The sequence below is a fragment of the Protomyctophum parallelum genome, assembly GCF_964188405.1.
Source record: "Protomyctophum parallelum genome assembly, chromosome: 13".
Taxonomy (NCBI): domain Eukaryota; kingdom Metazoa; phylum Chordata; class Actinopteri; order Myctophiformes; family Myctophidae; genus Protomyctophum; species Protomyctophum parallelum.
Genome location: NC_139708.1, coordinates 33,852,221 through 33,924,309, shown reverse-complemented (window position 1 = coordinate 33,924,309; position 72,089 = coordinate 33,852,221). Strand labels below are relative to the sequence as shown.

The 72,089-nt window shown below is 42.2% G+C and overlaps 3 protein-coding genes across 5 annotated transcripts; 2 read left to right on the top strand and 1 right to left on the bottom strand.

The window, feature by feature from the left end:
• Positions 1-29,955: 29,955 nt before the first annotated feature.
• LOC310868440 (ras-related protein Rap-1b-like) lies at positions 29,956-30,582 on the top strand (the record flags this gene model as incomplete). Its single annotated transcript, XM_083778893.1, has 1 exon — positions 29,956-30,582. One exon carries the CDS (start codon positions 29,956-29,958, stop codon positions 30,580-30,582), a length of 627 nt encoding a protein of 208 aa, XP_083635019.1.
• A 4,650-nt stretch (positions 30,583-35,232) lies between these two features.
• On the bottom strand, positions 35,233-48,431 carry LOC310869483 (phosphoribosyl pyrophosphate synthase-associated protein 1). 3 transcript variants are annotated; one of them, XM_083780247.1, is made up of 12 exons: positions 48,021-48,431; positions 45,687-45,739; positions 45,212-45,278; positions 44,904-45,076; positions 43,719-43,834; positions 43,395-43,450; positions 42,455-42,603; positions 42,219-42,233; positions 41,498-41,539; positions 39,067-39,137; positions 38,551-38,697; positions 35,233-37,189 (listed from the first exon to the last, which is right to left on the bottom strand). In XM_083780247.1, the coding sequence occupies exons 1-12, from the start codon at positions 48,101-48,103 to the stop codon at positions 37,031-37,033; spliced, it is 1,131 nt and encodes a 376-aa protein (XP_083636373.1). In that variant the 5' UTR covers positions 48,104-48,431; the 3' UTR covers positions 35,233-37,030. The 3 variants fall into 3 exon arrangements, with proteins under 3 accessions (XP_083636373.1, XP_083636374.1, XP_083636375.1); XM_083780248.1 differs by lacking the exon at positions 41,498-41,539; XM_083780249.1 differs by lacking the exons at positions 41,498-41,539; positions 42,219-42,233.
• A 3,552-nt stretch (positions 48,432-51,983) lies between these two features.
• cygb1 (cytoglobin 1) lies at positions 51,984-62,216 on the top strand. Its single transcript, XM_083779726.1, has 3 exons — positions 51,984-52,355; positions 59,439-59,670; positions 60,173-62,216. Exons 1-3 carry the CDS (start codon positions 52,213-52,215, stop codon positions 60,335-60,337), a joined length of 540 nt encoding a protein of 179 aa, XP_083635852.1. The 5' UTR covers positions 51,984-52,212; the 3' UTR covers positions 60,338-62,216.
• Positions 62,217-72,089: the final 9,873 nt, after the last annotated feature.

Below are 72,089 nucleotides of genomic sequence, written 5' to 3'. Positions count from 1 at the left end.
ACTTCACACGGGTGTGATTTTTGAGGGGCTCCTATGTCCAGCTTTTAGTGTGTGTGTAAACACATACGTCCTAACACAAACATTAAATGCCATTGACAATGAATGGACAATTTTGAGTGACATGTTATTCGAAATTAGCAACCTGCATATGTGAACATATGCTATACAAGTCTGAGGCATCTATTATATCATATCCACATATATGACATATATGTCCATTGTCCATATATTCTGCATATCCTTGCCATTTATTGGAAATTTGGCATATATGTTCATATCTTTAAAATAACACCACCATTAGCCTTTTCATGTCATGCACCCCCTAGAAGGCGCTCGCAGATCACAGGGGGTGCACGTACCAGTTTGTAACCGCTGAGTTTGTAACCGATGAGAGCGCCGCCGGTGCTGTGGCGTTTTAGTAAACCGTGGCAGGCTGTCTAGAGAAGAAAAATCACACTTGTGTGAAGTCATACTGGCCAATCAGAATGCCTGTTGCCTCAAGTTTACATCATATTTGGCAGACATTTGACCTAATTTCTGCTTTCATTGTCAATGGCAAATATTGAGACGTGTGGGGTCAAAAGCTGTACGTACAATAGGAGCCCCTCAATAATATAGCAGTTATTCCAAAGTGTTACCAGCGAGGAAAGATGAATCATGAAAACAGAGAGGATTGGCCAATGACGCTCCCATCGTCTATCAAAGTAAAGAAACAATCGTATTTGTAAGAAGCCATTTGTATTTACTTTATCGAGGTTTCTCTCTCTGTCTCTCACCAGGCACCAGTCCTCACACAAGACATGTGTGGCTTCACACAAGTCCTGGGGTAGTGGCTGAGTGTTTTAAACCTCTAACTCTGACGTGTGATGGCAGCTCAGACATTGAACTCGGCATCAAAGAAATGTCCTGGGTGAAGAACAAGACAACGTTGTGTACATTTCCACTTAAAAATGGCACACTACTTTATCAAGACACTAATGTCACATGTAAAAGCACAGGATCTAAAACTGGACACAACCTGACCATGACTCTCCTGAACGTGACAGCGGACAGTGGAGGACAATACACCTGCAAAATGTACTCCAGGCATGGAACAAACTCTAACAAAACCAACATAGAACTGCAAGGTGAGATTACTCGCTTGTTCAAAACAGGAGAAAATATCTTCTATTGTATTGAAAACCTTCCGGTGGAGTTAGATTAAACTCTATTGTTTTGATTAATTTGTTTTCTTGAAGTAGCCCAACAAACAAGTTTATTTTTACTAAAACTAAAAAATCATTACTGGCTGCTGCCTGTCAGATTAATACCAAAATTGCAGTAACATTTTATTGTCTTGTGTCATCTCTCTTTCTAAACCACTCCCTGATTCTTCCAGGATGTGAAGTGGCCCAAACATTGGCATCGCCAAATTCGTCATCACCGACATTGGCGGTCAAATGGCTGTGGATCCCTATCATGGTGGGACTCGTTGTGGTTAAATCCATCACTTAAAGCACCGGAAGACAAACGTCAAAACATGAAACTAAAGACAATGATATGATGATGATCTGCTCATGTGGAGTGGAACTTACTTCAGCCACACCTACTGTGAGGTTTTTATGAGCTTTGCTGTACAATACTGCCATCAAGCGGAGAGGTTCAAACATGTGCCAAATGAACTGGAATAGGTATGGTATGTACACAGACCTCACTCACTGTTGTCATAGTCTAAAACTGTTGAGTCTGACAGACTTGCTGAGGTTCCAACATGTTCATGAACTTGCAGCTGTACCATCCCAATATAATCACTTAAATAAATATGGGATATGAATACCTTTAACCATGAAACTGTGATTATGTATGCCTGCTGCTATTTTTATATGCTGGATATGTTTTCCCACCTGCACTATTTCTGCCTTCCATAGTGCCATCTAGCGATTGTATATTTAAATCATGCACATTATGTATATTGGACTTTTTTAATACAATCATAATTAGTATGTGCCTTAACCTTCTTATTGACCTGTTGTGTGTCATGTTCTTTTCCTCTATTCTCTCTTCCTTATTCTAGCTCTTTTTCAAAGTTAAGGATTTCAAATATTTCAAAATTACTTTCATTTATTTAATGTCATAGTGTCCCTTTCAGATTTTTGCAGCTGAGGCTCTTGCAAGTACAGTATCATTTAATAATAAAATAATGTATTAGTAGACTGCCCCTCTGCCCCAAAAAGCTATCTACACTGTTGATTAACACAAAGATTTCAGGAAACCAATATTGGTCCCAGCACTGTTCAAATGTCCTCTCTGCCTCCATTTCTTTCAGTCAGCCACAGGGAGGCACAGTCTCCCCATCAATGACAAGCTATGCTGTAGTATACTGGGTATAGTAGTGAAGTTGTCCTGCCACCAGTAGCTCTGGTATTCTTTTCATAGCAGAATGCAGAAATTAAGATGAGGACAATTGCCTTTATGAATGGTGACAGGGGGGATGTCTCTTAAATATGAATAGTGTGTTCCATATAGAGGGGATATGAAAAGAGAAGGGAACCCGCACACTCATATGCTCCAAAAGATACATTTATTGACGACGTTTCGAGCCAAGGCTCTTCATCTGGTCAAACTCAAGATGTCAGTGATCCACCCACTTAAATAGACACCCACGGGTCACGTTACTAGTCAGTGGGTGGAACCAACACAACATGGTCATTAGATCAATTAATGAAATATCATTAAATACAGTGTTACACATTTTTCAAATCCACAACAGTGGAGTAAGCAAAAGGACATCATGATTATTATAGAATCTAAGACGGTGATTCACATAATTAGGCAACAATTCAAATATATACAGCATACAATAAAGAAATTATAAAAAGTGGCTGATGGGGAGGTCCTCGTTCATTCCCTTTGGGGACATTGTATTTAAAGTATAAATCCAAAAGGATTCACGTTGTAACAATAGTCTATTTAGATCCCCTCCTCGCCTGGGGCATTTTACATGTTCAATCCCCTGATATCTCAGAGTGGCCACAGTGTGTTTAGCGGACAGAAAATGCATTGCAACCGGGCTTTTTGGATCTTGGTTGCGGATGCTGCTTCTGTGCTCGGACATGCATGTCTTTAACGCCCTGTTGGTCATATAGAGGGGAGACAGCAAAAGGTTCAGGGGTTTGCAGGAGGTTTGCATCACCACACCTGAGGCACTGGGGGGGGGGGGACACAAAATAAATATTGTTTTGTAATACTTCCTTGTAGAAGGTTTTCTACAGTCTCAGACTGTTTCATAACAACCCCTGTATCGAGTAGAGCTCTACTGTACAGAAAAAAGAGAGAAAAAATGCTGCTATTTGTCCCCAAATTACTCAAAAAACTTTATACCCTTATATAGCATGTAAAAAGACTATATATAATAGCTCAGTGAAAAACGTGTTTGGGTTCTTTACATAGGCCTAACGTGATAAACTATTGTTATTATTTTTTATTGTGGTGAAAACTGGGGCAATTTCACAAACACTACCACTGACCATCCCTGATCCCTCAATTTCACACATTGCCCTGCATGCCAGTTCCAGACTATACTGTGTTTGACCCAGTCTTCTTTATTTTTTTACGTCCACGGTTACAGCAACATATATTATCCAATATTCAATGTTATTCTAATGTTCCATGTCATTCCGTTACGTCACGTGTATAAATTAAATAGAATACAATACTTATAGTATATAAGGTATAGTGACTGATACTGATAAAGCTGCAGGATTGGATGAGATAGAATGTCATGTTCAAAACTGGACCAGATAAACCCATGCCTGCAGTCATAGCTCTCTCTCTCTCTCTGAATCTTCCCACCAATCTCATATGAAAGGCTCTGACAATATCCTTTTCTATATTTTCTCATCCATCCATCGAGACTGCCACTCGTGCCTTCATCGATTAGCTAGCTCATCATGTACTGTAGCTTGGGAAGGAACCTGGCCTGGGAGATTCTAGTCATCAAGTGAACTCACACAGATCATTTCACTTCAGCCAATAGCACGACCCCTGACCACCCCAATCTATAAGCTAAACATTAAATCAAGTCCACATTCACCATAGAGCATACTATGAACATCATTCAGAGCATATTAATTGAGCACTGATTTATAAAAAATAAAAACAAAGAATCTAAAAAATTGAGTTAGGTGGTTTCCTCCTGACAGCAACGAATATTATATACAGGGGGGAGGGAGAGGGAAAGACAGCCAGAGAGACACAAAGACAGAGAGATGGTATCTATTAAGTATTATTGAGTCTGTGCTGCTGTGGGTGTTTCGAATACCTCTGCCCTCACATAGAGTTAGGTAGTGATGAGGCAGTATTTTATGAGTCATAATGACATGGTATCTAAATATACGTGGCGAGGCCCATTGCATATTATAAATGCTTTACATTGACAGAATAATTGATGTTCTACTTCAGGATGACCATTAAAATAAATTCAGGCTTAAAAAAAATGGACAGTTATATAACCCACCAATTATTTTATATAACAGCCGTTAGTGGTGCTCCACCCTATTTTTGAGTGGTGCAACCACTCCAAGGAACAGCAATGTCCGTGTTCACCTATGTGTTGGTTCACCTCCTACTGTATGTGACGTTAATGAGCACCAGTATGACTATGAGTACCAGTAGGGGCGCTGTTGTGCCAGAAACAGAGAAAGAGAGACGGTGCTGCACTGTTGCCTGCTAATGAGAGAGAGAGAGAGAGAGAGAGAGAGAGAGAGAGGGGGGATGGGGGGGGGGGAGAGAGGGGAGTTGCACCACTCAGTTCACACGGGTGTGATTTTTTGACAAGAATGGATGATATATGATGATAAGAGCTCCCCTCTCACTTTATACAGTATGTCTATGTAATGCCGATTTTTCCATTATACTTGCCTCGCCTTGCCAATACAGGGCTCACATACGTAGACCTATAGTAACCTAGAAAGATAATGAAGAGAAGAGGAGAGAAGCGGCTTGTTCCACAACTCCAGGCACAGTGTACAGTAGGTATTGATCATATCATAGGCGAGGTCTGCAGTGACAATAACCAGTCACAAATGACGAGCTATAAATGGCTGTATTGTGGGCTTTCCCCCAAAAAGATTGTTTGACAAATGTGTTTTTGTCTTTGTTTGTTTTTTTATATAGTTGATTAAATCGATTAGTTAATCCATGAACTAACTAACTGTTAAAAGTGGTTAACAGATTTCTATGCCATATTAACACATTTTCTCCCCGGACCCCACATTGAGAACCACTGCATGGATTCAGTGAATTGTGAAAGCTCACTAACTTCATCACTGTCCATTATCTCGCTGCATTAGACAGCCAAACAGAGGTCCAGGTCAGGTGACTGTGAACCCAAACACAGACTGAAAAGAAACCACCAGGCATGCATGCCCTCTAAATGAAGTTCACCACACTCATGAGTCACCGCACTTCCACTGTGCGTGTGTGTGTGTGTGTGTGTGTGTGTGTGTGTGTGTGTGTGTGTGTGTGTGTGTGTGTGTGTGTCCGTGCGTGCGTGCGTGTGTATGTGTGATCCTAGTGTCCATGTCTTTGTATTTGCAGTGCTACGCATGGAAGATAAGCCTGTGCACTGGAAAGTCAGGTGAGTAGTACTCAATAGACTCAGGTGAACTCATTGACTGTAGCACTGACCTGCGTCAATGCTGATTCGACGCAAAAAGAGCTCTGTGTATAAACACTGGGGTATAGCAACCCCTCTCCAGCATTGCCACATGTGACCAGACATTTAGTGTGAACTGAGGAGCCATGGCACGTTACTAAATACTAAGCAGTATAAAAATGACCCACCTACTGTTTTGGAACCAGTGTTCTACACAGCTCTTTCACACATCCAGAGGGCAGCACCATGACATATCCAGTCGTTCCATCCTATTCCAATTGTTTCCCAAATATGAGCGCTTCACCTTCACCACCTCTCTGGTTGTTTGGCTCACCCCACAACCAGAACCTGTAGACGTAGGAAGTGGTGGACAAAGTATATACCGGTACATTAAAGTAAATACTAAGTAGTAAGTATTCAAGAGTACAAATGATGATTCAGAATGTTTCTGAATTTTTCAGAACAAATGTTAAAATAGCCGATGTGTTGTGATCTACTAGCTCACAACAGGTTGCAACATGAGGTTACTTTCAGCAAAGACATTTGGTACAGAAACGTTGTGAGCTTGTTGATCGGCTATTTTCTGCTAAAGTCTTCCCCCCAAGGATGCCAGGGATTAAGTAGTTAAGTGGTTTTATCCTTGGTGTCCTTATTTGGGGCATGATAATATATAAATCAAACTATTGTGATAATGACCTTAAAGATGGAGTATCATGATTCCCAAACGAAATGACAATATCACAATATCATCCCCTCCCCTAACCCCTCCCCCTTTCTCATACAACAACAGATGTGGGCGTGGCTTCAGTTCAGGTGGATCACCACCCATCAAGCAAACCAGCCATACTTAATGAACTGGTGGATGTGGACATATAAAAACATATTAACACTTTCTGTACACTTTTTGAAGAAAAAGTATCTTTCTCCTAAAAAACACACACACCTCTGGTCAGTTATGTTACATGTGGACTGCAACTGGTCAAATCTGGTCTGCAACTGGGCTTTCTCTGTCGTCAAGTTGTTATAGCTGGTCTGTAACTGGTGAAAACTAGTTTGCAACTGGCCAAAACTAGTCTGCAACTGGTCAGCACAACGGAACCGGCCCACCCCCCTGGGCACGTTCCTGGGGGTCTGGATGTTCCCCCTCCCCCCTCCAACTTTAAGCACAACTTCAGTGATGTTTAAAGGGCCTTGCAAACGTGAAGCGAGGAACGCAGGCGTAAAAAAAAAGCTAAACTGAATCCAGGTCTGGTGAGTCGAAGGCGTGTGCACATAAGCACGAGCAAAACAAATTCACGGGACCACGCTCACGTAAATACGCTAGCTTTGATGCAAAACGCAAAAACGCAGGTCTCATTGAAAATGAACTATAGGTGTGTTTTATCGCTCCCCGTTTGCAAGGCCCTTTAGAAGCATGAATAGTTGTATGTCTGCTAATGGAGCATTAGCCCTACATATATAAACATATAAACAATGCCAACAACAATGTTATTCGGCAATGTGATAAAACTCACTGTGTGAATAAGGGCAACTGGTAATGCGGCCCGTAGGTAAATATCAGAATACTGATATATTGTTGATTTCAGCTATTACAATTCCAAACATGCAAACATGAGCCGCTTTAATTACTGCAGTCTAAATTAAACACGTCGCAGTGCGACGCCTTTTGAGCATTTTTTTGCTATATGACAGGGTGTCAGGCAATGTTGAATGTTGCCCTCTGGAGTGAGTGTGGAACTATAGTGGCCCTCTCCATCGTCTAGGGAGGTCTACGGAGAGTTGGACAAAACCAGGGGTTCATATTGGCAGATGCAGTGTTGATCCAGCAAGAGGTAGCCAGAATATGCCTCAAGAAGACAACGAATGAGATGGAAGTCCCATTGGTATCATTAACCACCATTTCCCTCAGGCATCTTTGTTACATAAAATGTCAAATGAATGATTCTAAAGTCTCTGGAGTCTGAGTCAGCCTTGCTTCAAATGTGAAGGGAACAATGTGTAGGTGTGCACAATGTGTAGGTGTTATCCTTAGACAAGGATTACCAAGACCTAAGGCACAGAGTCAGAATGACAAACAGAGACTGTCTAGAGCCTTTTTGTGATAATCAGTAGCTGAGAAGAAAGGATTTATTTGCCATGTACTCAGAGGTGCAAGAAGTGTTGGCGCTTGGCGGCAAATGTTCCATAGAGACTGTGCTAACACAACAATACAATAATGTCAACAAGACAATACACACTTTTTAGCAGGCAGGCCATATATCCAAATGTGTCTCAACTCAACTTTATTGTCACATCACGGATTTACAAGTGTGAAAGTGTGGGTGAGATTCTTTGTCGTACAAGTACATCATAGCAGTTTCAAGAAAGGTAGAAATAATCTCGCAATCCCCTAAGCTGATCAGTGCCATACCTATTGTACATAGCCAGTATACAGTAGGCAAAGGCAATACTTCATGGCGGTCACATCGGGCTAAAACCTGGAGTCATATGTCATATGTAGGCATGTATGTCAAACATGACTGATGATAACTACACCCATGAAATCCGAGATTCACGCCGCTATTAGTCTATCTTGTGTCTATTTCATGAATCACTTATAAATCGGAAGTGTAGAAGTGCCCCCTCGCCCAGGCGGTGGCGTAACCGTCTGGGCACCCGACTGGTGATCCAGTCGCAGTGTGCCGCGGGTTCGACTCCCGAGCCCGACACGGCCTTTACTGCATGTCTTCCCCCATCTCTCTCCCGTTTCCTGTCAGCCTACTGTCTGTCCCTTAAAAAAAAAACAATAAAAGGCGTAAGCCGCAAAAAAAAAAGAAAAAAAAGAAGTGCCCCCTCTTGTAGCACTTCTACAAGCTTGCAGCGTTATGCATTGTCTGCTTCTATATTCGTTGAATGTTCTCCAATTTTCGCCGAATGGGTTCATGTGGATAGGTCGGCCGGTCCGTGGATAGGTTGGCCGGTCGTTTGATAGGTCGGCCGGTCCGTGGATAGGTCGGCCGGTCCGTGGATAGGTCGGCCGGTCCGTGGGTCGGCCGGCCGGAAAAAAATATATATATATTATTTTTTTTACCAAAATGGTAAAGGTTTTTACCAAAATGGTAACAGAGTTACCATTTGGGGGTCCCTGGGGGTCCCCGAACCTTAAGACCCCCAGAGACGCCCCTAGGGGGGCTACACAATTCAAATGAGCCCACCCCCGTCCAAAACGGTAGAGGAATGACAGAGTTACCATTTGGGGGTCCCTGGGGGTCCCCGAACCTTAAGACCCCCAAAGACGCCCCCAGGGGGGCGACACGATTCAAATGAGCCCACCCCCGTCCAAAACGGTAGAGGAATGACAGAGTTACCATTTGGGGGTCCCTGGGGGTCCCCGAACCTTGAGACCCCCAAAGACGCCCCCGGGGGGGTGACACGATTCAAATGAGCCCACCCCCGTCCAAAACAATTTACAATTTACAATTTAGGCATTTAGCAGACGCTCTTAATCCAGAGCGACTTACATTTAAGCAAGAACAAAAGCATGGGAATACATCACATAAAAGCATTTATCATGAAACATGCGTAAGCTAAGAAAGTAACAGTGGAATATCTATATAATGAAACTATACATACACTATACATATAAACTATACATATTTACTACTATGCTATACATATGTACTATGGCGTGCTATGACTATATACAATACAATTATAGTGCTGTCTACATAACATGCTATAAGTCTGTGTCAAATGCTATCTAAGCCAACAGAAATGCTATCTAAGGGGTTAGGGTAAGTGCTATGGGCCATGATGGAGTCTGAAAAGGTGGGTTTTCAGGCTACGGCGTAAGATTGGGAGTGATGCTGCAGTTCTGACTGCAATGGAAAGTGCATTCCACAGTTTTGGAGCCAGAAGGGAGAAGAGTTTGGGACGTGTGGAGCGTTGTCCCGGCGTTTTTAGTGAGGGTACTTCCAGTTTCCCTGCGTTGGCTGATCTGAGTGCGCGGGAGGGTTTGTAGGGTTCAATCGCACTTCTACAAGCTTGCAGCGTTATGCATTGTCTGCTTCTATATTCGTTGAATGTTCTCCAATTTTCGCCGAATGGGTTCATGTGGATAGGTCGGCCGGTCCGTGGATAGGTTGGCCGGTCGTTTGATAGGTCGGCCGGTCCGTGGATAGGTCGGCCGGTCCGTGGATAGGTCGGCCGGTCCGTGGGTCGGCCGGCCGGAAAAAAATAATATATATATATATTATTTTTTTTACCAAAATGGTAAAGGTTTTTACCAAAATGGTAAAGGTTTTTACCAAAATGGTAACAGAGTTACCATTTGGGGGTCCCTGGGGGTCCCCGAACCTTAAGACCCCCAGAGACGCCCCTAGGGGGGCTACACAATTCAAATGAGCCCACCCCCGTCCAAAACGGTAGAGGAATGACAGAGTTACCATTTGGGGGTCCCTGGGGGTCCCCGAACCTTGAGACCCCCAAAGACGCCCCCGGGGGGGTGACACGATTCAAATGAGCCCACCCCCGTCCAAAACAATTTACAATTTACAATTTAGGCATTTAGCAGACGCTCTTAATCCAGAGCGACTTACATTTAAGCAAGAACAAAAGCATGGGAATACATCACATAAAAGCATTTATCATGAAACATGCGTAAGCTAAGAAAGTAACAGTGGAATATCTATATAATGAAACTATACATACACTATACATATAAACTATACATATTTACTACTATGCTATACATATGTACTATGGCGTGCTATGACTATATACAATACAATTATAGTGCTGTCTACATAACATGCTATAAGTCTGTGTCAAATGCTATCTAAGCCAACAGAAATGCTATCTAAGGGGTTAGGGTAAGTGCTATGGGCCATGATGGAGTCTGAAAAGGTGGGTTTTCAGGCTACGGCGTAAGATTGGGAGTGATGCTGCAGTTCTGACTGCAATGGGAAGTGCATTCCACAGTTTTGGAGCCAGAAGGGAGAAGAGTTTGGGACGTGTGGAGCGTTGTCCCGGCGTTTTTAGTGAGGGTACTTCCAGTTTCCCTGCGTTGGCTGATCTGAGTGCGCGGGAGGGTTTGTAGGGTTCAATCATACTTGCAAGATATGGGGGAGCCATACCTTTGGTTGCTTTGAATGCCAGCATCAGAGTTTTGTATTCTGTGCGGGCAGCGACCGGGAGCCAGTGGAGGGAGCGGAGCAGGGGGGAGACATGTGAGAATTTTGGCTGGTTGAAGACCAAGCGAGCTGCTGCATTTTGGATCAGCTGGAGAGGCTTAAGTGCACATGCTGGTAGGCCAGTAAGGAGGGAGTTACAATAGTCGAGTTTTGACAAGACTGTTGTCTGGATTAGGAGCTGGGCTGATTCCTGGGTGAGGAACGGTCTAATTCGTCGTATGTTATAGAGTGTGAGGAAAACGGTAGAGGAATGACAGAGTTACCATTTGGGGGTCCCTGGGGGTCCCCGAACCTTGAGACCCCCAAAGACGCCCCCAGGGGGGCGACACGATTCAAATGAGCCCACCCCTGTCCAAAACGGTAGAGGAATGACAGAGTTACCATTTGGGGGTCCCTGGGGGTCCCCGAACCTTAAGACCCCCAAAGACGCCCCCAGGGGGGCGACACGATTCAAATGAGCCCACCCCCGTCCAAAACGGTAGAGGAATGACAGAGTTACCATTTTGGGGGTTTTTTCCGGCCGGCCGACCCACCCACGGACCGGCCGACCTATCCACGGACCGGCCGACCTATCCACGGACCGGCCGACCTATCCACGGACCGGCCGACCTATCAAACGACCGGCCGACCTATCCACGGACCGGCCGACCTATCCACGGACCGGCCGACCTATCCACGGACCGGCCGACCTATCAAACGACCGGCCGACCTATCCACGGACCGGCCGACCTATCCACGGACCGTCCGACCTATCCACGGACCGGCCGACCTATCCACGGACCGGCCGACCTATCAAACGACCGGCCGACCTATCCACGGACCGGCCGACCTATCGCACCGGCCGGCCCATCGGCCGGTTCAAAAAGTAAAAAGAAATAATCTGGCCGGCCGACCCACCTACAGACCGGCCGACACATCGCACCGACAAATGGATTCTGCCCTCCCTCTGCTTAAAGTGGCAAATCGAGTGGCAAAGCAACAGGAAAAGTGAGTTTAACATTGTTTAAAGGAGAATTCCATGCTAGAATGCTTTTTTATCTTTCTTACCTTTCTTTGTAGTCGTTACGTCCCCACCAAAGAGGTCCAGGTGTTTTTTTGTGCAAAAACTCCTTATTGGCTATTTCCCCTACCATAAGCCCTCAATGAATTGCATTGAATTGAATGGGAATTGAATGGGGCTATGGGGTGTTGTGCTAATTCGCTTATTTCCATCAAATTAAGTAGTAAAGTGTGCCGCTTGGGATATTATTTACATTATGAAGAGAGGATATATACAAAGAAATAATAATTTTGAGCGATGGCAATAAGCGAATTAGCACAATTCACCCCATAGCCCCATTCAATTCCCATTCAATTCAATGCAATTCATTGAGGGCTTATGGTAGGGGAAATAGCCAATAAGGAGCTTTTGCACAAAATAACACCTGGACCTCTTTGATGGGGACGTAACGACTACAAAGAAAGGTAAGAAAGCCTTTTAGTATGGAATTCTCCTTTAATGCAATCAGATATGACTTTTCTGTTTTGCATGGGCTGTCAAGGCCAGAAAGTAGCATTTTGCCTGCATAACTTCCGGGTTTGATGATGATGTCACGCGCATACCCTCTATTGTATTTTGTAGTTCCAGAAACATTTGCTCATAGCTATTTCTGGTGCCTTTAAAAAAAGAATTGTTCTTAAATTGTACATGCCGTCTCTGCTAAATCAACAATAAATTATACAATACAATTGTATTATTTTACAAGGTTATAAAGCTAAAATGTAATGGACTGGCTTTATAAGCATGCAGAGCAGAGAGTGGTACAGTACGTATCACATCGGTGCAGCATGGGGCATGCATGGCATACTGCATCACGGTACAGTACGTATCACATCGGTGCAGCATGGCGCATGCATGGCATACTGCATCACGGTACAGTATGTATCACATCGGTGCAGCATGGCGCATGCATGGCATACTGCATCACGGTACAGTACTGTATGTATCACATCGGTGCAGCATGGGGCATGCATGGCATACTGCATCACGGTACAGTACTGTATGTATCACATCGGTACAGCATGGGGCATGCATGGCATACTGCATCACGGTACAGTACTGTATGTATCACATCGGTGCAGCATGGGGCATGCATGGCATACTGCATCACGGTACAGTACTGTATGTATCACATCGGTACAGCATGGGGCATGCATGGCATACTGCATCACGGTACAGTACTGTATGTATCACATCGGTACAGCATGGGGCATGCATGGCATACTGCATCACGGTACAGTACAGTACGTATCACATCGGTGCAGCATGGCGCATGCATGGCATACTGCATCACGGTACAGTATGTATCACATCGGTGCAGCATGGGGCATGCATGGCATACTGCATCACGGTACAGTACTGTATGTATCACATCGGTACAGCATGGGGCATGCATGGCATACTGCATCACGGTACAGTACTGTATGTATCACATCGGTGCAGCATGGGGCATGCATGGCATACTGCATCACGGTACAGTATGTATCACATCGGTGTAGCATGGGGCATGCATGGCATACTGCATCACGGTACAGTATGTATCACATCGGTGTAGCATGGGGCATGCATGGCATACTGCATCACGGTACAGTATGTATCACATCGGTGCAGCATGGGGCATGCATGGCATACTGCATCACGGTACAGTATGTATCACATCGGTGCAGCATGGGGCATGCATGGCATACTGCATCACGGTACAGTACGGTATGTATCACATCGGTACAGCATGGGGCATGCATGGCATACTGCATCACGGTACAGTACTGTATGTATCACATCGGTGCAGCATGGGGCATGCATGGCATACTGCATCACGGTACAGTATGTATCACATCGGTGCAGCATGGGGCATGCATGGCATACTGCATCACGGTACAGTATGTATCACATCGGTGTAGCATGGGGCATGCATGGCATACTGCATCACGGTACAGTATGTATCACATCGGTGCAGCATGGGGCATGCATGGCATACTGCATCACGGTACAGTACTGTATGTATCACATCGGTGCAGCATGGGGCATGCATGGCATACTGCATCACGGTACAGTACTGTATGTATCACATCGGTGCAGCATGGCGCATGCATGGCATACTGCATCACGGTACAGTATGTATCACATCGGTGCAGCATGGGGCATGCATGGCATACTGCATCACGGTACAGTACTGTATGTATTACATCGGTGCAGCATGGCGCATGCATGGCATACTGCATCACGGTACAGTATGTATCACATCGGTGTAGCATGGGGCATGCATGGCATACTGCATCACGGTACAGTATGTATCACATCGGTGCAGCATGGGGCATGCATGGCATACTGCATCACGGTACAGTATGTATCACATCGGTGTAGCATGGGGCATGCATGGCATACTGCATCACGGTACAGTATGTATCACATCGGTGCAGCATGGGGCATGCATGGCATACTGCATCACGGTACAGTACTGTATGTATCACATCGGTGCAGCATGGGGCATGCATGGCATACTGCATCACGACTAGATAGTCCTTCAGTGGAATGAATCACAAAGCAACCTCCACTTATTAGCATAGATTACACTGGCAATCCTCTATGAGAGTTACACATTTTACTGAGAAATATTTTATTGGATAACTTGACTGTATAAGTGTAGAGAAAATAATAAGATTTTACGGGGACCAGTTTCGGTTTGCAGCCGTCCGTCTTTTAACTGCCCTTTGTGGAGGCTTGTACGGAAAATAATTTTCCCCTTCAAGCAATAAAGGGAAGTGTCTTGCTCAAGGACACTTCCTCAAGGACAAACAAGAAGGAATCCCAAGATGACAATTTACAATTTTGCAATTTAGGCATTTAGCAGACGCTCTTAATCCAGAGCGATTTACATTAAGCAAGAACAAAAAGCATGGCAATACATCACATACAGTACATAAAAAGTCATGAAACATGCGTAAGCTAAGAACGTAACAGTGGAGTATCTATATAATGAAACTATATACCGTATATAAACTATATACAATACAATACAATACTATACTATACTATACAGTGCTATGACTATATAAAATGCAATTATAGTGCTGTCTACATAACATGCTATAAGTCTCTATAAAATGCTATCTGTCTACATAAAGTGCTATCTAAGGTGCTAGGGCAAGGGCATTTATGTACAGATATTTCAACAAACATGAACAGGGAACATGATGAGTGACGTAACTTAAGTAACTCATTAAGACTTTAAAAAACAACGGACTGACCTTCTGAGTTATGTCATCAGCACACATAAAATCAGTTTGTCATCATAATCTACATACCCACCAGGCAGGAACAGCCTATAGGGACTTTCCGAGACCTTGATGCCATAAGAACGATAGCTCCCTCCCCCAATTAAAAATTCCCTGATGAAGCTCATCAAAATCAAAGGCCTACCAATAAAACAAGTTCAGGTTTGCCTGGCTATATCTATAGCGCTGACATTAAAAGATGCTGACAGCCCAGGGCCTGACGAGCATAAAAGAGTTGGGTCTTCACACACTTGAGTGGCGCTAAAGGGACATGGGGGTCCCAGGACGCAGCGGGGGTTGACCTGTCAAGTTCATTTCCAATTCATGGTCCGGACTGTTCCCGCATAGCAAGCATATCGCATGTGCTTTACCTATGAACACATAGCTACTGTATGTAGATCCAAGCAGGAGCAGATAAAACATGGATAAAAGAAAAGACTATGAAAAAAGAATATATGCCATTATCTGTGGCCGCGAGGAAGCAGGTCTACAGAATTTGAAGGTTATACGCCTTTCACGGTCTTCAGTTCAGCAAACGTCTCTTACATTACGATACAATGGAAATAGACACTTTTTCCTGACCCAGATATTTTGCTCTTTTGTTGTTTCATTCCAAACAGAAAACAACAACAGAACCAGGGCTAAGCAGGCTTCTATTCTTTCCCTTTCATCCTCTGCTTGCTCTCTGCTTGTCACAGGCTGGAGTATGATGAATGACATCACAAAAAAAATCTGGATAAAAAAAATAATCCAATGGGCCTTAGTATTCATAGATTCATAGATTGTTGCTTTTAGTGTGGCATGTGGTGGTGCACACTGCACAGGCCCCCAACTGGTCAGTAAATTCATTCCAGATGAGCAGCACTGCTCTTGGGAAAGAGATGGGCCGCTCCATGGCGTAACTATTCAGGTTCCATCACACATTGGACAGATCGTATGCTCGTAATGATGAAGACACGGCATGGTGTCTCTGTGAGCTAGCTAGGCATGGTGTCTCTGTGAGCTACGGGATTAAAAACGTTTCACATTTACCGTAGCAGGGACCAGAGACGTGGCGAGGCATGTTTATCAGCTACGCTCGGCCGGCTACCACCTCATAATGAGTATCATCAGCGATCAGAGCTGAGAGTTGAACTGTTTTTTGAGTGGTGCAACCACTCCAAGGAACAGCAATGTCCGTGTCCTGTGTCCGCCTATGTATGTGGCCATGAGCACCAGAATGACTATTAGTTTGCGCTGTTTGCCAGAAACAGAGCGAGAGATAGTGCTGCACGTGCTGTACTGTTACCTGCTAATGAGAGAGAGAGAGAGAGAGAGAGAGAGAGAGAGAGGGATAGAGAGAGAGAGAAGGGGGGAGAGGGGAGTTGCACCACTCAGTTCACACGGGTGTGATACTTTTTATCATGGTCGATGACAAACCGACAAAATGCTTCTGAGCAGGAGAGTATTAGAACATAAAGCAGAGCAGCTTCAACACCGAACACCACATTGTGATTTGTGTGGCTTTGCACACACTGCACACAGTAATAAACTGTCAATAGCTAATTAATAGAGATGAGAGCTTTATAGCACTTAACTAAACAAAGCCTGGTTTCTATTCCACATTTTAACCAGTGCCATCTGTAGGTATACCAACGAAGTCGCCCTTTAACCAACTCGCTCCAGGCGCACAGCCGATGGAACTGGCAGTCAGCGTAATATGAGGTCAGCGGAAAGAAACGAGGGCAAGATGGATTATGGGCGACGGTACCCGTTACCATCTGGAGCCTGCTTACTCAAAAACTGAATCCAGTAATTTTCTATGCACACCAAAAGCAAACTGATCACAGCTCTATTGTTTAACAGAACACTTTTTCTTTATAAGACACACACACACACACACACATACTTTGCTCATACACAGACATAAAAGGGCGGCAGGGTTGTTACCGGTATGTCACAAAGCTTAGTAAGATGTTAAAAGTAAAAATATTTAGGACGACCGTTGAGCCGATTCTACTTGGCTCCGAGACATTGGTTGGGTGGCACTTACATCCGCCTTCTAATGAGAGCGCAAAATCTGTTTTGGAAGAGCCACCCATCGACAAATCTAATATACGGCAACCTTCCCCGTGTTTCTTCACTAGTCCGATCCAGAAGAACACAGTTTGCCGGCCACTGCTACAGAGCTGACAATGAGGTTGTATCTTCCCTTCTTCTCTGGAGTCCTGCCTCAAAGCAGACCAGAGGTGGAAAACTGTCGTTCCCTGATGTCATCGCTAGGGACACATGCATCAGTAAGCAGGTACTGGGGATGGCAATGAAGGACCGGGAAGTCTGGCGTGGCATTGTGAAATCCATGATCTCGACCGCCGTCTAAAAATTATGATGTCACAAAAAGTGGGTCATTATGTCTGTCTTTCACATATCGCAGGAATGTCACACACCTTCAGACAGACGCAAACCACTACCACTTAATGATCCCTCTCACACTGTACAAAAGCCTGCAAGCAAACACACCCACACAACACGAACACAACCACACACCCACATGTATACAAATGTCCGCGCACACACCGCGTCCGCACCCACACACACCCGTCCCACACACATGTACACACACAGTCGCACACACACACATGTACACACACAGTCGCACACACACACACACACACAAACACACACACACACACACACACACACACACGCTCTCTATGCTAATTTCTTCCTAATCAGCCACCCAGACGCCATAGGCATGTCATATACAGCACATTACATGTGCTCCTCATAAGCAGATCAGCTAGTCTGTAATCAACAGAAGATAATGAGGGACATAATGCAATCCCTGCTGGCATCCTGACCCCTGGGTCTTCTTTCAATTTGTTGTGAGGTTAAAATCTAAATGTATAATTTATGTCTAATATCCATTCCAAACCAACTGTATTTATAGAGCACATTTAAAAACAACAGAGCTGGCGGTCCGGGCACTAAGGCTGCTAATGTAGCCTGACAGCGGGTCGCAGGTTCGACTCCCTTTGCTGCGTGTCACTCCCCATCTCTCTCCCCCCATTTCCTGTCAGCCTACTGTACACTATCCAATGAAGGAAGACCCCCCCAAAAAAACAGAGCTGACCAAAGTGCTTTACATGTAATACAGATAAGCATAGAAGCACAAATAAACATAAAATATGGACTCAAGTAACACAAATAAAACTCTGGATTAAAAGGTTGGGAATAAAAGTGTTTTACGACGGGTTTAAAAAAAACACAGAGTGAAGGGGCGAGTTTGACATGGAGGGGGGGTTCATTCCAGAGCTTGGGGGCAGCCACAGAAAAGGCTCGATCACCCTTAAGGAGACCTACTGTACAAGCTTGGACAGGGGGGACCTTCAGCAGCAGTTTGCCTGCCGATCTAAAGCCCTAACCACACGAAAGGGTCACCATGCAACTCCTTGGGTCCAAACGGTTGCAAGGAGTTAACGCTAAAACCGTCTTGACCCTTTGGTGTGGTTAGGGCTTTAATGTCCTTGCTGGCACACACAAGATCAGAAATATTAGATGGTTCTAGCCCATGAAAAGATTTAAAAACAAAGAATAAGATCTTAAACTTAAGCCTGAAACATAAGGTTAACCTTCAGCCAGTGAAGTGAAGCCAGAATGGGGGAAATGTGGTCACACCTTCTGGCAGCTTTGCTCATACACAATGACACAGCGTTCGAAATTGGTTGTAGTCTGTGAAGAAAGCCCTGGCTAACCCCGATATGAAGTGCATTGCAGTAGTAAATCTAAATGTGTGACCTACCATGTCACTATATACGGACACAGTGACACTGGGCAGGGTGGGGGAGTTGTGTTCCACTTGTGGAAACACATCATTGCTGTCAGGCAGTTTTCTGTCAAAATGGTTAGTTTTCAGGAAATGGGAAAAACTTACAAACTCTTGTTATTAATACTTTATAAAAACCCACAGACAGATTGTGGGTTCAACCTGGCATCCTTATACGTTTTTCAAAATGGTGAATATAGCAAATAGACAAGCTCAAAATGTGTCAAAAAAGGTTTCTTTCCGACAGCAAAAACATCATATAGAACCTTGTACATTTTGGCTATCTTGATAAAGAAAATAAATATGACAAGCCAAAGACAAAAAGTCTAATGCTATTATCACAATTATAGGTGAAGCTGACACACAATTATTGGTGTGTTGCACTTTGCTCTGCCATTCCAGGGTTATTTAGCTCCCCTATACTGTAGATGGAATGTGGTGGGTGTAGACAGCAGACTGAATCCATTCAGGCAGGCAGCCTAATGATATGATTTATAATTCTATTCATAACTCCACAAGTAGCCTAATTGCACTGACCCAGTGGGTCACAGAGAGAGAATAAGGCTGCACTGCCAACCTCAGTGCCCGTATATTAGCTTCTACTGGAAAATCGAACTGGAAGATTTTTTTTAATGAGAGTGCAGCAGATGAATTTTGTATGGATATTTATGAGAGGTTTCAGCACAGAATGTGACTAGAAGATAAGGTCCCTGACTGAAAACCTTCCGGCAGCATCAGCTTCAAAATCACATAAAAACACACAAAGAAAACCATCTGTGATTTACCGTTTTCAGAATAGATAGTTTTCACACTGCATGTGCAGTATATAACAAAAGATGTAGCCTACCAGCCGCGGGCCGCATTAAGTGAAGGTGGGGGCCACATGTGTCCGCCGGGCCACCAGTTGCCCATGTACTGTATGCTATAGACTTGTGTTTGAGATTCATACATGTATACTGTAGTTGGTGACAAACCTCTGTGCAGCCAGCATACAGTACTGCTGATGTGTATAGAATATCACCCAAATCTATTACTGCCATGCGGTTTGCAGAGTCTAATTAGTCGCTTATGTATGGTTATGATTATAATTTATATGAATGTGAATATACTACATTCCCACATATTTGCTGCTATCTGCAGAGACTTTTTTTTTTGTATAAAATGCATATTTCACATTATTGTTTTGTTATTTGACATTTTAGTTTTGAAACTGCCCTTTGTGGAGGCTTGTATATGGAAAATAATTTCACCCACTCTTTTACACCTGTCAACTTATGTAACAATAAAATTCAAGCTAGAATAACAAAAAGAGCACTTTCTGCTTTTGTTGCCATATAATCCATCTGCTCCAGAGGCTAGACTTGATGATACGGTACGTGTGTGCGTGTGCGTGTGCGTGTGCGTGTGCGTGTGCGTGTGTGTGTGTGTGTGTGTGTGTGTGTGCGTGTGCGTGTGTGCGTGCGTGCATGCATGAGCGCGTGCATGTGGGTGCGGGTGGGTGTGTTTTTTTGTGTGTGGGAGTGTGGTTTGGTAATGGTTTGCTAATGTATTAGTCAACGCTGCATAAATCTAAAAACTAACAAAGACTCACCCAAAACATTGGCGTTCATCCAGACATTTGTTTCACTCACTGAGAAAATCTGTTACTTGACGCTGCCAAAGTTGAACTTTTGGTCAGATGACTGTAGGCAATTAAAACAATTCTTTGCAATCTTTTTATTGTTGAGTTATGGTTGTTGTTTTGTTTAGTTTTTGGATTTTATTTTGTGTTTTTGTTGTTATTGTCTCGTTTCTCTTATAAAACCATATTAGGAATGTAATACTCTTCCTTGTTAAAACCCTCTACAGGGCTCTACTCACCAGAAAACATTCTCCACCATTTATTTTATAAATGTTTATTGTGGCTTTCGCCTTTATTTTATATTTTTTACAGAGGGAGAGACAGTAGGCTGACAGGAAATGGGGAGAGAGATGGGGGGACATGAGGTAAAGGCCACCGGGATCGCGAGTCGAACCCGTGGCACACTGCCAGACTAGATTACCAGAGAAAAACAACATTCAGACAAACGGAAACAAAATAAATCACAGTGTGTTTGTGACAGAAACACTCAATACTGCAACTGATTCCATCCTCTTGAGTATTTAATCGATAATATACTGTATTAACTAAACTCAACATGAATCCTAGATTCGGAAAACAATTGCAGAAGCTCAGAACGATGCACTGAGTTTGTAGATCAGCTATTTTCTTTCAACTAAAAAGACCTGTATAGGGAAAATGGAGGAGACCAAGTATAGTTCCCTGGGGGACTACTTGGTAGGGTTTAAGTGATTATGTGATTCTACAGTGTTTACACAGGGCAGAGAGAGAACAATCTCTTACAATAAGGTGTAATGAGACTAAACTCCACCTGACACCCCCACCAGTATAGGACATGATGTTCCTCTCCAAGGCTAATGGCAAAGGAATTAGTAGTCAGGGAGGTAGTCACACACACGCGCACGCGCACACGCACACACGCACACACACACACACACACACACACACACACACACACACACACACACACACACACACACACACACACACACACACACACACACACACACACACACACACACACACACACACACACACAATTTCTTGTGAGTGACCCACATGTGCACCTTTGTTCACTCTGTCCACACACATTCAGAGGGGGGGATTAGGAGAGACGATGAGAAACCTGTGGGTCATTTGATGTTTTTCATGTCAACAGGTCTCTTCTTGTTTGCATTCATGTAGGACTATGTTAATGTTAAGTGTGATTTGTGTGATGTTTTAGCTAATAGAGGATTATTTTGTTTGAAACATTAAAAGTGACTATTTTCATGTTTAAATGGTAAAATGGTAAATGGTGAAAGTGTGTCACTATTGAAGGTCCTTCCATTCAATTTTGGAATGATGGAGTCAAATAGCATGCACCATATTTTAACACATTTCATAGCGTAAGGTGTGGCGGGGGGAACAAATCACATGGGCAACAATGACGTTTAACCAACATTGACTGAATTTGAAATGTTTTAATAACTAGGTAGAAATTGAAATGTGAAATGCAAAAATAAAGCCATTAACAGGAACATGGTCATATTCATGTACAATATGGTCAATCAAGTGTGCTTGTATGGTCCCAGTGTAGTGTATGCCGTAGTGTTCCCTCAGCCCTGTGTTGCCTCAATCCTAACACCAACCCCAACCACCCCATACTACCGTCCATCTTTCTTGTATGTCATGCGTAAAGGAGGATGGTGGAGCAAGCTGATCAGTCTGACCTCATTTTTTCATGTCAAGGACCCCCAAATTGAAACGAATGGGACTAACGGCCCAACGGGTCCATTTGATTCCATCTGTACACTCTCAGAGTTACAGTCCCATAAGGGTCCATTTGGTTCTTAACCATCCAATTAGATGGGGACCCCCTGGAGGTCCCCAGACCCCACTTTGGGAACCACTGTACTACAGTATCTAGAGCGGACCCTGGTGATAGGTACAGTAGGAGGAGGGAGTTTACTTTGACGGTGGATCAGCACTGAGCTGTGAGGCTGAGAGACGTACAGAAAACAGTTTTCTCTTCTTCAACTGTGTGCTTCAGTGAGCTCTACAGAAACCATTACATTCACAAACACAGACACAGGCCTTCTATACTCACCAGAACTATATTTGGTACCATTGACCCTACCTAGTACAGTATACTATACACTGTATACTATACAATGTATACTATAAGTTATAGTATACAGTATATCACTCCACAGCCTAAATAAAGTCAGGAAGAGGAAAGGAGATTAAACTAGAAAAAGTGCCCCTCGGGGCACAGGTCTCCACCACGGCAGGTCAGGTTGTGGAATTGGATGATTTGAGGCATTTTGTTCCAAAAATGTGTTTTGCAAAAATCCACCACACTGGTGGCACTATAACAGGCCAATGTGAAAAGGGTGGGATATATTCCTCAGACTAGTAGGAACGTCTGTGAAAGATTTCACGTAAATTGCACACTGCGTTCATGTTTTGAGGCTTTTTGTTAAAAACGGGCCAAACCTGTAACTTTGAAAGCCAATGTTAGCCAATCAGGATGGAATATGAAATATCGGACAGATCTGTCTTGAGCAGTAATATAAAAATAAATGTTTTACAAAAGGTTCATGCTGCCATCTAGGGAGTGTGTGTGCAAATTTTGGCAGCGACCGGGTTAACGGTGCCGGAGATTAGTTGTACACAGACGGACACACACACATGGACGGAGTCCAATACATACTCTCTCCCCATGCCTTCAGCCTGGTGGAGACAAAAAGGAGACACTGTACAATAAGAATATGTACTGTACATAGCTATAATGATCAATAAGTCTGTAGCACTGCACTTTACCTCATCTTCCCTATAGTCAAACAAACCATGTAAATATTGTCCCTGATCATACTCTAGTACATCATTAGAGAGCAACAAGGCCATAAATTGCACACTTAGCTTCACAGTAAAACAAAATGACTTTACAGCATGTCATGTCACTACAGGGTGTATGGGTCAGACTCCATAGTTATACTTATTGCACACTATAATCTACTTTATGCATGTAAACACCTAGTATTATTAAGTATGGTTCAAGTTTCTATCTATATAAGAAATACACTTTTATCAATTTAGAAATATTCTAGATCCCTTTTTAGTCTTTCAAAGAAAAATAAATCATTGATATGTGATGAAGAAAAGAAGGTATATAAACTGAATTAAAATATGTTATACAGTATAATTATTTTATTATTTATTGTAAATTGTCAATTGTTTTAAATGCTGGGATTACACAAATGACCATATTTCTTACGTCATCATTGTGAGCTAGTCATACACACCACATACTCTGGTCCCAGCAGATCAGGCACAATTTGCTATTTTATTTTACTGATTATGTATATAGTATACGTATGACTAGCTCTAAATGATGACGTAAGACATATGGTCATTAATCTGGTCCCAGCAAACCAGGCACGGATTTGCTGTTTTTTTTGCATACACATCAAATGGTGGGTTGGCTGTCACGGTGAACGAAGACCGGGCAAAATTATTACATGCGCGCTCTGCTTGCACAAGTAATTATGGAATCCAATATGAAAATCCTATAATGAATTTATTCTCTTTTAGAATGAATGGTTTTTGGGATGCTACTGGACAGAGTTGATGTGTTTCAGTACACATGAATACGATTCAGTTAGTAGCATTTGCACAATATTAAATCTTAGTCTTACAGGATACTAACAATACTAAATGTATACTAATACAGTAACTAAAACTGGTGCATTTATCCAAAGCCTTAACATTCACACACACGCTAGAGGCAGAGGAAACCATGCAAGGAAGGAACCAAGATGCTCATCATCAGGAGCAGGAGGTTTAGTGTCTTGCTCATGTACAGTAACAAAGTTGGAGCCGGGGATTGAACCGGGACCCTTCTGTTTCTCAATCTGCCTCTCTACTTCCTGAGCCACATTGGGCAACAGTTGGCAGCAGTCACATCAATTCCTGAAGGTTTCTGGATGATTGTAAAAGGACTGGTACAAGAGGAACTAGAAAAAGTGCCCTTCTGGGCACAGGTCTCCACCAGGATAGGAATGTAGGACATTGCAGCTTGCCTTCATCTGGTGGTTGGATAAAAGGGCAACAAAAGTAAATTAGAGGTAAAAACACTTTTCGGCCAGTTATAGCGCCACCTTGAGGCTGAGTTGAAATTGTTCATGTGGCATTTCTTCCTGGGCCAAGTGGGAATGTGCGTGCACAATTTCACGGAAATCACGCGATGTGTTCATGATTTGCAGCATTTTGTTTGAAACTGAGCACTCCTGTGAACTTTGGAAGCCAATCTTAACCAATCAGGATGGAGTCTGAGAATTCTGAAAGACCAATTTGACCAATTTGCGCGATGTTTGGACAAAATCTGTAGGTGTACTGTGCAAAAACTTGTTTTGCACAAAGCGGCCTCCTGGTGGCATCAACTTCAATTTTTGGGGCAGAGGTTCATCGTTGGCATCCAGGGAGTGTGTGTGCAAAATTTGGCATCGACCGGGTTAACGGTGCCGGAGATTAGCTGCTCACGGACACACACACAGACGGACGGACGGACGGACGGACGGACGGAGTGCAAAACATACTCTCCCCCCATGCCTTCGGCCTGGTGGAGACAATTAAAAGGTACAAACATGTAATACATTTAAAATCTGTTCGTTTTTGCTGATATGGGACAGGAATGGGCAAATGTTGATATAATGGGCCCTATTTTCACCTATTTTCATGATGCTATACCCTGTATGCCTAAACTACTTTGCTTTTTTATATTTAAATCTGCTTTCTGCTTCGATGCCCCTACTTCATGGAACACTCTAAAACAAACACTAAAAATGTATCCCCCAATATCCTATGGACAATTTAATAACCTGCTTTTAAATCTCCCTACCTCAATATGCTTGTTTTTAACTTATGCTTTATTTCACTGCTTCTGTGTTATATCTTTATGCCTTACTCGTAGATTTGTTTTTATGTTTTATATCTGTCTTAATTTTTGATTTTGTGTATGTGATCTTGGCAGCACTGCAAATGAGGGTGAACCTCAATGCTTTTTCAAGAATAAATAAAGGTTTCAATCAATATTTTGAAAAACATTTTTGATTAGTTAAAAGAGCCAATCTACATCTATAGTTGAACTATTAAAAAATGTTTTTCAAAATAGTAAAAAAGAAAAAGGCAAAGACGTTTAGGGATAAGGGGTAAGGGATAAGGGGTTTAGCATGGACGAAAGGTAGGTTCTGACAGAACCTACAGTACAAAAACAAATCCACAGTGAGAACTCACATCACATCATGAACTCACATTATTTGATGTCCTGTGACTGTGTGGGGAGCTACAGTACATTATGGTTTTCAATTGAACAGGGTGGTTGGTCCTCTTCATTGAATGCAGCGATTCCATTATGACAACCAACAATGACCACATGCTTCTTGAGTGTGCCTGGGTGACTCTACATCTCTCTACCGGGTAGTCTACCCCTTTGCTTTTCCACAAAAAAGGAAAGGGGCCATCTGTTAAAGGAAAAAAATATATATTCTTTCTTTGTTAGCTTGTATTTCTACGTTCTTAATATTCTGTTATGGAAAAACGACTGCAGTTAGGTGTGAGTGCAGACCATTTATATAGTTCAATGAGGGACAATCAAGTGGTCACAGTTTAGAGAACACGCCACCCACACAGTAAACACTTGAGGTCGTGAGGAGTGCTGTGAAATGGACCAGCGATAAGACAGAGACGGACATGAAAGAACCGCTCACCGTTAAGTCCCCTATCCCAAACATGTGAGCAAGGAGGCTCCAGGATTCCATTATGAGCTGATGCTGATGAGATCCCTCTGTGCTCAGTCTGTCACATGATACACAGGTATATACAAAGGTATATCAAGGGCACCTCAGTAAATATGCCTCAGACTGGATATTGTGATTAGCTTTAGCAAGATTTCTGCACACGTTTTATTTTACACCTGTGTAATTACTAATTAATTAATTAACATCAAGGGGCAAATTGTGTTTGCAGAATAGATGTCATTCAATCATGGACAACAATGACATTGTATTGGCATAATTCTCCTTTGACTGGACAGTCCTCGGGCAGTCCAGTGAGGACTGCTTTAACCCTCTAACACCCGCATTAATTTCTACTTGCAAAAAAAATATTTAAACCTTACTACTACTTTGTACTACTAGGACTAAGACTAAAAAATATGTTAAAAATGTATAATAATAATTATGTAATAATATAATAAATTAATAATTTACATTTTGGGGATATCTTTCACAATAATGAATAAAACATGTTCTAGACATTCTAATGATCACAAAAAAACATATATTACAATTATTTTACCTACTTTTATTAGGGTAAAGGTCAAAAGTCTTAGGTTAAGAAATGTTCAAAATCGCACAGAGTCCAGACATTTTTAATTTGTGTGAATTTCAGCCTCTGTGGGGGGTATTTATATGCAAATATCATGACCAATGGCATTGAAATGGCATTGCAATGAACATCACTGATGACGTTTAGGTGAAAAAAGAACAGAAAAAAAAAAAATTAGTAATTAAATAAAACAAAATTGTTGCTAAAAAGCAACGCTGGGTGTTAGAGGGTTAATGCACTGACCTATGGATGATGAGCCTCAAATTGCCTGATAGATCTAGAAATGAGGACTATTAGTTTCATGCAAAGACAGTTGTGCCTCGATGGAGGGAGGGACAGAGAAGGTTTGCCTGCTCCTCTCTGGGACATGAGAAGATGCTTTACATAAAGACGGAATCCTGCACGTGACAAGCATGCTGGTGGAACAAAGTGTACTGAAGATAGAACTTGACTTGCTGAAGAGGGTGACCTTGTCTCCAATACTGCATGGCCTCCTCAAAGGAGGCCAGGTGTAACAGGAAGTACAAGGACATCAGGAAGGAGGGAGGTGTAACACTCATACATACATAAAAAGCACAATTTATTGTTAAAGACAACTTTCATGGCCTTTCAAAAGGTAATGAATAAACAGATGACAGATCTATTCATGAAAACCTAAGATCTTTACTGGTTGTTATAATGTTGATGATCAAGTAATGGAGGTTTCTTTTGCTATTGCTGCACTTGCCAATCTGATTAAAAGAGGCCAAGCTTAATGGCTCAAATGTAAATGGAGACATTGAGGACAACATACTGTTTGACAAAAACAAAATGTGTTTCTGTCAACAGTGTGGGCGCAAGGACAGCGGCATGCAGCCTAGAATATATTCAAAAACATGACGTATGCTGCTTTACATGATTAGAGCTCACAAACCAGATCGAAGAATTGGCACTCTCAGAGTAAACAAAACAATTTAGTAGATTGACCTATCAAATTGCACCATGAGTCAGTGTGAGATGGGATGACAGTAATCACCACTCCTACTCTTTTCACTGACATATAATGGAAAAACAGAACGCCAGTCTCAATTTCTGTTCACTTATTTGTTTTGCACAACTATCTTATTATTTTTCCTGTTATTTTCTTTAGAAATGCTGTAATTCACCACATACACATGTATGGCGTTGAGTTGCTATCTCATCCTTCTGGTCACTCATTTATTCATCCTTTAGTTTTCTGTATATTCCATATTCTCTATATTCTACAGCTGAAACATAATACAATTTACAATTACAATTTAAGCATTTATCGGATATTCATATCCAAATTGAGGTACAATAAGCAAAAGCAACGCAATCACAACTGCATAGAATGCAGAGAGACAGTGTAGTGAATCAAGAAACTAGGATCAGAGGAAAACCAAGAACCTGGCATCAGTCTAAACAATAAATATACTATGGAAATAATCTGTACAATGAAACTATAGGATCAGGATACCAGGTAAACAACAAACAAACAACCTTATATACAATGTTACATTGTTAACATTGTAATTTAAGTTAACATGAGAACGAGTGACCAAGAAATATCTTCAATCCCTATAGCACTAACAGTAGGTTGCAGAAAGGGGTACAGCAGGGAAAGTGCTAGAATGGTAGTCTGACACAGGATCTATGATAGTGTTGATCCAACGTGCGATAGATGCCACCAGGCTCCAGCTAATCTTCTTCATATGTTTTGGACCTGTCCAGCCTTACAGTCTTTTTGGTCAGCTATATTTGATACTATTTCAGATGTGTTACAGTTTCCCATAGAGCCATCCCCTATTATTTCCCTATTTGGCGTCCTTCCTGATACTATCCCCCTGCCTAAATATCATTCTGACCTTGTCGCTTTTGTGACGCTTCTGGCAAGACGTCTTATTCTCATGTATTGGAAAAAAGCATACCCCCCTTCACATTCCCGTTGGATATCGGACATACTACATTTTTTAAAATTGGAAAAAATTAAATATACATTGCGTGGCTCAATCTCCAAATTCAGTAAAACATGGCAGCCTTTTCTGTCTCATGTTGACCGCCTTACACTTGTTCCCCCGATTGAACCTGTATAACTGTCGCCTGACAGCCCAACCTGTCTTGTCTGGACGATGTTTGTGACCATGATCTATGAATATTGACTATATTGGAGTTTTTATTTCATTTTTTATATATTGTTTTTATTGTTTTGTTGTGCTTTGAATGTTCTTTGGTTGTCTTGATTTGGAGTTTGTGTTTTGTTATTGTGTGTGTTTTAGTTTATTTTTGTATTTGTCACTCTGTTTTTATTTCTGAACTTACTTCTATTTTGTAAAAAACAAAAAATGAATAAACACAACATAAAAAATAAAAAAAAGAATGGTAGTCTGACAGACATACAATATGCTACATCTATGACCAGGGAAGGTGCACATCTATGTATTATAGTATATATTCTATCCCAAGAAAGTGAAATCCTAAATTGTACAGTGTATATATATAGCCTACTATAGCCTACCCTAGGTGAAGTGAGATTTATCTTACCATAATGTTTACTAGTGATAGAATAATAGTAAGCCTACTGTATCTGGATACAGATGGCTTGTTAATGCCAGATGTAAGTGGGGCCAGTGACTTAAGCACATCATTGATTCCTATCACCTCTCCTCTTTCAGTTGTATTCCCTGAAATTTGCATGGTGTTCTCCAATTGGCCAAAGAGTTTACTCAGGGAGCTACTTCACAGATTGGCAGAGAGCCAAGGGTGGGTGTGGAATATCTGTGACAGAGAAAGCCCATAAATACTGAGCGCAGCCAGACTAAAACACACAGATGCGTGCATCATTTCTGTTCGCTCTGCTGCACTCTCCATCGACTCCAATGCCTGCCTGCACCAGCAGCTTACCCATCTTATGATAACCCCGTTTCAAATCCATCTCTGTGATTTGTCCAAAAAAAGATTCACAGGCAGAGCTGCAGAGGAAAGGAGGAGATAGTTACTTGGATAGAAAAGGAGAGGGACGAGACAGATCAAGCTCTTGGTGAATGAGAGAGAGAGAGACAACATGTCCGTAGAAGTGAAGGAGAAGACAGAAGTTCGCCTGGTGTTCCTGGGTGCAGCCGGCGTGGGCAAGACAGCCCTGATCCAGCGCTTCCTGCAGAACACCTTCGAGCCCAAGCACCGGCGCACAGTGGAAGAGCTCCACAGCAAGGAGTACGAGGTGGGGGGCGTCAAGGTCACCATCCACATCATGGACACCAGCGGCAGCTACTCCTTCCCCGCCATGCGCAAGCTCTCCATCCAGAACAGCGACGCCTTTGCCCTGGTGTACGCCGTGGACGACCCCGAGTCCCTGGCGGCGGTCAAGAGCCTCCGCGACGAGATCCTGGAGCTCAAGGAGAACAAGTTTACGCCCATCGTGGTGGTGGGCAACAAGATCGACCGGGAGGACGAGCGGCTGGTGTCCAGCGAGGACGCGCTGTCCACGGTTGAGCTGGACTGGAACAACAGCTTCTTGGAGGCCTCGGCCAAAGACAACGACAACGTGCTGGAGGTTTTCCGTCGGCTGCTCCAGCAGGCCAACCTGCCCAGCCACCTCAGCCCCGCCCTGAGACGCCGCAGGGAGACCTTCCCCAACGACGGCAACAACCGACCCCCCATGAACAAAACCAACAGCTGCATCATATCTTAATAGAATGGTAGAGGACAACAGAGAGAGAGAGAGAGAGAGAGAGAGAGAGAGAGAGAGAGAGAGAGAGAGAATGATAGGATAGATGATAGGATAGAAAGATGACGGAGATGAAGGCGAGAATTGTCCAAAAGAAACTCAAAGAGACATTGTTCAGGGAGTGGACTTGCCAGAGTCAAGTCACAGAGAGATGCAGTTGAATTACTACTATGCTACAACTGACCGACTGCGAAGAAAAAACTAAATGGATCAAGAATCTATGATGGCTTCAAACAAGCCACTGAAGCCAGTATAAGCCATTGTGAGCATTGGCTATGACTGAGGCGGAGAAATACAGTGAAGTGGCACACATCTTGTCCGCACAAGGATGAGAAATCACATTGCTCAACTGTATTGGACACTGCAGTGGGGATTCTAAATGCTAGAATATATGAAAAAAGGGGAAAAAAAGGGAAAAAATATATACTGTACTGTACAATATACTATATACTGTACTGTACAATAGCAAATTGTGACAGGTAAAAACTATCTTTTGACTCATATCTAACTGTGTAAGGTGACTGTTGTGACTGTACTGCCAGTGTTGGGGAAAAGAAAGACGTGAGATCATAGATGAAATGTATGTGCATATGGTGTTTTTTTGTGTTTGTTTTTATGAATCATATAAATGGCAAAGCATTTATCTGGGGAAAACATCAACAGCAATTTTCTGAATCCTATCGAGGACCTTAACGCACATTCTGAACTGTTTCTTTAGAATTGTATTTTGTATGCACATTGAGTTTACATTGGAATTGTTGTTTTGCACTTATATTCCTGTTCTGGATTGTTTGTCTGATTATTTGTTTGAGTGCAAGAAGTGGTTTTGTCACAAAAACGATCATCCTTTTAGAAGAGATTTTTCATACTGTAGTATGTTCAATTCAAGGTAAATAAAAATAAAAACACTTTCTCTGAACCATAAAAAGTTGAACTAATCTCTGCCGCTTTATACATTTACTGCAGAGGATATGAAACAGAGTATAGAGAGCAATCATGAAATCAACTATCACCTTCACTGCATAGACACACATTGCACTTAATCCTTACATCCACATGCCATGACAAATAACTGAATTGTCAAAGTAATAATATCCCTTGATCCTCAACCGTTTTCAATCTAAACCAATGGAAATCTATAACGGCTGTAAGAAACGACAGGAGTCTCAAAATTCTCCATTCCGAAGATCACTTCAGATTTATGGATTTCTGTCCCAGATCATATGAAATTATATTAACTTCATTTATTTTACTGTTCAACAGCGTTTTTTCCATAGCCACCCTCTGAACTGTCTAGACTGCTGGTAGTAACTGGTTATTACATGTTTCATGGTATCTTGTCATTGGCTCATTGATAGCCCAGCCTGTATTTAAGACATGCCCAAATGCTACCACCCTATGACTCTGATGAAGACCGCAAGGTCGAAACGTTAGTCGTTTGTATACTCAGCACCTAAATAAAAGGCTCTAAATGTCCGTGCTGCTCCAGTCTCTCCTTGCATCTGTGAAGCACCGGATCAGCCGTTTCAGGCTTGAGGCGCGTTGGTAGACTCCCTTTGTTCCTATACATATATTAACCCTGTTAGATAGGTTTAGTTTATTGAATTGTATACCACATGGAACAGGGCATATAGGTGAAACATTGGACTATGATTCCCACCACATTTGTAGACGCTTGACACAAATAGCTATGCTGATTAATATCCCATCCATGCTGAAAATACTTTACATATTTGTATCATGGCTTCAGTATTATCAATCTGAGAAACCGCTCAACCTTCACACCGTTTTGTCTTGCACCACCCTCTAGTGGTAGATCACGTACATTACTCAGCAATATTGAACGCTCACTGTCAATGAATGAGGAAGAGCATTTGAACAGCAGCATTGGTGGATCGGAGCAGACATTAGATATCACAGAACCACAGTATGTGTTAGAAAAAAGATGACTATTAGTCGGAAATTAACGGAACACTGTGTTCCTCTATCGAGTACAATTTCAGATAACGAATAGTTGAGAGGGGGAACTGGGTGGCTACTGTAGGTCAGTAAGGTCACTGTTCAAGTTACAGGACATTACATAACCACAAAATAAATAAAATAAAACCAGATTCATTCTGAAATGTACATTTAAAGAAGATATTTATGTATACGTTTATTTCAATTTGGTAGAGACAGCACATACTGATTAACACCACACGTACAATGCAATGTAAATACACCAGATTTAGGAAGAATGCTCATTTCCACCCATTGTCCCCATACAAAAAACAAGCAACAAGATAAACCGCTGCGCTGCTACTACAGTAGACGTTCAGTTACACAACATGCTTGTGATATATGGACACCTCAGATTTGCCAGTCATTTGTAACTGACAGATCAGAAGAAAGGGGAGAAAGGGAGCATTTCTAGGTCACTATAGGTCTACTCTGATTATAGTGTGTAGCAGCACTGCCTGGATCACAGTTCTATATGGGGGTGGATGGATGCATACAGAGTGCTCGCAAATGGCACAAAAGCTTCCCAACTGCCAAAGTTCATGGCTGAAGTGCACGTGTGCGGCTGTGCGCGCACGCACGCACGCACGCACGCGCACACGCACACACACACACACACACACACACACACACACACACACACACACACACACACACACACACACACACACACACACACACACACACACACACACACACACACACACACACACACACAGAGAACAGTGTGTTTCCCCTTTCCAGCCACACTAAAGAGACAAGGTGCATTGTTTCTCCTGGCTCAGACGAGGAAGTGAACTGTGATTATCATCTCTCTGGTTCCTCTTTGTGTCCCGTTTAAACTCACACCTGTGTCCGTTTGTATCACCCTGACTCACACGGCAACTCATCACCTTCCACACTCGGACCGAGATGCCTGGCAGAGGATGCCCCGGGGAAAATGAACGCTTTTCATCACAGCTGCGAGGAACATGCAGGAATCGATAGCTAAGTTTTGCAGACCATACTGTTACAATGTCTGGTGTTTTATAAACAAGTTAGAGAGGATATCAAACTTTAATACCAATTCAAAACAGTAAAGCAGTTTTAGTTATGAGGCGAATGCGGTAAGCCCAGTCTTTTACAACTGAAAGCACCGGTCATGATGTAAATGTATTGGTATGCAGATCAACAAACTGAATACACAATTATCAGCTGTGTTATAGCAAATTCTTTGTTCTGTGCCATGTCTGTAACCTGTCTCTGACCCTAGACTTGGTCAAAGCTCCTCAGTGTTAGATGGATACCTGAGAAGTTTGGAACGAGTACAGGGTCTCTGACTGTTCCACTTTAGGACTTTTTACACCTCTTGCTTGTTTTCAAGTTGATTGATTTAGCCATGTTCATAAATCCAGATTAGATCAATAGTATTGCATTCTCTGACCTCCTACACAGTACATTTGTCAGTGTGGAGTGACTTTGTAGTAATTTCACTTAATAAAAAGGATCCACTTCACGGAACCGCTGTCATATTTTTACAAACTGTAACCTGTTAATAGCTCACTAGCCTTGCGTTGGACAACTATTCCACAATCTCCGAATGCTATATAGACGCATGTATGACAAAAGCATTTGAAAATTGCATGAGGCAACGCAAAACGAATAGCTCACACATCATGCAAATCCCAGTCAGTCCAAGTGCAGACAACCAGGCCTGCCTGAAAATAGCACATCTACAAGCTCCCAACATTGTGTTGTAGATGGCTATTTTCAGTGAAGAGATTTGGTGTAGACTAGGAAAAAAGGAGGCTAGTACTACAAACCCTTGGTGGAGGAGCTGTAAATGGTTTAAGTGGTTAAATCTCCTTTTGATATTTTGCATCTTAGTTCTACTTCATGTACATTACTAACCATTTACTACTTTAAGTTTAGTATTGATCCACTCCCGGCTGTATCTGTCCTGTTTCCTACTGAATTTCCCTCATGCAATCAATAAAGGTCTATACTACCAACTATTCTCCTTTAGCTTAGCAATAGGTTTTGATATTAACTTAACATATTATATAAGTTAATTCCTAGAGATGGTATTCTTCTTGAACTCATTTAACATCAAATACCTTTCATTCAGTAAAATTGAGAATGGATGCAATTTGATGCATAATTATTTCACTTTTTACCAAGGCATGCGTTTCTTCTGGGTTTTAATACTTTCCCAGTCAATGACTGTTGGCTATTCTCATGGTACTACTGTATGTCATCTGATTAATAAATATTTGGATGTGGATCTGATTTTCTTGTTTAGAAAGAAAGGAAAGAAAAATAAATATGAGCATATGACATTCAGCATAGAGGTCCTCTGTATAAAGATATATATAGATGCTTCTGTTTCCTTGTGTCTTATCATGCAAAACTCTTCAACTGCAACATGAGAATATTAGAGGTGAGAAGAAAGTATTATCCACTGTCCTGCAACATCCTATAGATGAAAATGCAAAGGCAAGGCTCAGATAACAGTACAGACATCAAATAAAGTACAGTGCGGATGGCTAAGGTCCCTGGTCAAAGGCCAATATCACTAGATATTGGCACTACTAGAAGTGCACACACAAGTCCACACTAGAAGAAACATAACTCAAGTAATGTCCAACGGTTTTATTTTTAGTCACATAAACAAATGCTGCAGAGAGCAACAACAGAATAATGCCAATATTCAAATAACTACTTCACCAGCTTTGACATGCCGAGTTAACACGGAGGAGAGGAATAATTCCTTATGCACCAACCAATGTGCTAATAGAGAACATGGATTCAAGTTGGCATAGGTATAGCAACAGTAATTTTAAGTTAGACATATAGACATCATTCTACTGAATTACTAAATACACTTGTATTTATGAAACAGGCACACATCAGCATAAAGCCTTCTTGGAAAACAAATTTAACTTAAAAAGCTATGTCCCTGAGCTTAAGGCTCAAACAGAATAGGAATACATAATAAAATTCCAGTAGTCATATTCATTGACTTTCAATAAGCAAACACTAAAACATTAAGTACAATTCACCTTCAGGCTGTACATGGAAACCAAATTCAGTGTGCATCATACAATGTCAAATAACCACGTAGTTAACTTCAGTTCAACTTCAAAGCAGCACAGTATTATGCCATAGTACCATACCATACCATACCATACCATACCATAGTGTTCAGTTAATGGCCACAGAGACACAATGTAGACATCAAGCAGAGATTTACATGGGGACATACAATTAAATTTCTTCAATTTTGCCATAATGGCAAATGATGCAATCACAAATCAATTTGGGAATTAACCACTAAAGCCCACAGGTTGAAAAGTGGTCCAAAAAAAAATTTGTGTGTACGTGTGTGTGTGTACTAGTACCCAAAATCATATGGTTGGTAAATACTACCAATCCCATCTACATGCAAAGCAGTCACAGTGCTCAGCAAACCTGGCCCTGGCTTGGGGCCATATAGCATGGCTTAAAAGGGGAAGGAAGCACTAAGTGCTTGTAAGGAGAGACATCATCAAATGGAGTTGAATATCACAGCGGCCATCAGAACATATGCTACTTTTAGAGCTATGACTGAAACCACATTGTACTATCATGTTTATATACATACTGCTGCGACAAACGCAATTTAAAAAAGATCGAATTTTAGTATATTGCTTCACATTTCAGGTCTTTTGGTTTTACTTTTTCTTTATTTAGTCATGATACCAATTCCCCCACCATGTAGTTTACCCCTACTGGTTAGTCTGAGGGAGGGTGTGATAATCACGTGTCCTACAATAGACATCACATCCTCAACTGCTTCTTTTCACTCAACAGTGAGGAGTTTCACCTGGAGGGAATAACGCATGCAGAACACAACATTCCTCCCAGTTCCGAGCCATACTTAAAAAGGTGCTCTGACCAACCTATAGGAGTGGCAAATACAGTGACCGTGACAGAAATCGCCCCTCCCCACCCACGAACGAACACTGCCAATTGTGTTCGTTGGAGCCCCCGGCCAAGCCGGAGGCACGTGGCGGAATCGAACCCCAGTCTACAGTACACAGTGTTGGAACTACCCCTGCACATGTGGAATGCCTTTCATGTAATTTGTAACTTATTTCCCCATTGATAAACAATCACAAGCTATACGTCTGACACCAAGCTGCGGAAACCAGTTGGGGCGATGCCGAGGACATGCGACGTCCCAACCTTCTCAATCTGAACTAAGACTGGCGTAATCCTGAATTACAGAGAGCAATGCAGCATGACTACAGCATGTGGTGAACAGTGCTGCACAGGGGAGTGAACCGAGAGAAATAAACTCCCATTCCTCTCACAAAAATTAAACAAACACAAAAAACCTCGCTGCTAGGTTCTCCATCACTTGTCCACCCTCTGTCTTTCTCTCCGTCTCAGTCTAGTCATCCACAGTGATGTTGCGGAACAGGTAGGCCATGGACTCTCCGTTGTGGATGCGGCGGATGGCCTCAGCCAGGATCATGCTGACATCCACCGTCTTGATCTTGGGACACTGGAGCTTCTGCACCTCGTGAGGCACTGTGTTGGTCACCACCACCTGGTGGTGTGTGCCCACGCATTGAGGGGGGGGGGGGGTCAATATATATATATACTTTTATAGGCTGGGCTACAAATTTGACATGGTGATAATACAGAGGCTAGTCTATACTATAGACAAGGGTGCACATAAGTGGTGCGCCAGTGCGCATGCGTCGTCAAAATGCATGCTGCGCGGCAGATCAAATGCATGGAGGCGCTTTTGCGTACCAAGAGCTGGAGCCGCTGCGATAGAAATTTACTTCCCAAGTATCCTGAAACAACATTCCGCTGCATTACAGCCACTGCCAGGCACTCGTCAAAATGTAGATGCAAGCCCCATTACGAGCTCTGGTGTCACGTAACTAAGGTACATGTATGGCCTACTTGTGTGCAAGGCGCAAGTTGTCACCTCGACAGAGTTCATTTCTAGTTTTATCTGTTTTGGAGCGCCTCAGCATGCTACGGCTGTAGACTTCATGTGCAATCTCATGCTTGCTAAGGTAATGTTGTGGTAGAGTAGAGACGTCCGCCCACCCCTGCCGTGCGCACCAAGCACCAGGTGCTCCTCTGAGAACTAGCCCAAAAACGTTATGCGCACTCCTGACTATAGATGGAGTCAAACTGTTAATACCAATAATAGTAACAACAATAAGTGGTTGCAGTTGCTGATGCGAATCATTGTTGTGGACAAGTTTCCTTCTTTTCATGTACTATATGTAAGTGTTATAATTATCATTTGAAAAACTGTAAATGGGCAGAGTATGACACTTCACAAGGCAGTCAGACCTTCCAAAAACGGAAAGTCAGCATAGACCAAGAAAGATGTGCCAATCGATGGGATGTTTTCAGTATTTCCGTTGTACATGATTCCGTACAGAAATATTTTGAGGCCATGCCAGCCACTACACCTGCATTTTGCCAATTGTCCTGAAATATTCATTTGATCTTTGTGCCCTTTTTAAATATGTCTTTTTTTTCAAGGTTTTGTGGCGTTACGTGTTCAGAAGTTACATGCCTTTTTGAGATGCATGCCCACCTCTACTACAACCTCCTTTGGCAAATGAATGTCAAAAGTCAATAAGTTCAATCGCTGATGACAAACCCTTCCACTAAGTCTCATGCAAATCCATTCAAACTTTTTGGGGATATTCTGCCAACAGACAAATAAAAGGAATGGGGCGAAAACTGAATCTGACTATTGTTTTCCGTTATCTATTCTATAACATAAATTATAAAATGTAATTACCATTCAATTATGCCTGGTTTCAGCTGAAGTCATGTGTCAAGGCATTGTAAAAGCTTTGATCATGAGGAAAAGGCCACTTCCTTTTTACGACGATAGGGATTTAAGGATAAAGAACATTGAAAGGCGGACCTCACCTCGTCAATTTTAGACTCCTCTATGAGGCGCGGAGCATCGCCAGACAGCAAGCCGTGTGTCGCCATGATGTAGATCTTATATGCTCCTCTCTCTTTAAGGGTCTCTGCCGCCGCCACAAAGTCCTCCACGTCGTCTATGATGTCATCCTGTGTATACAGTTGATATTTCCATTGGTCAAATATACTGAGATAAACTGAAAATTAACTTGAAATCAGTAACTACTAACCACATTACGTGAGAGAAAGTGTAAAATTGAGACATTTTACATTACATTAAAACATTGACAAACTTGAGTGTGAACCTGATGATCTGTAATGCGTTACACAAAATTAAATGAGAAAAAAACTTGACTAGTGCAACTCATATTGAATAGAAAGAAATACTGATTTGCCATTGCACGGTTTTATTTTGAATATACGGACATCAAAACTGGACTGAAAATAATGTACTAATAATGAGCCTTTAGAGGGTTGCATTGATTGAGGGAAAGCTTTGAGACATTCCAGTGTCTTTACCACAATAATGGCGATCCTTCCTCCCACGTCTCCAACTACAGTAATAGGAGGTTTCTCTTTGGCCATCATTACTGGAGAGGAACAGAGAGGCAAATTAACTATTGGAGCATCCCAGAGAGAATGCAGAACACAATCCAATTCAACCAAACCAATCAGGAAACATTTTGAGTAGATTGGGTAAGATGGGTTGAAAGAATTAAAGAAAGTCCAAGTTGTCTGTGGATATGCGACCAAAATTACGAAATAAAGTAAATAATTCCCATTGAAAGTATTAAAACTTCAAGTAATATATTTAGTTTATTTTAATCTGCCAATCAAAAGGAACAGGTGTGTTTGGGCATGTTTTTTCACCCCCCATTCTACCCCACCTACCCCAAGGGAGAAAAAAAAACGCATTGCACCACATGCCATGCAAAACCAAACGGGGGTTCATTTACCCAGCATACCCAATCAGAGGCCTGTGTGTGACTGCCTCCAACACAACACAATCTGTGCCCAGGACTGTTGCAGGCAAATGGTAGCAGTCTGCATACTGTAGGAACCAAAGCCTCGACTTATACTTAAGTTGTGCACCAGTATCACAGATCGAAAACAGAAGTCCACAACGCATCGCAATGCGAAGCATTGTGCCACACACCGGCGACACCGCACATCCACAAGTATAAATCGGGCACAATGAATGCACCATCTAATCTCATGTCAACAAACCCATGAGGAGACAACATCAAAGGCTGACCATTGACCAACACTGATGAGGGTTTTGTCACACATTTACAGGTAACTGGGCTGGGACCCAGTTACCTGTAAATGACCCCCATCACCATGTGAAAATGGTCAATTACAGTGTTGCCTGTGACTACTTTTACATACACGGTTATCTTGTTTTGGGTTCAGTTATAGCAATTCAATTGATTTGTTTATACATTGTGACAAAGAATGTGGCCTTAAAAAGTTTAGGTTTTTCTCAAAAAGCTAGTCTACTGTATATAAAGCATGACTAGACATAAAAACGTGACGTTTCTTCAGAGGATGGTGGAGATTCTCAAGCACCTCTGAAAGCAAGCTCATATCGTATTCAAAAGTAATGTCTACCTCAGAATAGAATGATACGATTGAGGAAGTGACCCTTTAAGTCATTGAAGGGGTCTTGCGATAGGCTTACAGGTACTGCATGTCAAATAAGTCTGCCTATAATGCAACTATTATATTCCTTTGGCTTGTTTAATTGCACATTTTATATCTGGCATTCTGTTGTGACCTCATTCAAAGTAACAATTAATTACATTCAAGGTCATTACAATCACCTGTACATTAATGGTGGACTTAGCATTAGGAACAGTGGTGTGCATGTAAACGTTGTCACTGGGTAAGCACACTCAGGAAAAAAGCAATCAGCCAGCAAAGCCGATTGGGAGGGGGATGACTTGCAACAGAAGCAGAGAACAGCGGTAGAGTATGCCTTGCTGAACATTTTGCTGAATATCGTTTCTTTGCACAGCATTCAAAAGCATGTCGGTCTCACAATTAGGCCAATGGACTGTAGCTAGCAGCATACACGCTTCTCAGAAAAGGTATCCCCACTGCTCGTGTTCTGCTACAAACCACCTGGGACAATTTGTTTTCACTCAAATTCCAAGAGACACTCGGTTAAAACTAGTAAGAAACTACTTCCTTGGCAAAACATCTGCAACACTGAAATAACTATTAATAATTTTTGGTACTAAGAAAAGAACACAACTATTAGTGAGGAAAGCTAGTGTAGGAGGCTAAAATCAAAATGCAGCACAGAATGCCTTTGGCAGAGAAGCATAGCTACTGTTCGGCTGTGTGCATTGTCACATAAACAGACCAAACACGGCACACGTAGCACTTTCAAAAAATAAGAAAGAAATCAGCCTAAAATTTGTATATACATTTCCTCCTCATAATATTAGATACTAGGTTTAAAAAAAAAACATGCTTAATTGTTATGACATGCAATCATTATGAAGACCAATTGTTATTAATTAGGGTACTCTGAGAGCAGGTTATGTACAATAATGGAGAATGATGTGTTTATTGGCAAGATGAGTCCGGACTAAAATGTATTTTGGGAGAATGGTTCCGTTTTGAATGATTTACATATTCTTGAAATAAGAGCAACTTACAGGAGGGCTGTTGCTCATCAGCACAGATACAGTAATGATGGCACAACTTCAGGCCTAATTAACTTGCCGAAATACTGTACAGTTGAATTGTCTTCTGTATTTCAATGGTGTTATCTGTGAATTGGGTGAGGTTTTAACTAGCCCCTTGAGCCCATTTAACTCCAGACTGTATCTGCACTGGATGATCCAAACCCTTACAGTACTACATGCACGCATTGAGGAACCGTTTAGAGAGGAAGTCATTTCATTCATATTCAAGAGGTATATTATGTTTATGGTCGTACTTGGGAGCTCAATGCCAGGGAATGGAGCTTGTTGTTTGCCTGCTATTGCCAACAAATAAACACCACGTTAACACAAATACACAAATACTACATGACAAAGACATGATTGCCAAGACTTGGAAAATCCTCTCTCGTCATCAAAAAAGCAATTGACTTGACTAACCTAATGTAAGTCACTCTGTGGCCATGAATGTAAAAGATGTTGCAGTACACCAAGTATAGTTTAATATTTTATAAATGAGAGGATTTTTTAAGTCAAGGGTACCAACCGAAGTAAGAAGAGAAATATTCATGTTATCAAATAATATGGGGGAAAGCAAATATTGAACATAATATATTCTGGAGTCATTTGCCAATGACACAAGCATTTGATCACATGTCTGACTTTAAAATTCAGCCTTACCAGGATTGGAGGTATTATTTTGAAATCCATAAGCCATGGTCATATTAGTATTCCTCACTCAAATTACAAACCTTTACATTCAAGCTGGGCTAATATGTATTTAAGAGAAAGCTGATTTCATGCCCACTGCATTTGTTTCATAAGTCAAGAGTTGCACCGTTTGGCTTGCAGTGTTAGTAGAGGCAGTATTTCTGTGCAGTTACACAACAATCTGAGAGATTTTACTCAAAAAACACTGGGTGTTAAGTGGAAAAACTCCTCCTTGAGAAAAGCTCAAGGAGGTTAGTGCAAATACCCAACCGATAAGAGAGGATTTACAGGAGGAATTAGGACCTATAAGGGAATGTTCAGAAGGGTTAAAAATAACTCGTAAACATAAATACAATTCATTTAAAATGGAATCCATTTCAACCAATAACAAAATCTAACTAAGAAGTGCATTTAAACTGCTTTAAACTGGCCACGCATCAACTGTCTGGTACATGTACCAAGCTGTGAGGCAAACCTGACAGCACATCTACAGAGCTCTAGTAAGGATATATGGATGGTCTTACTAGGCAACTCCAAGCCTGGGTGTCCTGAAGAACTGTTACGCACGCAGGGAGGGGAGTGTCTTCCATCAGCCATGTCCGACTCGGAGGAATGGGCCTCGCCGTGCATCACAGCCAGACCCAGACGCAGACGCTCCGCATAAGACTGAGCTCTGTGAATTACAAGAATAAGAAACCCAGAAAGGAAAAGTCATTGCTTCATATCCTCAAACTTTAACAGAATATGTGGTATCATATAATGATGCCTACTTGGTGACGATATTATTAGGAGCCAGTAAAAAATAACAAGAAAGTGGTACTTAACTGATCATTCCACTCAAAGTCAATCATGGATTGACATATATAAATCCCTTGTTGGCCCAGAAGCACTAAGCACTAGGGGGCAGCAGTTGCTCAGTAACAATATTACCGTAAAGAAGAAATAGTCACATTATTTTTTTGATAACGGTGTTTTGTCAATTATTTCTTGTGGAATTGTCTTGCTATTTACCACTACAACAGTGTTTCTTGGCCTGATATCTCATATATTACTTGTTTCAAAGGACAACAACGTTGCTTGGGGATGGCCGGTTAAACATTCTAGCTGCAGATATTGAGAAGACAATTGTTGCCATTCAGTCAAGTTATGGCGCGAAAGAAGAAATTAAAGAAATGTAACGATTGTCTACTCAATCTCTGCAACTGCCATGTTGTTACCAGCCCTTCCAAACAAGGTTATATTATCAAATTAAAAAGCACTTGACCAGACCAGTCATCAACATGTAATCAGATGTTAATCCTGACAACAAAAAAGTATCTTTGGCAGGCATAACACTACATAACAGGGGAAGACAGCATCTTCCTCTCACCCAAATACAGTATATACTACACACACACGCGCACACACACACACACACACACACACTCTTATCTTTACTGAAGTAATGTAGTCTCCATAACTTACCTTTTAGCTGCTGAAGGGGACTTTGCCACGATGATGGCATTTCTATAATCAGGAATCTGACAAAATAAAAGCAAAAAAACCCAACATATTTAGTAGATTAAAATACTAAGCATTATAATGACTGTGTGTGTGTGTGTGTGTGTGTGTGTGTGTGTGTGTGTGTGTGTGTGTGTGTGTGTGTGTGTGTGTGTGTGTGTGTGTTGTTGTTGTTTTTATTTGCATTATTATTATTTTATAATTTTATTTTATTTGCAAATATTTTTGAAAAGCTGTGGACTAGTAGATACACGAGAGTAGAGACACTAGAATGGGACTGGGACCCACCTCTTCTTGGATGTACTGAAGTAAGAATGGTGAGGCTCGCAGATTGTCCACTGGAAAGCTGAAGAAACCCTGGATCTCTTTCTGATGCAGGTCCATGGTGATGATGTGTGTTAAACCTTGCGAAGAAAACACACGCGGACCAATCTCTTAACCCATTTTGACCTGAGATCAGATTCTAAAAATGTCTTCTAAATCCTGACAGTTTTCTGAAAAAGCTATGTTTCTATGTCAGTCGTTCTTTGATTTTTCAAAAATAGCAGACCTACAAGCTCATAGCGCAGCACACGGTCCCGCGCTATGTAACCTCCCGGTTAGCATATTAATGTTTCTAGTGCTAGATCACAACTGCGACCCTTGCTTGAAAATGATGCGGCTGGATCACGGCTCTTCTTCGTGCATTCTGTTGGCACTGGCCCCAATCAATCCCTGGTAACGGGATTGATTGATTGATATATTGAAATATTTAGAAACAGTTTGCAGAATTACAGTACAATTCAAGCACAACTCAATACAAAAACTGTCAACTGTGAGTGGACGACCCAATAAAGCATTACACTTGTTTACAAGAGGGTCCACCTTGTTATTGGGAGAGAATGTTTAACACAATTTGTAAAGTTACAATGTTTCAGTAATATTGTTCCTGCTGTTCTACATACAGCAAACCAGGTGAAGAAAGCACAGAGATTTGATGGAAGATGCTCCAATCTTAAAATAACCGAAAATAGCTGATCTACAAGCAGACGCATTGAGAGAGTTGGAATGCGTAGCATTCCATAGAACATAGAACATGCTGGCTTCTACGGAATCCAAATGACTGAAATCAGTCGTGACTCATGACGACTGAGAACTTTAATCCATGAGATGGTGATGCTGGACATCTTCCAGTTGTGAAGAGAAGTATTACTGCACTCAGTTTCCTTGGTCGACCTCTGCATTTCCGATCCTTTTCCAACCCTTCCCAGTGTGCTTCTACACATCTGCAAAAACCTGTCGGCCTCAAAATGTCTGCCTATGAGAGACCACAAATGCTCCTATATGGCTTCACAATCCTTAGTTTATCTTATCTGGACAACTGTTACTTTCTTCCTTCCTTCCTTTAACAGTATATAAATTGATATTTTTCCCCATTCAAATACATGAACAGACGTGAAACAGAGATTTGGTGTGGTGTGGCATAGTCTTTACCTGCTTTGGCCAACATTGAAGCGAGCAGCTTGCACACTATGGAGCCCCTCTTCCTCATCTTACACTGCTTGCTGTAAGGAAAGTAAGGAATGACCCCGATGATGTTCTTTGCACATGCAGTCTTGAGGGCATAGGCCATGACCAACAGTTCCATGATGGCCGTGTTGACATCTCTGGATGGAGACAACACAGTACAAAAATCATAAAGGCTTTGATTTATACCTATACTACTATATTGTTATACATGTATGGTATTGTAGGAAGGTTTTCAAACATTTATTGAACTGAATACACTTTTCTTCACTCACTTCTGTATGGTTTGTATGATGAAGATAGTTTGGCCACGAACAGATTCCTTTACATCCACTCTAGTCTCTGTCATACATAGGATAATTTATGATCAAATTATCTTTTTTACATGACATTATGGTGGAGCATAATAATGGTAGTAGTAGTAATAGTACTACTTAATCACAATACAAATGATTAATCACAATACAAAGGAATAATTGGTGCTGGTGACTGATGTGGAGACCATGTTTTTTCAATTACTTTTTTCATTTATTTTTTATATTTTTGGGGGGAATAAATAAATAAACACAATAATAAGATTATTAAAGTGCAGTATTAGGAGTGCAGTATGAGTCACCAGAACCAATGACAGGTGTTTTAGGTGTAGCCTATATCATGAAATGGAGTTTGTATAATAAAGAAATATATATATATATACAATATATATACATCAAACATCTAAATACTGAATCGAAATTATGTCCTCCTCACCTCTGTTAGATTCTTGATAGACCACAGATTTCCCCAACTCCACACCCAACCGCCTGTGAATGTGATACGACAAAATAAGGAGTGGGTAGAAGACACTGCAGTACTACAGGTGCAGTAGACTAGCTCTGGTCCATAGCTCTAATGCTTTTTAGAGCTATGGACCAGAGCTAGCAGTAGACTACAAACATTGAACAAGTCAGTGACTCTTTCTCATTCTGGTGACTGTAGGGAGTGTAAACAATAAACATTGTGGGCAGCTGGGCAGTGGGCACCTCAATGTTAAAATGGCTATTTGTTCCTAAATTAAAATTTTAAATAATAATAATTTGGGAAATTGTCTGACTCTGAAGAAAATAATACATGCTTGAAGTTGATGCTTGACGTAAGGCGTAATATTTCTACAAATATACTATGGCTAGCCAGTCATTGATTGATTGATTGAAATATTTATTAACAGTTTGCAGAATTCCAGTACATTTCAAGCACAAACTCAATACAAAGACTGTTAACTGTGAGTGGACGACCCAATTAAGCATTACACTCGTTTACAAGAGCGTCCACCTTGTTCAATTCATCAAAATATTTAGAGACGTACAAATAGACACTTCTATATAGTCAAAGAACAGAACGGGAATTCATCATATTAAAGGGAGGTAAAAAGGGAAAAGAAACATATACAGTGAGGGTGAAAAGGGGTGGGAGGTGGGTGGGATTCAGATTTTACGGAGGCCAGTTTCGAATTGCAGCCGTCCGTTGGTGCCCTTTGAGAGCGGTTTTGAAGGAGTCAAGGGATTCGCATGTCTTAATGACTGTTGGTAGGGGCTTCCACTTTTTGGTGGCATAGGAGCGGAAAAAAATTAGTCCCTTGTTTGTGCCGAATCTGGGTTGTACATGGTTCGTTGCACTTCCTCTGGTGTTGTGGGTGTGGACTTCGTTAACATTAAGGAAGTATCTAGACAGGTACATGGGTATATTGGTGGTGTATCGAATCTTGTGGACGAGACCCATTGCAAGATGCTGTACTGTTGTCGACCCTAAGCCATTCCAGCCTGTCAAAGTGGGCAGGGGTGAGGTGGGTTCGGGGGGTGAGGCCAAGTAGGAGCCTGACCAGTTTGTTTTGGGAAGTCTGGAGCCTAGTTTTAAGGGCCTTTGAGGTGCTGTGGTACCAGGAGGTGTGCATGCATAGTCAAAGAAACCTTGTACGAGGGCTCCTGTTAAGGTCTTCAAGGTGTTTTTGTTGACCAGTGAGGAGATCCTGTAAAGGAAACTTGTTCTATGGTTGACTTTTTTGATTACGTTGGTGGCAATTTTATCACCGGAAAGATTAGCCTCCAGGATGGTAATGGTAATTTCATCTTTACGTGTGATAACATTGTGACTCTAACCAAGAAGCCATTTGCCTTGCTGAGATTACTATTAGATCCAAAGAGAATGGATTCAGTTTTTCCCAGGTGTAAAGATAGTTTGTTATCAGCGAGCCAGGTGCAGATTCTACAGAGTTCAGAGCTGAGGAGGGCCTTTTCAACCTGCAGTTTATTCCTGTCCGAGACTAGCAGTGCCGAGTCATCTGCGAACAGGAACAAGAACAGTCGCAAGCTGACATACATACATACATAAGAAACAGTAAAGTCCCTAGTATGCTTTCTTGTGGAACGCCACAGCTCACTGGGAGAGGGACAGTGTTCCATTCACCTCCACCATCTGTTCTCTCCCCTCCAGGTAGGATTGCATCCAGCTCACTGATGTGCTATCGAAACCAATTGCTTTTAGCTTGTTAACCAGTATGGGGTGGTTCACGGTGTCAAAAGCCTTTTGGAGGCATAGGTATATGCCAGCATCCACCTCATGTTTGATGTGGTCGCTCAAATAAAGAAGGCATGTGTCAGTGGAGTGGGATGTTCTGAAGCCAGATTGGAACTCGTACATTAATTTATTTGTGGCAAGATACTTTTCAACCTGTTCATAGACTATTTTTTCCATCACTTTTGAGATTAGAATAGAAATAGGGCGGTAGTTGCCGGGGTCTAATTTACTCCCTTTCTTGTGCAAGGGGGTCAATACTGGGTATAAACAATAACTTGAAGGGTAAATTTAGGTCTTACGTGTAATACAATACAATACAATCATGTAACACGTGACATTACGGTTACGGGTAGGCTACCTTATTTCAGACAAAATATAGCCATGATATAATAGACTAGTCGTTCAAAACCTAAAAATAGGGGCAATTAGTGCCGCTAACAAGCTTAACATGTGAGCATTTTAATTAGTAGCGGTCTTAAAGCAATCAGAAAACATAACTGTCAAGAATGACAATGATAATGTGTACGTTACTCTGTTATTCTCTTTGCCAATTCTGTGCAGGCTGCCGAGGAATTCGCAGAGAAGACACGATAACCACTTTTAGCGACATTCATTCTGGATCTTGAGTTTGTTGATAATGTCGGAGAGCTTGACAGCAACAGCTGTATGTGTCAATGTTAGCTACGTCGTTAGCACGCTGTGTGTGGCTTAATGTGACACACGTCACGTGTGACGCTTGCTAGTCTAGAAAAAGAAGGAAGGTATTTGTAATGCTTGTATAGTGTCCACTTCGTTTGCTGCCCCCTCAAAAAGAAGAGAAATTAAAAACAACAAGCTTCACGACATAATGCGAAACTATAGCTAATCGGCTAGTCTGCTGGAGACAGTGAAGAATCGCAGACGCAGGGCAGATGCGGCAGATCTTCTTCTTTTGACTTTCCTGCAGACCATAGACGGCCATCGGCGTATTGCTGCCTCCCACTGTTGGTGTCTATAATGTGCATGCATAGTAGGGCAACTGAGCTGGGAGCTGAGCAACTATAAATCAGCTGATGGCCAGATAATTAGCAATGGGGCATTCTGCCTATCAGGGACATGACTAGATTGCTTATTAAGGGCAGACAATCGGTTCAGCAGTGATTAAGCAGTCAGCTGGGCAGTATACAACACCTGTTCAGTTCCTGTACACAGTTCTCAATTCACTCAACTGTGTGCGTCTTTTTGTTGTAAGTACTGTTTTGTTGTTTAATTGTTTGTTTTGGTAACTGATTGTCTTCACTATTTGCATGACTATAAATGGCCAGGCAAACTGTGATTTGTTGTGGACAAGAATCTACCATTACGAATCTATTTGTAGCCTACGTCTCTAAATGTTATGATGAATTGAACAAGGTGGACCCTCTTGTAAACAAGTGTAGTGATTTATTGGGTCGTCCACTCTCACTGTTAATAGTTTTTGTATTGAGTTGTGCTTGAAATGTACTGTAATTCTGCAAACTGTTAATAAATACTTCAATCAAAACCAGGCAAACCAAAGAAATAAGAGGGGCCAGAGTGTTAACAGAACCAGCACACATCTGTTGTGCCATCAGCTGCTGCCTGCTTGAATCGGTAAGATATTCAGAATAATCATTTAGAAAAATCAAACACAAAAACAAGTCCAGCTCAATATAATTAATACATATGATTGAACCTTACTTTATAGCGACCAGTCAGCAGCACACACTGCTGGTAGGGACAGGATCCAGTCAGCAAGGCTCCCTGGCGGAATGGTCCCACCAGGAGCTGCAGCCAGTACCCCTACCAGCCCACCAGACAGGGGATCCAGTCAGCAGCCAGCAAACATGAGAGCTAGGGGAGAAGAACCCAGAAATGAGGAGCATGAGTCATTTGAACAATTTGTACAAACTGGGTTAAATGTGCTCCCTGGTCTAGATCAGAGGCAGTATGATGATGACCATTTTGTCCAGTTTGTGGTCGATAGCCTGCGCCGCCTTTCCCCGCAGAAGAGAAGAGAGGTGCAGCTGGCCATAGCCAACATCCTCCATGCCGCCAGGGGTGCCAAGTTAGAAGCAGAGGGCGGTTGAACAGCTTTTCCTCTTGTATTTCAATTAGGAGAGTTTTTTTAATCATTATTTTGGATCCATTTAATTTGTTTAATTGAATTATCCGACAAAGGCTATTTGCTAAATATTGATTTGAGTTATGTATTGTGGTGTTTCACTTGTATTGCGCATGCATAAAATGAATGGGAAATCGAGTGGCAAAGTGAGTTTAATGCTGCTTAATGTCCTTTAATGCAATCAGATAGGATTTTCTGTTTGGATGTATGGGCTGTCAAGGCCAGAAAAGTTTTTTTTTGCCACTCAGTACAACTTCCCGCATAACGTCCGGGTATGATGATGATGTCCCCGCACATATCCTCTATTGCACATTGAAAAATAAACGTTATGGAAAGCAACATTTTCATTGGTCATGTTTTAATTCTATTGTATTTTCTTAATTGCTTCATCTCATATTGTCTTCAGATGTTTCTTGTTGGTGTTAGGCCACATGAAAGTGAGCAATAATTAAAGTGGCGCTATGTTAATGGTAGAGTATAGGCCTATGTGAATACAATATAACTTGGTGGTTGTATTTCGTCTCCCTGCTCTTCTATTGACCGCCTTCCCATGTCATTGAATGCTCCCCGAAAGTCAGCCGTCATCCTCTGCCTGGTCCACTTAGAACTCCCAAGCTCAGAGGAGAAGAACAATGAATGAAATAGAAAAGAGAAATGAAATGAGGCTAATGGGTACTTGGGTAGGTGACAGAAGAGAATCCAACATAGTTCTGCCACTGTGGCATGGGCTGGTGAGTTGAACTTCATGACGGTGCCTCTCACTGACAATCTCTTCACCCATGCCAAATTGCTCCCAACACTAACTGGGCCAAAAGCATCTGAGGAAGTTGTGGAGGATGATGGTTTGTCTCAAAATCTTCTCTGCATTTGGAGCTGTGCCCTAATTATAATTTTTTTGATATGAACTTTCTGGCCAATATTTGGAATTGGCAAGTTCAAAACATTACCTTTTATTGTTCTGTTCCCTTTCAATGTTGCTATTCTGGCTACTATCCACTAGATGTCACTCTTAGGTTTTTTTTAAATAAAAACTAAGCTTGTTGATTGTTCAATTCTGTTTTTGTAATGTTTCTAGATGTGATTGGTGACTTGATATGTGGAATGCACTCCATGAACTGAAATCTGTATGGGTTAATACCGCGGTGCACAGGGCAGCCTCAAAAGCTGTCTATAGACCCACCCAGTGTAGATTGAGAATCATTGACCAAGTCTCCATTTTATCTACAATCCTTCTATATACTGATAAGTGATACGCTTGATAATAAAGATAAAGTCGATGCACAAGCGCTTGATCAAAACATGGCCAATGAGGAATTGCACTCTTGCATCATTTACCGCCTTAAATGTGTGTCAATCAGGCCTATGTCATTAAGATTCTCACCCAGAAATATGACTACCATGTCCAAGAATGTAGGCCTACTGTATTTTCATGTTATATCACTAATTTGATACACATGGTACACTCAGGAAAGAGGGCTGTAAATCTGATAAGGAATAATGGGGATGTTTGCGGTATAGGCTATTTACAGTAACACATGCCATCCTGCCAACAAAAAGCAGGAAAATGTCGGGAAAGTGCTGGAATTTGCTTCTTTTTGTTCATTCTTGAAATGCAAAGAAGAAAAACAGAATAGAGCAGAATGAAAACAAGCATATCAATGATGTGGTATGTGGAACTAGAAGATAAGTCAACTACTATATGTTGTTATCTTGTCATGGATAATCAGGTATAATCAGGTATGCTAATTCACTTTAGTTTGAAGATTTTGTTTATACTGCAATCCTGTTATTTGTAAATCTATATATTCATATTTTCTTATTTACAAATTGTGTTCTATAAATGTTTTTAATGTTGTTATATATAGAAGCCTCGTAGGCCTATAAGACCTTTGGGCTTCTTGCCTCCTCTGGCACTTCTTCTTTTTTATATTCGGTGCTGTTTTTTTGTAGCTATTGTTTTTATATTTTGTCCTAAATAAATCAAATCAAGCTGACAAAAAAATAACCTATACTTTGGACACTTCTGATGGTACCTGCAGTGAACTTTAACTTTGTTTGTACATTCATTGCCAGTGTGAATTCAGTGTGACACATTAATTACTATGATTATCTCCTGTCACATCTGGAACAGGTGAATATGAATTAAACAGTCTCCCAAGCTCACAGCATAGGCATATACTACCACATTCCAGATTGGCGTTATTATCATGTCATCGGGCATGGCTAATTACATGATAACAGAGTGGGTGGAGACTGAAGATAAGGAGAGGGGGTGAGGATTGTTAGTTCAGAGACTCCTCCTCAGTCACTGTGAGCCTTTCTCGTGTGTTTGTCTTTTCTCTTCACCCTCATACCTCGATCAGTGGTGGAGAGCTTTGGGTCACACTGGAACAGAGGACATGCACAAACCCACAAAGGTATTTTTTATTCTAAACAATGAAGCAAGAGACGTAATAGTGCTGCTAACAAGGGTATAGACTATACACAGTGCCTGGGGTTGGGTGTGCGGCAAGGAGAGGCGTGGGTGGTGGTGGTGGGGGCCACTGTTATCACCCGTGGCTTTTCAGCACGTGCTGAACTCTGCACGTAAAGCGTTGCTGGATGGAGAGCATGCAGGTAGACGGGGCAATTGAGGTCCCGGATCCCCCCGACGCACTGACCGACAAAGAGTTCCAGATCATCAATCTCACCTGGACCGAGGTCTACAAAAATGCCGATAATGTCGGCGTGGCCGTACTTATCAGGTAGGCTATTTCTTTCCTTTCGTCTCTAGGGAATATTTTGACAGCAGCACAGCTGGAGTATAGACCGAGCAGCGCAATTTGTTTACTCACCTTTCTTTAACCTCCAGGAAAATACAATGGTTCACATGCAGGCGACACACGAATACATATAGTGCACGCTCTTAACGGGGAGAATGTTTTATTGGATCCCTTTCATGTTTTATCACCTCACCTTTTCATGGTAGTCACTGTCACTAGTCATGTCTACTCATTCATATCCGCAGGATATTGGATTCCCATCAGCAACAGCTGCCACCACTATACCAGCATGTGAGCAAAAAACAAAACAAAAACAAAAAAACGGTCGGGTTCCCTCATTATGTTTAACTCTGCAACTTAAATCATCCTATAATTGCAGTTTCTGCAAGCTGTTTTTCTTTTGTTTTGTTGTTACATAACAAATCCTCATATTCTCACTATGACAACATGATATTAATGTCTTATGAATCTACCACTTGCAGAAGTCTTACGGCTATCACTTTAATTACTTCTCTATGTACATGTGTGAAAGTAGCTAACATTATAAGCAACAAGTCTGTATTTGTAGATTAAATGCAGTTTTAGTTGCATTTATTTATTTTTATTTATTTTGTTTTTTGTCCCTGTTCAGACTTCAGAGCATTGGCTGAGTCTTGAGCCCAGGGCTTTGATGCCTCAATAGAGATCATCATCACAAATGTATTTTGTCTTTGAAAGTCCAGCCCAAGGTCCACAACCTCTGTCAGTATCCAACTACTGATGCAGATGATGCTTTCTTGATCCCATGAAATTATATGTTCTCACTCTAGCCAAAGGAATGCAGCAACAGCAGCATCATTCTTATTTATCACTCGTGTAATTCTCACTGCTCCTCCTTTCCACCCAAGAAGCAAATGCCAAACAATTTAATCCATCTTACTCTTTTCAGGCATATTTGGCACTAAAAGGGGTCTCTCCCTTAAATGGGAGGTCATGTTTCGCATACCTAGAGGACTAGATGACACCAGAGAGAGATATCTCCATACTGGTGAAACCTCAAACCAAACCTCCCCTCTCTTCAGGTTTACTGGACCAAAGACTGAGAGCCCATAGGGACAGCTTTTTAGGGGCGCTCTCCCCTCCTATGTCCTGCGTCTGCGTGTAAACACAAACATTGTCCTAACAACACAAACATTAAATGCCATTGATAATGAATGGCCAGTTTTACGTCATTTCCCAACACAAACATTAAATGCCATTGATAATGAATGGCCAGTTTCAAGTGTTTGTCCCAACACAAACATTAAATGCCATTGATAATGAATGGCCAGTTTTGATTGAAGACATGTGACATGTATAAATAATTTGGAGGGGATTTAACCCCCAAAAAGCATGTTTTTAATGTTTAACGTTTAGAAATTCCGCATTTGCCGCGCCCCTATGGATGAAAAGGGAATTGCTTTAGTCTCTCCGTTGATTAAACCAACCTCGACATGTGAATGAAATTTGGGGTAGATTGGACATTCCGTTGGGGGATTTGTGTCATTCTTTGTAAAACAGGCCCCTCCCACTAACTTTGGACGCAGATTACAGCCGAACGATACAGACTATGGAAATTATGCCTGTGGTGTTTTAAACGGATAGGTCCAGAGATCATGTGTACCGTTTTAGTGAGATCTGCACAAAAGCTGTAGGTGGAAGAGCAAAACGTTTGTTTTGAAGAAAAGTCAAAATGGCTGAAAATATATCCTGACGCAAATGGGCGTGGCCTATATGGGGAGATGCATCATGATCCAAGGAATCCAGGGAAAGTGAAATTTAGATTTTACGACCTATGGTTCAAGAGTTATAAGGCGAAATGTAAAGTGAGCTGTTATAGCGCCACCATGAAGCCGACTGATGTAATTATTTATTACATTAAGTTTAATAATTATTATGAACCTCCCCTCCAAGTGTTGTGACTGTAGTTTCTGAGAGAAAAATACTTGATATGAGTTTGCGCATTTTCCCATGTAAGTGGATGGGTAAATTTAATGCACTAATAAATGAATTATGAATCAATAATTTGTTAAAGTGAAAAAAGGGCTTTGTTAAGACTTGTAAAATTGTGGTCAATGCTTGTGTGAAAAGTCAGAGCGATTGGTGCAGGCAGTGATGAGCTACGACAGTGTTTCAGACACTCAGACATTGAGTGAATTATAGTATGATGATGATGATTATGCACAACTCTTCAGTGAATGATTTGGACATTTGAACACTCCTGGAAAACCAAGAAGCAACTTGGCAGACTGGCAAAAGTCAGTTATCTGAATCAGTAGCTACTTGTAGGGCGTTTTTGGTATGCAAGGTCTTTGGAGTGTGACTGACGTGTACAGCATGATACAGCACATGACCCCACAATCCAGTCAATTTGTTCAGGTGCTCTTTTATGATTGAGGGGGTGAATGTTGAGATCAAGGTTAACAATAGAAAATAACTTGCACTCTTTACATTAAAAATGTATGACTGTGATAACAGATTGTGAGACTAGATTTACACCGCCTATTCAGGTTCCTGTGACCGCACAATGAAACGTAGATGCAGTACAGAATGTTATAACTAAATGTGTCTGCATTAATTTCCTTTGTACTGACTTCTGTGCATTCACATTCTTTCCATGCTGCAGATAATTGAGGTCAATGAATAGGCAGAATCATTACAATAATCAAAGCCTCATCATATCATATCAACCAACGCTGCAACCACAGAAGCGTCTTGTGCAACTTTCTGTGAACTGTGCTCTTGAGCCAGTCTCAAAGAACAGAAATGGGAGGATTAAGAGCCCAATGAATATGTAAAATACTAATGAGGCTATTTATATGCAACCACAAATGCAATTACTGTATGAAAGGAGAGAGATTAAACAACACAGTTCCTCAGTGCTTAGCTGTGAATATTGGAATCCGGCATTGCATTCTTATCTTGATAGCATGACCAATACGTTCAGTTTTCCTCGTATCTTTTTGGATTTTAGGACCTTTTTGAGGTGTCCCAACTTATTCAGAAAATGTTCTGTAACGTGGTCATCATTGATTTTCCCATGTTTTTTGCAGCACTAGCAGCGGGGCTCCGAGGATACTCATGTCGGTTTTCCTCAGCACTGGTCTCAAACAACATATCTGAAACTACTGGACAGATAACTGTTATTTTCCCCTACTGATTTGGTGATCCCATTGCCTTTCCTCTAACGCCAGAATTCATCTAAAAAATACTGACTGGAATTTGCTGTGCACCTTCATACTCCCCCAGTGACCTGTACTGATTTTGGTGACCCAATATAATTTCCTCTAGTGCCATCATTATGCCAAAACTTCCAATTACACACAATTGGAAGTTAGATTGCCATGAAACTTGCTGCTTGCATTTATACACTGGAGGACAAAACCTACCTTGCATGAAACCATGACTTTCCTCTCTTGTTAAAACTTTTCAATGGTTAAATATTTATAAAACCCACAGACACACTTAACGACTTTCAATTCCAAAATGCTTCAGAAACAACAAGCAACAACACGTTGCAACCCGGCGACTTTTCGCTACTTTTGTGTGACACTAAATGGGCCATTGATTTATAAAAAAATGGAGATACAAGGTTTCTGCCAGACAGCGACAGACAGCGACAATCTGGTGTCAGCAGCTGTGCACACATGAAAGAATGCACATCTTATCAGCCCCACCAATTTCTCTGTTTTTTATGCCTCTGAGTAACATCACTCTCGGACCAAAACCACAAAGAATTTCACAGAACACACAGGAATATAAAAAAAAACACTTGCTGCCCCACACCCTCCATGCACAGACCACCCGCCACCAAAGTTAAGAGGAGAAGACCACCTTGTTCCACACTCTTTTCTGACGTAAACTGACAGATGAAGCTTTAACAGGAGGCAATCTTCACCTTAAAGAGATGACTCAGGCCATGTGCTCTAGGGCTAATGTAAACATATTGACTTATTTCATGCAAGTTTTTCTACTGGTGAGACAGAAACAAGACATCTGGAGTAGATAAAAAGCAGCTCATTGCATTGGCTCTGTCTCTGTTTGCACTCTCTGCTGACTATTAGGATTCCTCTATGTTCATTCTGTTCATTCTTTACATCTGTACAACTGTACATATAATCTGAGGGTTAAACAAGGACATCTTCTTGTTATTGTTCCTAGAAAAAGCACACTGTAAACCGGGATGAAAAAAGCAATGTCAATAATATGAACAGCTTAGGGAACAAATACATAATTCCTAATAACAGTAATATATCTACAGTATATTAAATATAAGTGCCATTCGCAGCTTCTTCAATAAGAGTCAGGCATCTGTTGATGTCATAGAAGGCCGACTAAACATAATGTGTTGTTATGACATTGCCAGGGGCACTTTAACCACTTAACCCCCAGCAAACTGAAAACACACTACCATAGAGCCCTGAGGGACTCCTCCGCTCAACCACATGGGGTGTAGCAGACACACTTCCACCTCCAGTGAAGTGATAGTGAAGGAACCAGTCAGTGAAATAGTTACACAAGAGTTTGTTTTATAGTGTTCCATTCCATATTGTATCTAGAAGCCAACATAATAAAAGCTGTTGCGCTCAGAGATCAACACATTGCCACACATTGCCAGTTCAAACCAACCCTGTACACAATCAAAACTAAATTGCAAATGAGCACTTCTCAGAGGGATCCACCAGACGGGGTTAGTTAGCCAGGGGCTATAGGCTGTGTAAGCCGTGGGTTGTGGCAAAATGGTTGGAAATCTAGCTCTTCTGAAATCGGTGTGGCTTTTGGAATGTTTTGTTTAGCCGCATGTGTCCTACCCCTGCCCATACCCCCCGTAAGTGTGTTTGTGCATGCAGTTGCATGCACCAGGTGTGGGCCCAATGACAGTATCTCTATATACTAAAATCGCGCGTGCGTGCGTGCATGCATGCGTGACACTATGAAGGTAGGGACACTACTGTATATGGTTCTACCATAAGTTAAGTTGTAGAAACGCAGTTTCCTCACACACTTTCATGGTTCTTGGCAGCTCCAACCCCACCCAGCCTGGCCGAGGCATGCACTATGCGGAGCACGTCTTTCTAGTTTGTCACATTTCTGGCTGTTGGAGAAGATTTTATCTCATGTTGAACTTGAAATGTATTGCAGTGGCATAAATCTGCAATGGCTACTTTAATGTTTAATGATTTTTGCAAAGTAAATCATGAAAACCTTTGGCAATATATCTCTTTGATTGTTGTTTATTAGAAATGATCTGAAGAATTAGTATAAAACAAAATTTTAGCACTGCAGTTAACATTGATTTGCTTTGCTGCTCTACTGCAAATGATTCAAATGATTATCATAGTTTTAACTTATTTACATGCACAAGTTAAATAGTCATGGTTGTACCATTTTCAACATAGTGTGCATGATATGTCATGACATTTTCACTGCAACACCATGGTACGGAAAAATATTAATGTTACACCTGAAATTAGTAAAACATTGGTTCCAGGGGAAGATGCTAGAGTGGCTGTCACAGTCTCCTTGGACACCATTGAAAATCTCTCATGGAATTTGAAGATGGTTACTGCAAAAGGCCATTAAAAAAGTGGCATTTTGTGTTGAATTTGGAGAAACCATTTGTAATATTAGCTGTGGTGAGCTAGTTAAATAGTTCTTGTTTGATTTGTTTATTTCAAACAGTGTCACAATTTTGAGAATTAATCTGATTTGCAGTGGAGGCTGATGGATAATTAAATGTTTTCAGGGGGGAGTGGTTAATATGGTTAAGATGGATCAATACTAGACCAATTATTTGTTTACAAACATTGGGACTGGGCGCACGGGTGACTGTTTTATGTAATTAATTCCCAACAGATCTCCAAATCTGCTGTTTTGGGGAGTGCTGGTTTCAGTTCATTCAACCTCCTCTTGTGTGTTGGCTAGTGAGGTGCACCCTAGGAGACATTTATACTTCATTGCGCAACAGTATTGCATTCAGAGAACAGCTGATATACAAGCTCACATCGCATCGTGGATGCGACTGTTGTGAGCGTAGAGGTCTGCGTGCGCAACACTATCACGGGACGAAGCATAAATTATACTTGATGGGCTGCAGGTGCGCGTGCAGCCGTGCACAAACAGGCTCTGCTGCCGTGGTCATGAGCGCACCTCCCGCTCTTATGACAGCGGCTGGAGGTGTGGTTTTGAGGCCAATTGCTTTGAATTGCTATTATTGTTCAAACACAACAGAAACCAATGATTATATATTTCAAGGGCGATAGATCAAAATAGAAATCCTAATCATTCTTCCTCCACACTGGGAGAAAAACAGCATCTGAAAGTTTGATGGTGCATTTTTTACACGTGAGTGCAGTGAGAACTTTTCCATTGCATCTTATGAGAGTCAGGGTTCTTGTGCTGCCGGTATGCATGCGCATGCTGTTGCTTATCAGTGTGATATTTCAAGGCACACACGCACACACACTACACAAGGGGAAGAAATGCAGCATTCTCATGTCAATGCCTATGTTTACTTACGATATCTCATCAGCATAGGACCTTGCAAAAGTGAAGCGAGGAACGCAGGCGTTGTTGCCTGGATCAACACAGGTCTCCTCCAGGTCTGTTGAAGAGGGGTACAACAACGCAAGCGTAAAAAAAAAATCACACCCGTGTGAACCGAGTGGTGCAACTCCCCCCCCCCCCCCCCCCCTCCTCCTCTCTCTCTCTCTCTCATTAGCAGGCAACAGTGCACTGTCTCTCTCTGTTTCTGGCGCCCCCTACTGGTACATACTGGTGCTCGTGAACACATACATGAACACACACATACATACATACATACATACATAGGTGAACACGGACATTGCTGGTTGTAGGAGTGGTCGCGCCGCGACTTCTCCGAGCAAAAACGCAGGTCTCATTAAAAATGAACTATAGGCGCGTTTTATCGCTCCCCGTTTGCAAGGCCCTTAAGAAGTGCACCTGCATCTGTATAGTGGAGGTCAGCTGGTGGAGCATTGAGGCTTCATGTATTCACTTCTCCCACTTGTCGTCCTCTGCCTGCAGGCTCTTCCAGAACTTTCCCTCTTCCAAGCAGTACTTCAGTAAATTTAAACACATAGAGGACATTGAAGAGATGAAGCAGAATGACCAGCTCAGGAAGCATGCTCGTAGGGTGATGACCAGCCTCAACACACTGGTGGAGAATCTCGGCGACACAGAGAAACTGCTCTCAATTTTCAAGATGTTGGGCAAGGCCCACGCACTCCGACACAAGGTGGACCCTGTGTACTTCAAGGTAGAAAGCAGCACACGAGCGCACGCACGCATGCACATACACACACACACTAGTGCTGGACGATTCTTGCTCAAATGCGAATCTCGATTTTCCTCCACAAGAATGAGATCACGATTCTCACACGATTCTCATTTTTTCCATGAAAATATTTATTTTAAAAACATAAACAAAAACATAAGTAACTAAAATGAATTGGACAGCCAACTAGTGCTGCATGATTCTTCACAAAATGAGATTGCATACTGTAGGTGTCTGAATCTAGATCTCGATCTTTTTTCAATTAATTGTGCAGCACTAACACACACACACACACACACACACACACACACTTATTATATTATTAGGCATGATATTTACATTGTTGTACAATGGAGTATTGTTTTGGTACAACAATATAGTTCTACTAAAACATGGGACATGTTCCAAGCTGTTACATCATTAAGCATTCAACGCTCTGTCTCTCTCTCTCTCCCCCTCCCTCCATTTATACATCTTTATCCAGTATCTGGCTGCCGTGATACTGGAGGTCCTGGCAGAAGCGTACCCTGATGTTGTGACTGCAGAAGTCGGTACTGCATGGAGCAAACTTCTGGGTGCGATCTACTATCATCTCTCATGTGTCTACAGGGAAGTGGGTTATACGCGACCGCCCAGCTCAGCCAAGTGAAGCAGCCTTCAGTCTGTTCCTCAAGGAGCCAGGCTCAGCTCCATGATGAGATGAAATGACTGAGGGGGCAGACATCATTTTTATATAGTAAAACAATATGTACATAAAACATAAACTTAGGGGATAGACATTTCTGAGGGTGCCAGCTAGGCCCCCACTGGCACCCCTGTGGTGCCGGGCCTGCAAGGAGCCACATTGAGAACTGCGCAGACCAAGACACGGCTACTGTTTTGGCCTTCTAGCTTCATAGGGAGGGCCTGATGTACCCACTGCCAGAGGGAAACATGATATACCTGTATGTCCTCGTTTACACTCAGGATCTGACCTATGCCCCATCTAGACACCAGTGTTCCACATGTGCTTAACCCAAGGAGGTTGTTTGTGTGAGTGCGTGCACGTGCGTGTGTGTGTGTGTGCATGTTCATGTGTCTATGTAAGCCCAAGGTGTGTGTACGGTATGCGATGTGCATGCGCACGCACGTGCGTGTGCGTGTGTGTGTGTGCGTGCGGATGTGCATACGTTTGTGCGTGCGTGTTTAAATACAATTAATTTAGTTACTGAGTAATGTACGTATTCCTGAGATTATACTGATAATGGACTACATATCATTAGAAGGCTAAACAAACAGTAGTTATATTCCTTTAGCTTTCACTTTTATGATACCCCACAAAAGAGGAAACATTACCAAGGAGATGGACAAATCCAAAGAACATGCAAACATCATTAACCTAACTGGACTCGACTTGTTGGACTATAACATTTAACTGGGTTGTGCCTTTTACAGATGTGTATAACGTTGAATCTGATAACACATGGCCTTTATTTCATTGTTATTCATGTGATTCTTTTTTTTCTACATCTTACATTTTACATCCACCTCTTCCTCAGTCACCACAGAATGAAATCATAAGCATAAATACCTTGTCTTGTGAGGTAGAATAAAACATATATATGTTTTAGGTTTCATTAGGTTTAATCGTGCCATAAAAACAAATTTGTTGAAGTATGTAAGTGTTGTAAATAGATAATGTTGCCATTAATTTACAATGTTGACATTTAGCAGATACCGGTACTCTCATAGTGACTTATAAAGTGCAATATCAGAGTAAATGGCAGGAACTATATAGCGCCACTATATAACTTTTTTTAGTGAATACATTTTAATTTTGTCCAATCTGTATGATAGAGTTCAGTATGTTAATACAATATAACTTAAACAATTGGGATGGTTGTATTTTGTCTCCCTGCTCTACTGATGAGACTGTTAGATCGTGTCAAAGGTCATGCATGCCTCACCTAGACAGGATCTGATACGAAGTTTGACCTAATTGTCAAGATTCAATTTATCCCCCGAGCAAACAGGCAGGATCAACGGTAAAAATGTCAGCACTTACGCTGGAAACTGGGTTCAAATCCGGGGGAGAAGAGGCAAGTTACATATTGCATGTATCTTCAGTGATTTCACTTAATTCAAATATCACTTTTCTTTTTCTTTTTTTGTGATAATCCTCCCTACTATAGAGTGTGCTGAACATATAAGGATTCCTCCCTGTCCCCAGTTCACCTCTGGGGTCAAAAAAGCGTAGGTTTCGTTTTTGGCTAGAGCTAGGGCCTATCCTTCATCCAATCAGGATAAAGAGGGGCCTTCAATTCAATTCGCCTTTATTGTCTCAGAGGAGAAATTTGTCTTGGCCACCAAGAGACAGCGTTTTACATTACATACATACATACATACATACATACATACATACATACACACACAGTTCATAGTACAAAAAATACAGTTCATAGTACAAAATAAATAATTATCCTACCCACACTGTGCAAATATATCAAGGTTCAAGTATTGCAGTATTGCACTCTCCCATCATAAGGTCTTCCCCGTTCCCCCCAGTAGTTAAGCCCATCACACACCGTCTGCGACCGCCGCGCGTCAAAACAGCCGCCTCCATTATTTTCAATGAACCTATCGCACACCGGCTCCGTCCGCCGCGTCGCCTGGCGCACCGATAGAACCAGTTCTATTTTCCAGGCGGCGCCACGCGGCGCCGCGTCGGACGGAGCCGGTGTGTGTTGGGCTTCAGTTATCTGATAACTGATATCTGAAAATCAATCGATGAAAATAAACTGCTTTACATGGTGATATTTTCAATCCCTTAGCTGGAGTGGTGGGGCGTTGCCATACCAACCGGAACAATGTTAAAAGCTGCTGTGGGACTCAACCATTATTATAGACGGAGTATACATTGGGGTCCGTATATATACGGACCTGGGATATAGTGTCCCCTAGCGGCGGGGTACGTATATACGGACCTGGGATATAGTGTCGCCTAGAGGCAGGGTACGTATATACGGACATGGGATATAGTGTCGCCTAGAGGCAGGGTACGTATATACGGACATGGGATATAGTGTCCCCTAGCGGCGGGGTACGTATATACGGACCTGGGATATAGTGTCCCCTAGCGGCGGGGTACGTATATACGGACCTGGGATATAGTGTCCCCTAGCGGCAGGGTACGTATATACGGACCTGGGATATAGTGTCCCCTAGCGGCAGGGTACGTATATACGGACATGGGATATAGTGTCCCCTAGCGGCAGGGTACGTATATACGGACCTGGGATATAGTGTCCCCTAGCGGCAGGGTACGTATATACGGACCTGGGATATAGTGTCCCCTAGCGGCAGGGTACGTATATACGGACATGGGAAAGAAAGAATTACGTAAAAGAAAAAGGTGTAAACCGTCCAGTAAAGAAAACTCCAAGTGATCAAAGGTAACTAGGACTCCAGTTAATCTGTCTAAAAAAACACCTGATATACTGGTACTAAGAGGTGAGTTTTCAGACTGCAGCGAGACTGAAAACTGCTTGGGAGCCAGGAGGGAGAATTGTCCAGGACACTGGAGTGTTGGCCAGGGTATGGTATGGGAGGAAGGGCCAGACGTACTGTGTTGGTCTAAAGTGTGGGAAGGCCGGGGTGTAGGGTTGGATCATGTCCTGAAGTTAAGGTTTGCCATGTCATTGATTGCCTTGTAAGTCATCACTAGTGTATTGAATTGCATGAGGGATGCAACCAGGATTCACTGAAGGGAACTCAGAAGGGGGAGGGAGACATGAAAATTAAATTATCCCTACATTTTTTGTCAGGTGAAACCACCTGACTAATGAACACAACGGAGAGAGCCGCGAGGCGCAAGGTTGTGACACACAAACATACACGTTACTAAAATAATAATCACACTATGGGGGGGAAGAACAGAACGGAGACAGCTCTTCTTTAATCTGACAAATATCACTATGTGATCATTTCTTGTTTTAGAGAGGTTGAAGACAGCATTCTGGATCAGTTGAAGGGTTTTGAGGCGGGCAGATCAGCAAGGAGAGAGGGAGTTACAGTAGTCAAACTTGGAGATGCCTGAGGCTTGGAAAAGGACCCGGGCAGACTCGGAGAGGAATGCAAGGCAAGGAGGGCATGTTTATTTGTATAACATTTAAGAAACAAAGCGATTCATTGATTCAAAGTGCCCATATACAAAACATTAAGACGCTTTAAACACATATTTGAACACAATAAATAAAGTTGAGATAAAACGGAAATATAATTATTGCGGCAGATTACTATGAAAAACCGTCCGTCGTTCCATCCGTCAAGCCACCATATATGGCCGTCAGTCCGCTACGCCTTGTGAAAAGTCACGCTCCATATATGGCCGTCTCCATATTTATGAAGATCATAACACTGACCTTATCAACCCCTGGATAGCCATACATGGAGTAGGCTGGATCATCACCTAGATCTGAATATATGGAGCCGGCCAGCAACTCTACATCCTCTACACCTCAAACCCTTAGATCTCCATATATGGAACAGACCTGTTCTGACATTCCATATGTTGAACCTTCCCCACCCATCCTTACTCTACGATGTCTCCCTTTTGACTGATACATGTCCATTCAAACTCTAGACGGGCACGCCCCAAACGTATTAGTGCAGCTGCGCCACTACCTGGGTCCTCATCAAACCCTGTACACTCAAGACACTCCATATATGGCCAGTACAGAATTAATTCCATGTTGATCTGACCCCCCATGCCAAAGCACCAGTGCTCGCCCAGCAGTCTGCCGTCACCCAGGCGGATGCGTGCACGCAACCTCGCTCTTTAGGGCTTCTTACGCAGGGTAGTATTATATAAAGAGAATACAATTATATAGTATTCAATTATAATATCAGGAGAAATCAGTGGCACAAAAGATGTTTATTAGGTTTATTTAATATTTTATTTGTTTGATTTCTTTACTATTTCTTTACTGAATAATTATAAATCATGGACATTTGAATTTATTTAAAATCAATTGCCAGGGACCTTTTTTTGCTAGACCTTTAAAGTCAGTCTGCACATTCAAATGCACTAAAATACAACAATAATGTGACTTTGACAAAGCCAAGTAAGTAATGTGCACCACAAAGTGCAGCAACTTGACGTGGCCATGGCTGGCGTTATCCACTGATAAGGACAACTTAACGTGGCCATGGTTGGAGTTATCCACTGATATGGACAACTTAATGTGGCCATGGTTGGAGTTATCCACTGATAAGGACAACTACAACAATGTCCAGATCTCTCTTCACCAGTGGTGGAAAGTAACTAACTGTATGTTCTCAAGTGCTGTACTAACATCTTTAGGTATTTTTACTTTGATGGATACTTCCAATTTCCAATCATTTTACTTCTACTCCACTACATCTCACAAGGCAAACTGTACTTTTACTCCACCAAAATTATTAGAAAACTTGAGTTCGTTTTTAGATTATTATTACCTATTATGTATACTTTAGCAAGGATTCTTTTATAGATTTAGGCTACATTTGAAATCTTGTGAAATGGGACCGTCTGCATAATGATTACTTTTGTAGTATAAGTATATATTCATGTCTATACTTTTGTACTTTTACCCATTTTGAAAACCAAATGTGTATAACATGAGGTATTAATACTGTGACTTAATAAAAATGTGAATAGTGGGTTTTTTCAGTTTATTTTTTATTTATAGTGCAACATCACCCCAAGGGGTCTCTGTGCACTTCACAACAATACACAGCAAAAAAAAACAATAGCACAATAACACAATAACAAGCATAATACGATGTGTCAGTACACATGGCTGACATAAGTACCATGCGATAGGACACATGGTTAAAGAGGTACAAATGCGTTCAAAATGTCCATTAATATAGCGTAGGGTTTTAAAACCACAGGGCAAAGCACGGTGAATATAGTGATTTCAGTTAAACTAGGGGGAACCATAATGTAGGGGAAAAAGATGGGTTTTAAGTCTAAATTAAAAAATGTCTAGTGAGTTGGCATCTCTAACTGTTTGTGGGAGAGTATTCCAGAGACAGGGGGCACGATGTGTGAATGCTCTGCCCCCAACCGTTATTTTATTGTGGTGTGTGACTGAGTTTTCCAGCATCTTGGGAGCGTAGAGGTCGTGGGGGGGATGTATGCTTTTATTAGGCTGGACATGTAGGGTGGAGCAAGTCCGTTTAGGGCTTTAAAGGTCAGGAGGAGCACCTTGAAATCGGCTCTGGCCTGTATGGGTAACCATGGTGAAGACGCATACCACATAGGCTCTAATCTCTCAAAACAGATTCAGAGCTCTGCAGCTGAATATGTCGAAAACTCCCATTGCAACGTGTAGAGTTGTTGTTAGGAATGAAAACATGGGAGCACCACCGGAAGGAGGGCTGAAGGAGAGAGAACGGGACGACATCCAGTCTCTACATGGAGAAGAGGAGGGCTGAAGGAGAGAGAACGGGACGACATCCAGTCTCTACATGGAGAAGAGGAGGGCTGAAGGAGAGAGAACGGGACGACATCCAGTCTCTACATGGAGAAGAGGAGGGCTGAAGGAGAGAGAACGGGACCACATCCAGTCTCTACATGGAGAAGAGGAGGGCTGAAGGAGAGAGAACGGGACGACATCCAGTCTCTACATGGAGAAGAGGAGGGCTGAAGGAGAGAGAACGGGACGACATCCAGTCTCTACATGGAGAAGAGGAGGGCTGAAGGAGAGAGAACGGGACGACATCCAGTCTCTACATGGAGAAGAGGAGGGCTGAAGGAGAGAGAACGGGACGACATCCAGTCTCTACATGGAGAAGAGGAGGGCTGAAGGAGAGAGAACGGGACGACATCCAGTCTCTACATGGAGAAGAGGAGGGCTGAAGGAGAGAGAACGGGACCACATCCAGTCTCTACATGGAGAAGAGGAGGGCTGAAGGAGAGAGAACGGGACGACATCCAGTCTCTACATGGAGAAGAGGAGGGCTGAAGGAGAGAGAACGGGACCACATCCAGTCTCTACATGGAGAAGAGGAGGGCTGAAGGAGAGAGAACGGGACGACATCCAGTCTCTACATGGAGAAGAGGAGGGCTGAAGGAGAGAGAACGGGACGACATCCAGTCTCTACATGGAGAAGAGGAGGGCTGAAGGAGAGAGAACGGGACGACATCCAGTCTCTACATGGAGAAGAGGAGGGCTGAAGGAGAGAGAACGGGACGACATCCAGTCTCTACATGGAGAAGAGGAGGGCTGAAGGAGAGAGAACGGGACGACATCCAGTCTCTACATGGAGAAGAGGAGGGCTGAAGGAGAGAGAACGGGACCACATCCAGTCTCTACATGGAGAAGAGGAGGGCTGAAGGAGAGAGAACGGGACCACATCCAGTCTCTACATGGAGAAGAGGAGGGCTGAAGGAGAGAGAACGGGACCACATCCAGTCTCTACATGGAGAAGAGGAGGGCTGAAGGAGAGAGAACGGGACCACATCCAGTCTCTACATGGAGAAGAGGAGGGCTGAAGGAGAGAGAACGGGACCACATCCAGTCTCTACATGGAGAAGAGGAGGGCTGAAGGAGAGAGAACGGGACCACATCCAGTCTCTACATGGAGAAGAGGAGGGCTGAAGGAGAGAGAACGGGACGACATCCAGTCTCTACATGGAGAAGAGGAGGGCTGAAGGAGAGAGAACGGGACCACATCCAGTCTCTACATGGAGAAGAGGAGGGCTGAAGGAGAGAGAACGGGACCACATCCAGTCTCTACATGGAGAAGAGGAGGGCTGAAGGAGAGAGAACGGGACCACATCCAGTCTCTACATGGAGAAGAGGAGGGCTGAAGGAGAGAGAACGGGACCACATCCAGTCTCTACATGGAGAAGAGGAGGGCTGAAGGAGAGAGAACGGGACCACATCCAGTCTCTACATGGAGAAGAGGAGGGCTGAAGGAGAGAGAACGGGACCACATCCAGTCTCTACATGGAGAAGAGGAGGGCTGAAGGAGAGAGAACGGGACGACATCCAGTCTCTACATGGAGAAGAGGAGGGCTGAAGGAGAGAGAACGGGACCACATCCAGTCTCTACATGGAGAAGAGGAGGGCTGAAGGAGAGAGAACGGGACCACATCCAGTCTCTACATGGAGAAGAGGAGGGCTGAAGGAGAGAGAACGGGACCACATCCAGTCTCTACATGGAGAAGAGGAGGGCTGAAGGAGAGAGAACGGGACGACATCCAGTCTCTACATGGAGAAGAGGAGGGCTGAAGGAGAGAGAACGGGACGACATCCAGTCTCTACATGGAGAAGAGGAGGGCTGAAGGAGAGAGAACGGGACGACATCCAGTCTCTACATGGAGAAGAGGAGGGCTGAAGGAGAGAGAACGGGACGACATCCAGTCTCTACATGGAGAAGAGGAGGGCTGAAGGAGAGAGAACGGGACCACATCCAGTCTCTACATGGAGAAGAGGAGGGCTGAAGGAGAGAGAACGGGACGACATCCAGTCTCTACATGGAGAAGAGGAGGGCTGAAGGAGAGAGAACGGGACGACATCCAGTCTCTACATGGAGAAGAGGAGGGCTGAAGGAGAGAGAACGGGACGACATCCAGTCTCTACATGGAGAAGAGGAGGGCTGAAGGAGAGAGAACGGGACGACATCCAGTCTCTACATGGAGAATTGAAGAGGAGGGCTGAAGGAGAGAGAACGGGACGACATCCAGTCTCTACATGGAGAATTGGGCGATGCCCCCAGAGGCAAATTCAAAGGATTTCTTTACTCTATTTTTGCCTATGGGTTCCCAGATTTTATATAGGCTCTAATGCAGAGATTTGCAGGATACACGCTGAGAGGAGAGGGTGGGGGGTAAGGGGGTAAGGTCAAGAATCAAGAGGATTTATTTCTCACTACAAATACAGTAATCTCTCTAGACCGCTAGTGAAGGGAACACATAAGCAAGGAGACGTGTCAAAATATGACCAGATAGAATTTAGAGGGGCTTTAGTGAGCATGCCAGAAGGCCAATAAGGAGAGAGTTGAAATAGTAAAGGACTAAATAGATTACTGATGCCTGGATAAGGAGCTGAGCATGCATCCCTCTTGGTGAGGAATATAGCCAGAATGCTCACCTCAAAACACGCTCACCCCAGTGGTTCTTGTATTCTTCTATTCGTTTTACTGTGGTTAAGATTAGGAATACGTTTTAGGTTAGGCATAGTTTTATTTGCTCTTGGCAAATGGAACAAGAGCCCTGTTGTTGATGGAAATGGGAAGACGTTGCAGTGTACCGACTTTCATGGGAAGAAGAGAAGCTAAATCTTCTCTGTGTTGAGCTTGAGGTGCATATGGTAAGACATCCATCTGTGGTTTGGAATGAGAAAAGCATTTTAGTATCATCAGCATAGCAGTGATAGGAGAGCTGGTGAGTAGAGATTACAGAGCCAAGAGATTTAGGGTAGAGGGCAAAAAGAGGGACCCCAGTCAAGAGGGTTCAGGATGAAAGCAAACCTTTCCAAGAAAGTTCATAAAGCTGTCACCTCACAGCTAAAAGGTCCTGGGTTCGATTCCCGCTGGGGACGCTGGAGGCGTGTTCTCCCCTCTGCATCATCAGTGCCCATACCCGGGGGGTGAAAAAATGGGTTGCAGAATTGTTGGATAATCTTTGGAAAATAAATAAATAAATAAAGCTGGTCCAGCCAGCTATTGACTTCAACGCATTCCATCAAACTGGCTGGCTCCAATTTTCCTCCCAGGTGCGTCAATGGCGTACGCCAAGAAGAACGTTCTGTTCCTTCTTGGAACGGAGCGTTCCGTTCTTTCTTTCTTGCAGTAGAACAGGAAGTAAATATAGATCCTGTTATTCTCTCCCACGATAGCAGAACAGGAAACGAATGAACATCCTGTCATATTTCACACATTTTATTTAAGAAAGGACAAAGGTCAGAGCATATACTGTACGTTATACAGATCTCAGTGAGACATTACAGAAGGATTATGAATATCGTCAAACACTGTTTACCCAGCTATAGTCTGGTCTATCATTGCAACTCAAGGTAAAAATGGCAGTGTCGAGAGTGAAGTCGATCAGATTCAGAACCGATCCATTACAAAGTAGAAGTAAAGCTTATGACTACTAGTAGAGACCAGTGGTGGAAAGTAAGTAAGTAAGTAAGTTTCCTTAAGTAGGCTACTTTACTTAAGCACAATCACTTAAGCACAATTCTTTATTTTATTTATTTTTTACTTTACTTTACTTGCATCGCGATGTGACGCATTGTGAGCTTGTAGATCTGCTATTTTCAAAATAATTAATTATTAATATACTATATTTGCAAACTTGAAATGGGACATTATTCACAATTAGTAGTTTTGGTACTTTATTTATCAGGTAAATGTTGAATTCCGGACTTTTACTTGTAACAGAGTATTTCTATATTGCAATAAAACTACTTTTTCCACCACGGCAGTTGTTTTAGGGAGCATTTGTTCATTTTGGTTCACTCAGCGTCTTATGTGTAAGGTTTTACAACAAAACGCCTGAGCGAGTCGCGAGGTGAGCGCCCTATATGTCGACAAGGTCAAGTCATCATTGACTCATTGATTTGTTTACCAGGTGTGTCAATGGCACATGCCAAGAAGGAACGTTCCGTTCCTTTTTGCAGTAGAACAGGAAGCAAGTGAACATCCTCGTATTATTTCCCACGATGAAATAAGCGATGAGCAGAGCGTGATGCAAATGAACATCCTGTCATATTTCACACATATTTTACAAAAATACTGGATGCATGTAAACAATTCCCAAGCTAGTCGTCAAGGCAGTTGTATATGTGCAAAGTTTTACAACTAATGTATCACTTTTTAAATCACTTGAAAACAAGGCAGGTATATGCTGGCAGCGAGGCCTTGAGGCTCATGCATCCAAGCGAGTTGCAGGACGAGCGAGTGATCGGGCTGAGCAGCCGATGGTTTTGTGCATTAACAAGTGTACCGTCAAAGTAGGTCATGGTGGACGGAATAAGTAATCATTGGGACCAATGCGATCGCTCCCTCTTTGATCCCTCCATGTGTCTTAGCCAATCATAACAATTGGGTATCAAGGATGAGGAATCGCATACACACCGACTGGACAGTAGAACATGAAGCGATAAACATCCTGTTATTCTCGATAGCAGAATAGGAAGCAGATGAACATCCTGTGATATTTCACATATTTTATTTTAGAAGGAACATTCCCGATCACACACTGTGTATTGGCTTTGTTAAAAGAAAGATGTTTCGATTCTATGCTCTCCTTCAGGCTCGAAATGTCATTATTTTTGTTTGAATGTGACTGAAATAAGGACTTGGGCAACAAGCAGCGTTCTGAATCAACTAACAGTAACGTGAAGACACAGTTAGTTAAGTCTACTGAAGATGAATGCATGTGCTTTTCCATATCTTGCTGAGAAATATGTCCTTTTTTAGCATCCTTTCAAGCGTCTTTGCTCAGACAAAGGAAACTATACAGAGAGTCAGAGACACACCTTCAAATACCTACTGGGCCTCATGGTCACTTGACAGATGACCTGACCTTAGATCTTGACTCACAATGAATTGATGAATCACAGATAAATGCATCTAAGATTACACCAATGCAAACAACACACCCTGATAATGAAATGAAATAAAATAAAACAATCACAGTCATAAGTAACCTTGGAACAGTATATTGAAACACCATACAATGTGCCAGTGTTTGTGAAATACAGGTTCAAAGTCCCTGCCATGTGGTTAATACTGGATTATGGATTATATAAAGTTAAATCTCAAATCAGATACTCTAGATGTGTTATTTTCAAAACAGTCTTTGTTAAAACTTTTCTTTAGGTCGACTGCACTTTCCAGACAAAGAAGATTATGTCACTATCTCTTCCAGTTGGAAATTAGTATAATTTGGTCAATTTGATCATTTTCAAGTAAACCACAGTACAAAGAGGCAAAACTATATGCCATTTTAGCCCTATGCATGCTTGTGCCTGGAGGTAAAAATCAGAACCAAACTAATAAATTAGATGCTTTTACTTTACTTAATTAATGATAGTTTAAATTAATCATATATATATTAATCATACATGATACATGGAGTTAAGCTGTGGAACAGCTTGCCGAGCCTATAAAGCAAAGCATTAACCTAAAGCAATATCCCCATTACGCCTCCTTGCATCTGTCTTTGGCCATCTTCTTTATGGTCCCCAGCTGAGCCCTGATGTTGTTGCTGGGTCGTCCTACGCTATGTCATTTTAGGCCTCCCTTTCTTCCTCTTGCCTTCTGGGGTCCAGTGTAATGCGACTCTTGGGATCGCGTTGATGTCCATTCTGAGGACATGGCCAAACCAGGTCCACCTACGCTTATCGATTATACTGTGCAAA

Excerpts from the sequence above, each read along its gene's own strand:
- cygb1 (XM_083779726.1), top strand. The coding sequence starts at position 52,213 with ATGGAGAGCATGCAGGTAGACGGGGCAATTGAGGTCCCGGATCCCCCC. Across the intron at positions 52,356-59,438 it reads GGCGTGGCCGTACTTATCAG|GCTCTTCCAGAACTTTCCCT; the intron begins GTAGGCTATTTC and ends CTCTGCCTGCAG. Across the intron at positions 59,671-60,172 it reads TGGACCCTGTGTACTTCAAG|TATCTGGCTGCCGTGATACT; the intron begins GTAGAAAGCAGC and ends ATCTTTATCCAG.
- LOC310869483 (XM_083780247.1), bottom strand. The coding sequence starts at position 48,103 with ATGAATGTCGCTAAAAGTGGTTATCGTGTCTTCTCTGCGAATTCCTCG. Across the intron at positions 45,279-45,686 it reads CTATCAAGAATCTAACAGAG|AGACTAGAGTGGATGTAAAG; the intron begins GTGAGGAGGACA and ends TATGTATGACAG. Across the intron at positions 45,077-45,211 it reads ATCATACAAACCATACAGAA|AGATGTCAACACGGCCATCA; the intron begins GTGAGTGAAGAA and ends GTCTCCATCCAG.